The following is a 62,555-nucleotide window of genomic DNA, read 5'->3' on the forward strand; positions in this document are numbered from 1 at the left end:
CACATCCCCTGGGAAACCACCTGAATGCTGCCCTGGGATGTGCTTCTGTGAGCAGAGCTCCCTGTGTCTGTCCCTCAGGCCGTGGGGCATCTCAGAGAGGGGCAGAGCAGGGTCTCTGACAGCCAAGCACAAGGCTGTCACAGGGACTGGGAGATCCCCTCTGCCTGAGGGCCTGGGCTCACTCCAGCAACGGGGCTTCTCTTTGGGCTGCCCCGTTCCTCGTGCTGAGTGCAGGATGGCACAGCAGCTGCACAGCTGGGCCCTGTCTGTGCCAGCAGCTGAAAGGAGCAGCCTTGGGACAACACACGGAAGCTGCTGCTCTCAGGGCAGGGGAAATGCCCCAGGAAGGCTGAGGTCTTGGCATGCTGCTGGAAAGGCTGTGTCCCACCTGCTGGGGCTTTCCTAGGAGGAAGGAAACTGCCCGAGACAGAGACAATGCCCCACCCTGCAGTCTGAAAGGTGGAGAGGTGGGACGAGGAGAAAGAAATGACCCTGCAAGGGCATTGCTGTGGGAGGAGAAGCATCCAGAAGGAGGATGAGATCACTCCATGTGTGTATTTGAAGAAACAGAGTGTGAGGGTGGGCAGCGGTCGGGGAAGGGTTGCAAATGGCATGGGTGAGAGCCGGGGGGGAAGCTGGATGGGTGTCCGCAGCCTGCAGGGAAACAGAAGCAGCTGTGGGACAGCACAGGACAAGTTTTGCTGGAGATGGCCAAGGGCACTGGCAAGGCATGTTAACTATTTCTTTTAGGACCAGAACTTGTGCTTGCTTCATATATGTCAGAAGATTGCTTTAAAACATATTTTTGCAGCCAGACCTTATCACCGTTGATGACAAATCTTATTAACCTGTCACAATATGTATTAATAAAGAGTGTTATTCCCTGAACTTTTGGAGTGAGTTCTTTCAGTTACCAGCAGCGGGAAACACTTCAGCAGGATCTGTTGAGTGGTCTTCATGTTGTTGGCTGAGATCCCCCTGACAAGGGCACTCATATCACCCTCTGATCTTGTGAATCTTTACGTGAAGCATCTCATTATAAGATGCCATGGACTGGCTGGACACAATGGTCTCGACTTTCCAGAGGGCACTCACAGGCAAAAACCTAAACTCCCTCCTTTCGGGTGGCACTACATTGCTGCAGCAAAGCAGGTTTGTCAAGGATAATCTGCAAAAATACAAATGTCTGCCCTCCCAGGCTGGGAAAGACTTGGTTCAAAGTTTTCAGAAAGTTAAGGAGAAAATTGTGGTATGCATGGAACAATGCCAGGCTAAGCAGAAATGTAAGAAGGAAATGGTAAAGGTACAATTCGTGTAGTGTTATAAGCCTGTTTGCCTTGTGCACAAAAAGAAGCTAAAAATTCACCTGCTTCTGAATGGATTTCTGATGTTGAGTCTACTGTTTTGAAATCAGAAAATGTGGCATTGAAGTCATCGTTAGCCTTTGAGAGGGAAACAGGAGAAAAATCGGACAAACTTGTTGCTAAAAATGAACTGCTTCAAACTGAGTTTGACCACCTTCAAAGTCTTGTTGCACCAGAGCGCAGAGAGAAAACTGTGCTAAAAAACAGGTTCCTGGTTTGGTCAGGCAACTTCATAAACCAGTGTCTTACCCTGGCATTGAGACTTGGGAAACCACAGAGAACCCTGATTCTAAGTCTGAGGAGAGAAAGAAACCAGGAGACTTTGGAGTTCAACTGATGTTTCTAAATTCTCCCAGTTTTCCTCACATTAATGAAAATAGAGTGAGTGATCCCTGTGATAATGAACAAAGGGAAGATTATTCTTTTCCTCCCTCAAATTCCTTTGTGCCTGAAACTGAATCCACTAAAAAACCTTGGACTCAAAAGAGAACCCAACCCAGAAAACCACTCAATTCAATCTGATTCAAGTGGCTAATTAGCAGAAGCATTATGGCGATAAGCCTGGACAAAGTAAAAGCCAGTCAGTGAAATCCTATCAATATATCACATACCTTGGGATTCCAGTTGGTTCTCATCAACAGTTAATACAATTTCCAATAGATGTGGGGACACAACGTTCACAGCAAAATGCCAAAGCTGGGATTAAAACCCAGACGAAAAAGAGTTAAAATCACTGGAGAAAAAGAAGCAACTAGAGTCTTTAACCAAGAGCTTCACCCTGTTACTCTTTTGTTGATATTATCTTTTTGCTTTTTATTCTAATAATCATCTTGTATGTTAAAATCTGGATGATTATGAAACAGTCAGCTCACCAATTACCCCCATCAATACTAGACGATGCCCGCAGTATAAAGGCATAAACCTCTCCCAGCCCCTCCAGGAGCCCTCAAATCCCATCCCGGTCCTACAGGACACTCCCAACTTCCCCTCAAACCCTCCAAGGCCCCCTGACTGCCTCCCAGACCCACAAAAGCCCACAAGACGCCCCCAGACCTCCCAGTTACCTCCAGCCCTCCCAGGATGCTACAAACCCTCTCCTAGTTGCCCCCTTCCTCTCGAGGACACCACCAAACTCTCTCCTAGTCCCTTCCCAGACCCCTGGTGGTTCCCCAAAACCCCTCACATTCGACACAATCTCCCCAACCTCCCTCTCAACCCCCCAAGCTTCCCCAAACCCCTTCCCTGTGACCTCCACGACCCCCAAACCCTTTTCAGCCTCCCCATTCCTTCCCAAACCCCCTCCCAGTTACCACCCGTCCCCCAGTCTCGGGTGAGGAGGTGCCCCAGGCTGACGTCCCCCAGCCTGGCAGGGTGGGTGTCCCTGCCCAGGGCGGTTCCAGCAGCACTTTGGGAGCTGCCCCATGCCCCGAAAGCTCCCGCCCACCCTGGAGCCACCTCAGCTGCCCCTGCAGGGGAGAAATCCAGCCCAGAGCAGAGCAGGGGGCGGGGCCGGGCTGGGAGCTCGATGGACTGGGGATGGGATGCTGGGAGAGCAGGGGAGAGACCAGGATGGGCTGAGGGGGCACTGAGAGAGAGAGGGAAAAGTTTTTTGGCCCTTTCCTGGGCACTGGAACACCCTCTGCATCCCCGTTCCCAGTCATGCCGGCTCTCCTTCCCCCCAAGCCATGAACAGGTTTTGGGGCTCCCTCGTGAACGGCCCTGATAGAATGACGTCATTGGCAAATTATGTTTGGCCCCTCTCCTTGCACCAGTGAGTCATCCAATAGGATGTCGATACTTCCGCGGGGGCTACCGGGAGCGGGGCGGTGGTGGCGGGGGGGGAGGATAGCGATTGAACCCGATTGGTTCCGATATATCCTGGCCCTGGGGTCTCCACCCGCCATGATGTTTTTCACGTGCGCCCCCAACGAGGCCATGGTGGTGTTGGGTGATTTCGGGAGGTCCGGGGGCTCCTGGTGACCCCTCCAAATCTCCCCCAAGACCCTTGGGAACCACCCAGATCCCCCCCAGGACTCCTGGGGACCCTCCGAAAGCCCCCCTCCTTGGGACCACACTGCCGCCTTTCCCTCCCCCCCCCAAATCTCTTGTCCATCCCCTTAATCCTTGAAAATCTCTTGGGACCACCTCAGAACACCAAACTCCCCCTGGGGACGCCAAACCCTCTTCAGGACACCTGGACCCCTCCTGGGCCCTTGTCCTAAAATATTTTGGGTCTCCCCAACCATTTACGGCAGATTCCTCCATCCATTTTTCCCCCTGGACAAAGATTCCTCCCACACCAAAGGTGTCAGCAGAGAAAGCTCTTGCTGCTAATGGAGTGTCCAACCTGGCCCATCAACTGCACCACAAAGCCAAAGCTTGCAGGCTTTCTTTCCTAGGGATAAGGGCTGTTGTTTCCTGTTTTCAGCCCTGCCTCCCAACTGCCAGCCACACTCCCAAAATTGCATACAAACAAAGATTCCTCCCACACCAAAGGTGCCAGCACAGAAATCTCTTGCTGCCCATGGAGTCCCCAGGCTGACTCAACAACTGCACCACAAAGCTGAAGCTTCCAGTCTTTCTTTCCTGGGGATAAGAGCTGTTGCAGTTGGTGGGCCACTCGGTACACTCCATGGGCAGTAAGATCTGTCTCTGCTGGCATCTTTGGTCTGAGAAGATACTTCATCCATATGCAATTTTGGGAGTTGGGCTGGCAGTTGCAGCACAGGGCTGAAAAAAGCAAGCGACAACTCTTATCCTCAGCAAAGAAAGCCTGGATGCTTTGGGTTTCTGGTGCAGTTGGTGGGCCAGCCTGCACACACGGTTGGCAGTAAGATCTTTCTGTGCTGGCACCTTGGTCTGGGAGGAATCTTCATCCAAATGCAATTTTGGGAGTCAGGTTGGAAGTTGCAGCACAGGGCTGAAAAACAAACAAGAGCCTGAGGAAAGAAAGGCTGCAAGCTTTGGGTTTCTGGTGCAGGTGGTGGGCCAGCCTACACACTCCATGTGCAGCAAGAGTTTTATATCCTGGCACCTTTGGTCTGGGAAGAACCTACGATGGTACAGAATTTCGGGATTTGGGCTGGCAGTTGCATCGCAGGGCTTAAATGGAGCACTCAATGAGCAGCAAGAGCTTTCTGTGACGGAGCATTTGGTCTGGGAAGAATCTTCGTCAGTATGCAGTTTTAGGGTACGGCTGGAAGTTGGGAGGGAAGGCTGAAAACAGGAAAAAAGAGCCGCTATCCAGAAAAAGAAAGCCTGGAATATTTGCCTTTATGGTGCACTTGGGGTGTCATTGTGGGCACTCTAACCCTAACCCTAAACCCAAACCCTATCCCTAATACTAAACCCTAACCCAAAACCTAACCCTAACCCTAACACTAACAATAACCCAAAACCCTAACCCTAACACTAAAACATAACCATAAACACTAACCCGTACCCTAAACCCTACCCCTAACCCTAACACAAACCCTAACCCTAACCCTATTCTTAACCCTAAATCCTAACCCTAAACGTAACCCTAATCCTAACCCTAAACCCTACTGGAACTTAACTGTAACCCTAAACCTAAGCCAAACCCTTAGCCTAACCATAAAAGCCTAACCCTAACCATAACCCTAACCCTAACCCTAACCATAACCCTAACCCTAACTAACACCTAACCCTAGCCCTAAACCATAAACCAAACCCTAACCCCAAACTCTAACACTAAAGCTAAACCAAAACCCCAAGCCTAATCCTTACCCGAACCCTAAACCCTAACACAAAACGTAACCCTAACAAGAAACCTAAACCCTAAACAAAACCATAACAATAACCCTATCCCATACCCGAACCCTAACCCTAAAACATAACCCTAAAGCCTAACCCTAACTCTAAACCCTAACCCTAACCATAACGCTAACCCTAACACTAACCCTAATCCTAACCCTAACGCTAGCCCTAACCCTAACCCTAACCCTAACCCTCACACTAACCCTAACCCTAACCCTAACAATAACCATAAGCCTAACTCTAAGTCCCACCGCTAACCCTAACCAAAACCCAAACCCTAACCCTAATCCTAACCCTAAACCCTAACCCTAACCCTATCCCCAACCCTAAACCCTAAACCCAAACCCTAACCCTAACACTAAACCTAACCCTAACCATTACCCTAACCTTAGACCCTAACACTAACCCTAAACCAAAACCCTAACCCTAACCCTAAACCAAAACCCTAACCCTAACCCTAACCCTAACCCTAACCATAACCCCAATCCTAACCCAAACCCTAACCCTAACCCTAACAATAACCCTAAACACTAACACTAACACTAAAACATAAACCCTAAACCCTAAACCAAACTCTAAACCCTAACCGTAACCATAACATTACTCTAACCCCATCCCCAACCCAAACCAAGACCCTAACCCTAGCCCTAACCCTAACCCTAACCCTAACCCTAACCCTAACCCTAACCCTAACCCTATCCTTAACCCTAATCCTAACCCTAACCCTAACCCAAACCCTAACCCTAACCCCAACCCTAACCCTAACCCTAACCCCTAACCCTAACCCTAAAAACCTAACCCTAACCCTAACCCTAACTCTAACCCTAAACCTAAACCGAACCCTAAACCACAACCCTAAACCCTAACCCTTACCTTAACCCTAAAGTGTAACCTAAACCATAACCCTAACAATAACCCTAAAGCCTAACCAAAACCCTAACCCTAACAATACCCTAAACGCAAACCCTAACCCTAACCCTAAAACATAACCCAAAAGCATAACCCTAACACTAACCCTAACCCTAACCATAAACCATAACCCTAACCCCTACGCTAACACCAACCCTAATCCTAACACTAAAACATAACACTAAACCCTAAACCTAAATCTAAACCTTAACCCTAACCATAACACTAACCCTAACCCTATCCCTAAACCAAACCAAGACCATAACCCTAGCCCTAACCCTAACCATAACACTAACCATAAGCCTAACCCTATCCTTAACACTAAATCCTAACCCTAACCCTAACCCTAACCCTATCCTTAACCCTGAATCCTAACCCTAAACCAAACCCTTACCCTAACCCTAAACCCTACTTGAACTTAACTGTCACCCTAACTCTAACCCTTACCGTAACGCTAAAAGTCTAACCCTAACCCTAACCCCAACATTAACGCTTATCCTAACCCCAAATCTAACCGTAACAATGACCCTAAACCCTGACCAAAACCCTAACCTTAACAATAACCCTAACCCTAACCCTAACTCTAACCCTAAACCTAAACCTAACCCTAAACCACAACCCTAAACCCTAACCCTTACCTTAACCCTAAACCGAAACCTAAACCATAACCCTAACAATAACCCTAAAGTCTAACCAAAACCCTAACCCTAACAATACCCTAAACACAAACACTAACCCTAACCCTAACACTAACCCTAAACCATAACCCTAACATCTATGCTAACCCTAACCCGAAACCCTAACCCTAACCCAAACCCTAACCCCTAAACCTAACCCTAACCAAAACACTAACCCTAACCCTAACCCTATCCGTAACCCTTAATGCTAACCCTAACCCTAACCCTAACCCTAACCCTAACACTAACCCTAACCCTAACACTAACCCTAACACTAATCCTAACCCTAACCCTAACCCTAACCCTAACCCTTACCCTAACCCTAAAAGCCTAACCCTAACCCTAACCAGAACCCTAACTAACACCTAACCCTAGCCTTAACCCATAAGCCAAACCCTAACCCTTACCCCGAACTCTAACACTAAAGTTAAACCAGAACCCCAACCGTAACCCTTACCCTAACCCTAAACCGTAACCGAAAACCTAACCCTAACAATAACCCTAAACCCTGACCCAAATCCTAACCCTAACAATAACCCTAAACCCTAACCCTAACCCTAAAACATAACCCTAAATACTAACCCTAACCCTAACTCTAAACCCTAACCCTTACCCTATCCATAATGCTAACCCTAACATTAACGCTAACCCTAACCCTAACCCTAACCCTAACCCTAACCCAAACCCTAACCCATAACCCCAACCATAACACTAACCCTAACCCTAACCCTAACGCTAACCCTAACCCTAACCCTAACCCTAACCCTAACACTAATCCTAAACCCTAACCCTAACCCTAACACAAATCCCGAACCCTAACCCTAAACGCTAACCCCTAAAAGCCTAACCCTAACCCTAACTAGAACCCTAACTAACACCTAACCCTAACCCTAAACGCTAACCCCTAAAAGCCTAACCCTAACCCTAACTAGAACCCTAACTAACACCTAACCCTAACCCTAACCCATAAGCCAAACCCTAACCCTAACCCCGAACTCAAACACTAAAGTTAAACCAAAACCCCAACCGTAACCCTTACCCTAACCCTAAACCGTAACCGAAAACCTAACCCTAACAATAAACCTAAACCCTGACCCAAACCCTAAACCAAACAATAACCCTAAACCAATACCCTAACCCTAACCCTAAAACATAACCCTAAACCCTAACCCTAACTCTAAACCCTAACCCTAACCCTATCCATAATGTTAACCGTAACCCTAACCCTAACACTGACCCTAATCATGAACCCTAACCCTAACCCCAACCCTAACCCTAAACCCTAACCCTAATACTAACCCTAACCCTAATCCTAAACCATAACCCTAACCCCTACCCTAACCCTAACCCTAAACGCTAACCCTAACACTAATTGTAAACCCTAACCCTAACCGTAACCCTAACCCTAAAACATATCCCTAAACCCTAACCCTAACCCTAACCCTAACCCTAACCCTAACCCTAACCCTAAAACTAACCCTAACCCTAATCGTAAACCATAACCCTAACCCCTACCATAACCCTAACCCTAAACGCTAACCCTAACCCTAACACTAATCCTAAACCCTAACCTTAACCCTAATCCTAAACCCTAATGCTAACCCTAACCCTAACCCTAATCCTAACCCTAACCCTAACCCTAACCCTAACTCTAACCCTAACCCTAAACCAAAACCCTAACGCTAACCCTAACCATAACGCCAATCCTAACCCAAACCCTAACGCTAACCCTAACAATAACCCTAAACACTAACCCTAACATTAAACATAACCCTAAACCCTAAACCTAACTCTAAACCCTAACCCTAACCATAACACTAACCCTAACCCTATCCCTAACCCAAACCAAGACCATAACCCTAGCCCTAACAGTAACCATAACACTAACCCTTACCCTAACCCTAAACCCTACTTGAACTTAACTGACACCCTAACCCTAACCCTAATCCTAACCCATAACGATAAAAGCCTAACACTAACCCTAACCCCAACACTAACCCTTACACTAACCCTAAACCCTAACCCCAAATCTAGCCCTAACAATGACCCCAAACCCTGACCAAAACCCAAACCTTAAGAATAACCCTAAACTCAAACCCTAACCCTAACCCTAAAACATAACCCTAAACGCTAACCCTAACCCTAACCCTAACCGTAAAACCTAACCCAAACCCTATGTCCTACCCCAACCCTAACAAAAACCCTAACCCTAACACTAACCCTAAACCTAAATGCTAAGCCTAACCCTAACCCTAACCCTAACCCTAATCCTAACCCTAACCCTAATGGCACCCTAATGCTAACCCTATACACTAACTCTAACAGTAACCCTCTCCCTAACCCTAAACCCTAACCCTAAGTCCCACCCCTAACCCTAACGACAACCCTAACCCTAACCCTAACCCGAACAGTAATGCTAACCCTAACCCTAACCCTAACCCGAACCCTAACCCTAACCCTAACCCTAAACCCAAACCCTAACGCTAACCCTAACCCTAACACTAAACCAAAACCCTAACCCTAACCCTAAACCCTACTGGCACCCCAACCATAACCCTAACTCTCACGCTAACTCTAACCCTAACCCTAACCCTAAACCCAAACCCTAACGCTAACCCTAACCCTAACACTAAATCAAAACCCTAACCCTAACCCTAAACCCTACTGGCACCCCAACCATAACCCTAACTCTCACGCTAACTCTAACCCTAACCCTAACCCTAAACCTAACCCTAATCTAAACCCAAACCCTAATCCTGAACCCTAACTGTAAACCCTAACCCCAATGTTAATCCAAACCCTAAACCCTAATGGCACCCCAACCCTAACCCTAATCCTAACCCTAACACTAACCCTAACCCTAAACCTAAACATAAAACCTAACCCTAACCCCTAACCCTAAGTCCTAACTCTACCCCAACCCTAAACCGTAACCCTAATGTTAACCCCAACCCTAAACCCTAACTCTACCCCAACCCTAAACCCTAACTCTACCCCAACCCTAAACCCTAACCCTAACCCGTAACCCTAACCTTAAACCGTAATTGCACCCCAACCATAGCCCTAACCCTAACCCAAACCCTAACTATAACCCTAACCCTAAAGCCTAACCCTAACCCTAACCCTAACCCTAAACCCTAACTCTAAACCCTAATCCTAACCCTAACCCTAATCCTAAACCCTAACTCTAAACCCTAATGCTAAACGTAACCCTAACCCTAAACCCTAACACTATCCCTAACCCTGACCCTAACTGTAACCCTAAACCTAAACCTAAACCTAACCCTAACCCTAATTCTTAAACCCAGGTAAGAAAGCCTTCAAGCTTTGGCTTTGTGGTGCACTTCGTGTGTCAGCCCTGAGACTCCTTGGGCAGCAAGAACTTTCTGTGCTGGCACCTTTGTTCTGGGAGGAATCTTTATCCGTATGCAATTTTAGGAGTCTGGCTGGCAGTTGGGAGGCAGATCTGAATACAGGAAACAACAGCCCTTATCCCCAGGACAGAAAACCTGCAAGCTTTGGCTTTGTGGTGCAGTTGGTGTGTCAGCCTGGGGACTCCACGAGCAGCAAGAGCTTTCTGTGCTGGCACCTTTGTTCTGGGAGGAATCTTTGTTTATATGCAATTTTGGGAGTCTGGCTGGCAGTTAGAAGACAGGTCTGAAAACAGGGAATAAAAGCACTTTTCCCTAGGAAAGAAAGACTGGAAACTTTGGCTTTGTGGTGCAGTTGGTGTGTCATTCTGGGCACTCCATGAGCAGCAAGAGCTTTCTGTGCTGGCACCTTTGGTGTGGGAGGAATCTTTGTTTATATGCAATTTTGGGAGTCTGGCTGGCAATTAGAAGGCATGGCTCAAAACAGGAAATGACAGCAATTTTCCCCAGGAAAGAAAGCATGTGGCTTTGTGGTACAGTTGGTGGGCCAGGCTAGGCACTCCATGGGCAGCAAGAGGTTTTGGTGCTGGCACCTTTGGTGTGGGAGGAATCTTTGTCCGCATGCAATTTTGGGAGTCTGGCTGGCAGTTGGGAGGCAGATCTGAATACAGGAAACAACAGCCCTTATCTCCAGGACAGAAAGCCTGGAAGCTTTGGTTTTGTGGTGCAGTTGGTTTGTCAGCCAGGGCACTCCATGGGCAGGAAGAGCTTTCTGTGCTGGCATCTTTGGTGTGGGAGGAATCTTTGTTTGGATGCAATTTTGGGAGTCATGCTGGCAGTTAGAGGGCAGGTCTGAAAACAGGAAATAAAAGCACTTTTCCCCCGGAAAGAAAGTCTGGAAGCTTTGGCTTCGTGGTGCAGCTTATGTGTCATTCTGGGTTGTCCAGGGGTAGCAAGATCTATTTTTGCCTGCACCTTTTGTGTGGGAAGAATCTTCGTCCGTATGTAATTTTGGGAGTCGGACTGGCAGTTGGGAGGTGGGTCTGAAAAAAAAAAAAAAAAAAAAAAAAAAAAAAAACAACAAAAAAACAACAGCCCTTATCCCCAGTAGGCAGCCGCGAGGCCTCCCCCGCGGTTCTCGCGCGGCCGCAGGGCCTCCCCCGCGGTTCTCACGCGGTCGCGGGGCCGCCCCCAGGGTCCCGCGCAGGGCCACCTCCGGGTCCCGTGCGGGGTCGCCCCTGGTCCACTCCCCCCAGCGGGAAAGGAGAGAGGGAGCTTCGCTGGCGTGGCCTTGTGCCCTCGTGAGAAAGGAGAGAGAGGAGAGTGGAAGCCTCGGAGTACACAGAGGTTTGCCGGTCTGGTTTGGGGAGGGGGGGGGTACCAGGCAGGTTGTGGGGGTCCTCGGACTGGAGGGTGGTCAGGTAAGTAGTGCGTGGGAAGATATGAGGAAACACGGTGGGGGGAGGACAAGATCAGGGTGGATAATAGTTTCCTCTGGGGCTTGGAGATCTTGGTCGGGCTGGGGCCTGGAGAGGTCCTCGAGCCCTAGGTGGGTACGGTGGCCAGAACAGTTTTGCTCGTTTGTTTGTTTTTGGTTCACCCGTGGCTACTGCCCAGGTTTGGTATGTCCTGGATTTATTTGTTACATCCTGAAAGGTTGGTCAGGACAAAGGGCTGATCCTGGGTGCTTCCCTGGGATTGAATATAGACAGATGGCAGAAAACTAGGTAGTGTAAGACTTGACCTAATCGTTTTTAATAGTAGGAATGCAGCCTGTATACCCCTATGTGGTTCCGAGCTATGCTGGCGATGGTACATGCCTTCAGTAGGGTCGCCCATGCCAGACAGGTCAAAACTGTAGGGTCGGATACAATAAATCTGTGGGCAGGATGGGCTCATTAGCCTTCTGGCAGTCATCCTAGGAGAAGGACAACTCTAATCCCAAACCCAGGCAGATGGAGCTCGTTTAGCCCTGTAAGGCCATCCATCTAAGAGAAGGTCACTCTAATCAAACCTACATCCTGAGGACCTCACTGCCACCGTCCAAGCTCGCTCGGTCCTGGCAGATGAACCTCAGGATTAAAGGGTGGGTTCAGTTCCGCGCATACTGCATCTCACCTAAAAAATCCATTGCGCAGGCTTGAAGGCTTTACCCACATGCAAAAAGTCCTGTAGCGACGGGCGAGGGTCGAAACGGCAGGTGAAAGATGCACTGGGAGCCGCAGACTCAACCCTGCATGCAGGCGGTTCAGGATATTGGTCATTTGAGACTGACCGGAGATGACAGTCTCTTGAGGCAGCACCCTGAACGACCAAGCAGCCTTTCCAAGGACAGCACTGCTTGCTCCACTCGGAGAGGGGCCTAGAAAAGGTGACCTAAACAAAGCTCACTTCCACTTTTCCACGGGCATCTTCCTCCAATGCGGTCGCACAAAGATCAAAAGACAAAGGCACGCACCTGCCTCCAAAGGTGTACCTAAACTAACTCTAGCATGTTGGAACATCAGAACCATGCTCGATTCTGCGGACAGTGGATGTCCTGAGCATCAGTCTGCCCTAATTGCTAATGAGCTGGCTCGTCTCAACATCGACATTGCCGCTCTCAGTGAAGTTCGCCTTCATGAAGAAGGCAGCCTCAGAGAACATGGTGCTGGTTACACACTCTTTTGGTCAGGCAAGCCCAGAACCGAAAAACACCTCTCAGGAGTCGGCTTCATGATCAAAAACTCCATTGTTCCTAAACTCAAAAATCTGCCGACAGGTCACTCTGACCGCATTATCTCCCTACGCCTTCCACTAAACAACAAGCAACGTGTTGTCATCTTTAGTATATATGCCCCAACTCTCCAAGTTGACCCTGCTGAAAATGATAAATTTTACACTGACCTGCGCCTCCTTACCCAAAAGATTCCTGCAGATGATAAGATCATTATCCTTGGTGATTTCAACGCCAGAGTAGGCAAGAATTTTGAAGCTTGGAAAAGAGTATTAGGCAAGCATGGTGTTGGAAACTGCAATGATAATGGTCGACTTCTGCTAGAATTCTGTGAGGAGAAACAGCTCACCATCACTAATACTATCTTTCAGCAGAAAGATAGTCTGAAGACAACCTGGATGCACCCCCGTTCTAAGCATTGGCACCTCATCGATTATGTCCTGGTGCGACGGAGAGATGTCCGCGATGTCCACCATACCCGCGTGATGCCCAGCGCAGAATGCCAAACAGACCATCGGCTGGTGCGCTGTAAACTCAATTTCAAGATCAAATTCAAACCAAAAAGGGGTAGCATCCCAAGGAGAAGACTCCAAGTTAACAATCTCCAATCAGCCACAGTAAGAGACAGTTTCCAGGCAAACCTTCAAACTAGGCTCGATAACATTCCCACAGTTTCTGCAGATTCCTCTCCTGAAACAATCTGGCACCATATTAAAAACAGCATCCTGCAATCCTCTGAAGAATCCTTAGGGTTCTCCCTCAAGAAGAACAAGGACTGGTTTGACGAAAACAACCAAGAAATCCAAGACTTGTTGAGGAAGAAGAGAACCTCCCGCCAAGCACACCTTGCTCAGCCATCCTGTCATGCAAGAAAAACAGCCTTTCGTCTTGCGTGCAGCAAGCTCCAACAGAAACTCTGTGACATCCAGAACAAATGGTGGATCGATCTAGCTGAAAAAACTCAATTATGCGCAGATACAGGTGATCACAAAGGTTTCTATGAGGCCTTGAAAACAGCATACGGGCCTACATACCAGGTACAAAGCCCTCTACTCAGCGCTGATGGTCAAACACTTCTGACAGATAAAACCTCCATTCTAAATCGATGGTCTGAACACTTTCAGACTCTATTCAGTACCAACTGCGTAGTCCAAGACTCAGCAATTCAGTCCATCACACAACAACCAGTAAAGTATGAATTGGATACTGCCCCCACTTTAGGAGAAACCCTCAAGGCCATACAGCAGGTGAAAATCGGCAAGGCAGTTGGGATTGATGGAATTCCACCTGAAATCTGGAAACATGGGGGCCTTGCACTCCACACCAAATTTCATGAGTTCGTGGTGCGCTGTTGGGAACTCGGCGAACTACCATCTGACCTTCGTGATGCAGTCATCATCACTTTGTATAAGAAGAAAGGAATTAAATCTGACTGCTCAAACTATCGTGGTATTACTCTGTTCTCCATTGCTGGCAAAATCCTGGTAAGAATACTCTTGAACAGACTAATACCCACTATAGCAGAAGGTATCCTTCCTGAAAGTCAGTGTGGTTTCAGAGCCAACAGGAGCACCACAGACATGGTATTTGTCCTCAGACAACTGCAAGAGAAGTGTAGGGAACAGAACAAAGGTCTCTATGTAACCTTTGTCGACCTCACCAAGGCTTTCGATACTGTGAGCAGAAGAGGTCTGTGGTAGATTTTGGAACGTTTAGGTTGTCCCCCCAAGTTCCTTAAAATGATCATCTCACTCCATGAGGATCAACACGGCCAAGTCAGATATGGCAACACACTTTCTGAGCCCTTTTTAATTCAGAATGGTGCGAAACAAGGCTGCGTTCTCGCTCCTACCCTATTCACCGTCTTCTTTAGCGTGATGCTCCAAAGGACCACAGCAGACCTCGATGATCAGAACGGTATCTACATTCGATACCGTACTGATGGAAGGCTATTCAATCTAAGCCGTCTGAAGGCCCACACCAAGACCTTAAACCATCTTGTCCGGGAGCTGCTTTATGCCGATGACGCCACCCTTGTTGCCCACACAGAAGCAACCCTGCAGCGTTTAACATCCTGCTTTGCAGATGCTGCTGAGCTCTTTGGTCTGGAAGTCAGCTTAAAGAAGACAGAGGTCCTCCATCAACCAGCACCTCAGGAAGTCCCCCATCATCCCCACATCACCATTGGCCAATCGGAGCTCAAATCAGTCCAACAGTTTAATTACCTCGGTAGCCTCATCTCCTCAGATGGTAAGATCGACGGAGAGATAGACAACAGATTAGCAAAGGCATAGAGTGCTTTTGGAAAACTCCACAAAAGAGTATGGCGTAATAAACACTTGAAGAAAAGCACCAAGATCAGTGTTTACAAAGCCATAGTGTTGTCGACTCTCTTATATGGCTCCAAATCATGGGTCATCTACCGCCACCACCTGCGTCTCTTAGAACACTTCCATCAACGCTGCTTCAGCACAATCCTAAACATCCACTGGTCAGACTATGTGACCAACACATCTGTTCTAGAGCAAGCAGTTATCACAAGTATTGAGGCCATGTTGATGAGAACACAGCTGCGATGGGCAGGGCACGTCTCCAGGATGAAGGACCACCGCCTCCCTAAGATCCTGCTCTATGGTGAACTTGCCACTGGCTGCCGCAAGAGAGGAGCCCCGAAGAAAAGATACAAGGACTCCCTGAAACAACATCTCAGCCTTGGCCATATTGATCACCATAACTGGTCTACTCTGGCCTCAAATCGGGAGGCCTGGAGACACACCATCTGTAACGCTGCTGTCTCCTTCGAGAACACTCGCAGGATCACTCTTGAGGAAAAAAGGCAACGCAGAAAGAACCGTGTATTGCAGAATACACCATCTAAGGAATCTTTCTGCTGTGCCTTTTGCAATGGGATATGTCTGTCACGTATTGGCCTCATAAACCACCAGCGTGCCTGGAGCAAATGTGGATAGAGCCTTCCCAAATCTTCGTTCGCGAAGCCTAGCCATGAATATCCCCAGGACAGAAAGCCTGGAAGCTTTGACTTTGTGGTGCAGTTTGCGTGTCAGCCTGAGGACTCCATGGGCAGCAAGAGTTTTCTCTGTTGACACCTTTGGTGTGGGATGAATCTTTGTCCGCATGCAATTTTGGGAGTCGGGCTGGCAATTGGGAGGCAGATCTGAAAAAATCAAACAACAGCCCTTATCCCCAGGAAAGAAAGCATGGAAGCTTAGGCTTTGTGGTGCAGTTGGTTTGTTAGCCTGGGGACTCCACGAGCAGCAAGAGCTTTCTGTGCTGGCACCTTTGTTCTGGGAGGAATCCTTCTACGTATGTAATTTTTTGGAGTCGGGCTGGCAGTTGGGAGGCAGATCTGAATACAGGAAACAACAGCCCTTATCCCCAGGACAGAAAGCCTGCAAGCTTTGGCTTTGTGGTGCAGTTGGTTTGTCAGCCCGGGCACTCAATGAACAGCAAGAGCTTTCTATGCTGGCACCTTTGTTCTGGGAGGAATCTTTGTTTGTATGCAATTTTGGGAGTAGGGCTGGCAGATGGGAGGCAGGGCTGAAAACAGGAAACATCAGCCCCTATCTCCAGGAAAGAAAGTCTGGAAGCTTTGGCTTTGTGGTTCAGTTGGTTTGTAAGCCAGGAGACTCCATGGGCAGCAAGAGCTTTCTGTGCTGGCACCTTTGGTGTGGGAGGAATCTTTCTTTGTATGCAATTTTGGGAGTTGGACTGACAGTTGGGAAGCAGAGCTGAAAACAGGAAAGAAGAGCACTTATTCCCAGGAAAGAAATCCTGGAAGCTTTGGCTTTGTGGTGCAGTTGTTGAGTCAGCTTGGGGACTCCGTGGGCAGCAAGAGCTTTCTGTTCTGGTACCTTTGGTGTGGGAGGAATCTTCTGCAATTTTGGGAGTTCGGTTGGCAGATGTGAGACAGGGCTGAAAACAGGAAGCAACAGCCATTATGGCCAGGAAAGAAAGCCTGGAAGCTTTGGCTTTGTGGTGCAGTTGTTGAGTCAGCCTGGGGACTCCCCTAGCAGCAGGAGCTTTTTATCCATGTAGCTTTGGTGTGGGAGGAACAGGCTTCTCCAAGACCAAAAATGCCAGGATATAAAGTTCTTGCTGCTCATGGAGTGCTCGGGTTCCCCCACCGACTACACAAGAAAGCTAAAGTTTGCTGGCTTACTTCGCTGGAGAGAAGGGCTGACATTTGCTTTTTTCTACCCTGTGCTGAAACTGCCACCCCTACTCCCAAAATTGCATTTGGAACAAGATTCCTCCAAGACCAAAGTTGCCAGCAGAGAAAGCTCTTGCTGCCCATGCAGTGCCCAGGCTGGCCCACCAACTGCACCAGAAAGCCAAAGATTGCAGGCTTTCTTTCTAGGGGATAAGGGTTGTTGTTTGATTTTTTCAGCCCTTGCCTGAATCTGCCAACCCGACTTCCAAAATTTGACACGGACAAAGATACCTCCCAGACAAAAGGTTCCTGGATAGAAAGATCTTGCTACTCATGCAAAGCCCAGGCTGGCCTACCAACTGCACAAGAAAGCCAAATCTTCCAGGCTTTCTTTGCTGGGAATAAGGGCTCTTGTTCGCTTTTTTCAGCCCTGTGCTGCAACTGCCAGCCCGACTCCCAAAATTGCATTCGGATGAAGATTCCTCCCAGACCAAAGGTGCCAGCACAGAAAGATCTTGCTGCCCAGGGAGTGTACTGGGTGGCCCACCAACTGTACCAGAAAGCCAAAGCTTTCTTTGCAGAGGCTTTCTTTGCAGAGGATGAATGCTGTTGTTTACTTTTTTCAGCCATGAGCTGCCTCTGCCAGCACGACTCCCAAAATTCCATACGCACCAGGATTCCTCCCAGACCAAATCTGCCGGCAGAGAAAGCTCTTGCTGCTGTGGAGTGCCCAAGCTGGCCCACTAACTGCACCAGAAAGCCAAAGCTTGCTGACTTTCTTTCTAGGAGATAAGGGCTCTTGTTTGCTTTTTTCAGCCATGAGCTGGAAGTGTCAGGTGGTCTTTCAAAATTGCTTTCGGATTTAGATTCCTCCCACACCAAAGGTGCCAGCACAGAAAGCTCTTGCTGCCCATGCAGTGCCCAGGCTGGCCCACTAACTGCACCAGAAAGCCAAAGATTCCTGGCTGTCTTTGCTGGGGATAAACGGCTCTTGTTTGCTTTTTTCAGCTATCAGCTGGAAGTGCCAGCCCGACTTCCAAAATTGCATTTGGATGAAGATTCCTCCCAGACCAAAGGTGCCAGCACAGAAAGCTCTTGCTGCCCATGGAATGCCCAGACTGACCCACTAACTGCACCAGAAAGCCAAAGCTTGCAAGCTTTCTTTGCAGAGGGGATAAGGCCTGTTTTTTGCTTTTCTCAGCCCTGAGCTGCAACTGCAAGCCTGATTCCCAAAATTCAGTACCGACGTAGATTCCTCCCAGATTAAAGGTGCCAGGAAAGGAAGCTCTTGCTGCCATGTAGTGCCCATGCTGGCTCACCAACTGCATCAGAAATGCTAACCTTGCAGGCTTTCTTTGCTAGGGATAAGGCTTGTTGTTTGCTTTTTTCAGCCCTGCTCTGCAACTGCTGGCCCTACTCCCAAAATTCCCTACCAACCTAGATTCCTCCCACACCAAAGGTGCCAGCACAAAACGCTCTTGCTGCCCATGCAGTGCCCAGGCTGGTCCACCAGCTGCACCAGAAACCCAAACCTTGCACCCTTTCTTCACTGGGGAAAAGGCCTGTTATTTGATTTTTTCAGCCCTTGCCTGAATCTGCCAAACCGACTTCCAAAATTCGACATGGACAAAGATACCTCCCAGAACAAAGGTTCCAGAACAGAAAGCTCCTGCTGCCCATGGAGTGCCCAACCATGCCCACAAACTGCACCAGAAAGCCAAAGCTTGTAGGCTTTCTTTCCTCGGGATACGGGTTGTGGTTTGGTTTTTCCTACGCTGCGCTGAAACTGCCAGCCCAACTCTCAAAATTGCAGACGGACCAAGATACCTCCTAGACCAAAGGTGCCAGTACAGAAAGATCTTTCTGCCCAAGGAGTGTCCAGGGTGGCCCACCAACTGCGTCAGAAAGCCAGAGCTTGCAGGCTTTCTTTGCAGAGGGGATAAGACCTTGTTTGCTTTTTTCAGCCCTGAGCTTCAACTCCAAGTCCGACTCCCAAAATTCAGTACCGACGTAGACTCCTCCCAGACCAAAGGTGTCAGCACAGAAAGTTCTTGTTGCCCATGGAGTACCCATGCTGGCTCACCAACTGCACCACAAAGCCAAAGCTTCCAGGTTTTCTTTCCTTTAGATAGGAGCTGTTGTTTGATTTTTTCAGCCCTGTGCTGAAATTGCCACCCCAGCTCCCCAGATTGCATTCAGACCAAGATTACTACCAGACCTAAGATGCCAGCACAGAAAGCTCTTGCTGCCCATAGAATGCTCAGACTGGCCTACCAACTGCACCAGAAGGCCAAACCTTGCAGCCTTTCTTTGCTGGGGATAAGGGCTGTTATATCCAGAATTTCTTATAATCAAAAATACAACAGATACGGGTTTTGTTTTTAAATCTATTTTTAATAAATTAATTTTTTTCCATTATATATAAAAATGAGAAACTTTACAGTTTTCAGTATTTTGCACAGACATCCTTCATGAATTTTCAGACACTTTGGGGCTGTAACATCACTTTTTAGGAGGGACCCCGCATGACCCTCCCGCGTCCCCCAAACACCTGCTCCCCCACCACCTCATTTCTCTCCCAGTGACATTTCCTCACCCCCAGAGAAGGCACAAAACTAGTACAACTGTCCTGTCCAGCAGCTCAGTGCATCCAAAAAGCCATTTACATGTGGACATCCCCTCCAAAATGGGGGGATAATCAAGGGAGGGCAGGCCCCCAAGGGGTTGGAGTCCTCTCGCTTCTGTCCCACAGGCTGATGGACACCCCACGGCACAGGGAGTGTCCCCAAGGATGGTGCCTTTTCTCCTACTCAGGCTCCACTGCGTCATGTTTCCTCTTCATTCCTGCACTCTGGCCAGCGTCAGGAGATGCAGGAGCCAGGTCTGGAAAATGTCCCCTATGCCAGCCAAAACCAAACCACTGGAAGCACTCACAGCTCTTCAGGAAGAAGCTGGTTTATTTAACACAGATGCTCTGCAGAAGTATCCAAGCTGCAAACAGAAACCTCATCCTGGTCCTCAACATCTGGCTGGGGAGAGCTCCCTGGAGATGGGGGATCTGCAACTTCCTCTGCCACTGGAGGATCTTCTCCTGCACTGAGGGCGCTCTTCTGTGCTTCTCCAACACAGGGGGTGTTCCCAGTTGGCACTGCCACAGTATCCCAGGAGTCAAGGGGTGGACACTGGTGGCTCCAGGACTCTTCCTGCTGTGCTGTTTGCTCCTGGGAACACATCACTGGAATGGGCTGGGCTCCCATTTTTACATCCAGGCTTTCCTTGGTCATGTGCATCTTCAGGGATGAGTGAGTTCTGCTGATACCTGCAGCTTCAAGGGAGCAGGGAGAGTGGTCTATGAGGGCTACTCCATCTGGAGTCTGGCAGTTCTCACGGAAGCTCTTGTAGGGATGAAGACTCCGGGAAGAAGTGAGGCTCTCAGAGGACTGGAACCTTGTGGAACTAATGGAAGCTCTTGAAAGGTGCATGCTCTCAGGGGAACAGAGGTCTGTGGAAGGAATGCAGGCTCTTGGAAGGTGGAAGCTCTCAGAGGAATGGAGGCTCTTGGAAGGAATGGAGGCTTTCAGAGGGATGAAGGCTCTCCTATGGCATGATCTTCTTGTAAGGATGGAGTATCTCTTACAGAATCGAGTTCTTGGCAGGAATGAGGATATTGAAAAGACAGAGGCTTGCCGACGGATGAGGGCTCTTGGAAGGACAGAGGTTCTCCACGGGAGCTGGCTCTTGGAGGAATGGGGGCTCTTGGTGGAGCTGGACGAGCTGCAGCAGGGCAGGTGGCCTCACTCCACCAACTCCTCCAGGTTCTCCCACAACACCTGCCACATCTCAGAATCCAGTGGGAAAGACATCCCATTCCCAACCCACACCAACATGACCAAATCCTGCAGCTCCTGGGCCACTGCCATACAGGGGGTGCAGCTGGGGCCACAGCCACAGGGGATGTACTCGGGGTTCACAGGAGCATCTGGATGCTGGGGAGCGGTTGCCTGAGCTGTGGAGGAACTGGGAGCTTCCACTGGAGCTACTTGGCTGCTTGGAGAGCCCCTGGCCTGGCTCCCTGGGTTCTTCGGTGTCCCCAGTACCCGCTGTTGCCAGTGGCCAGTGGCCAGCCAGACAGCCGCAGTGGCCAGCAGCAGGACAAACAAGGAGAGGAGGATGCTGCCATCGCTCATGGCTCCAACACGGCCCATCATGACCACACTGGGAGCCGAGGGGTGGTGGCACTTCTTGTGTAGTGATGTCAGTCCTGTGGGAGAGGACACCTGTGTCATAACATGGCCCTGCCTCACCCCAGTGCTCACCAGGGCTCCATGGGGGAGAAAGGGGCTCCCTGTGGGTACTCGAGGTCCCTCTGGAACAGACTGGATGGAACATTCTCGGCCAAGTAGGACACAGTCATGAGGAGGAGAAGGAGGATGTTGTCACTGCCTCGCTGGCAGAGCATGGGACATGGCTTGTCCCATGGGACACTGAAGAGTCCTTGAGGAGGGCAAGTGCTGCTCAGCAACAACCAAACCATCCAGCTGTTATCCCATCCTGACTCCAAACCCAGTGCTGTGCCAGTTACTATGAAGAAAGTATCCCACCAAAAAGCAATACAGCAGCCAGTTCTTCACCCAGCACACCCTGTACCTGCTCATCTCAAAGCTGGACGCCTTCTCCAAAAGGATTCTGTGAGGGACGTGATCAAAACTCCAACTAAAATCCCCAAAAAGAACATGCACTGCCTTCCCATAACACATAAGCCAGGTGACCTTATGGCAGTGGGATTTTTTCTTTCCAGCTGCTTTCCCAGAGATTCATCTTGCTCCATCACCTCCTGAAGGGCCAATTGCAGCAATAGATTCATTTCCCTCTCCCTCCAAACTGCTTCCCATCTAACAGATCCCTATGAGTATTCCTTTTCTGGTTTTTCCTACAAAGCCTTCACTAAATCTTGCAAAGATCTCACCATTCCACCCTCAGATTTTGCAGTAGCCAGCACCTCCATTTGTGCTGCCATGAGGACCAGGATGGGGTTTCTGACATCACATAGGTGTCCCCACCCACAGTTCTGTAACATCACAGAGGTGTCCCCACACACAGGTGGAACCAATTGTGGGTGGAACTGCAGGAGCTGGTGAAGCGAGGCCACCTGCCCTGCCACAGCTTGTCCAGTTCCTCCAGCTCCTCTGGGAGCCTCCATCCCTCTGAGAGGCTGCTCCCACCAAGAGTCCTCATCCCTTGGAGAGCCTCTGCCCTTCCAAGGAAATCATTCCAACAGAGATCCTCCATCCAGCCAAGAATCTCCCTCTGCTGGAGATCCTCCTTCTTTCTGAGAGCTTCCTTTCCCTCTAAAAGCCTGCATCTTTCCAGAAACCTCCCTTCCTATAAGAGCCTCCATCCTTCCAAAATCCTACAGTCCTCTGAGCATCTTACTTCTTCTGTAAGCATCTGTCTCTCTGGGAGCCTCAGTGAGACCTGCTGGACTCTGGACAAACAAGACCCTGTGGACAGGTCTCCCTGCTCCCTTGGAGCTGCGGGTATCAATAGCAGAACTTGCTTATCCTTGAAGATGCACGTGGCCAGGTATGGCAGTTTGAGCTACATTAGAAATCTAAAATCCAATTTTTAGGCTTCCCCCACCCCTTCTCAACAATTTATCCTAACACCGGAGAGAAACTTTCAGACCAGAGGCTTCTCTAGGGGAAGGGAGAAGCATATACATTTATTTACACAAATAAATACTATACAAACTAAAGGCAACTATATATATATATATTACATTACTATCAGTCAGTCCTTTCAAGCCCCTCCTTTAACTTTAGTCCAGGAGCAGCCTTTAAGGCTGATATGTAACAGTCTGCCGTGGGAGTGTTCTGGGCTCCTGAACACTCCCTCCTCACCAAGTTCCAGCAGATGTTTGTTGTAGTCTCTCCTCCTCATGAAGTCCGAGAAGATAGCTTTGAGTCCTTGCTCTCCTGCTGCTGGTGATCTCTCCCTCTCGGTGTCCCACCTCGGTTTGTAAGCTGCTGCAGTGTAGCTTATCAAGCGTACGCGTCCTGGAATCTTTATTCCTCTAAGTCAGTTTTTGGCTGCCTCCAGTCAGCTTCGACAGGCAACTCCTGAGCCTCTCTTGGCCCGTCTCCAGTTTCACCTGGGATTCTTCTCCCAAGCACTGAGCTGATTTTATCAGCCTGTCCACTTGGCTCTGCTCAAGTGCTGAGCCTCAAAATCCACCCCCCACCAGCCTAAATGCAGTGGGGGGAAAAAAGCCCCCTAGCCTTGGCCACAGGCAGCTTGGTTCAGTTATGCACTGTCCCAAGTGTCCTGCAGCTGCAGGGGGGGGGGGAAAGAAGGCCTAGCCTCCTCCCTCTTACCTCAGGTGCTGTGAATCTCTTTCTTCACAGCACACACTCCAAATGCTGACTCTAATTCTAGCCAAAGGCTGAGTTGGGGGGTCGCAGGGCACCCCTCTCCCCCCCGGAGGGGAAGAGAGGGAGCCCAACCACCCCCTGGCCTTGTCCACCTACACGCAGCAGACACCAACAGCAAAACAACCAAGACTGCAATGCCAACCGTTTCCAGTGCTGTGATATATGATTTTTGAGCAGAAGCGAACAACATGAGTGGTGACTGGCTCTCCAGGGAACACTGCCCTGGCACCCAATCACCTCTGAGCCCCTCGAACTCTCAAGGGGGGCCAATTTCAAACTGTGACACCAGGAAAGGCCTGGAAGTAAAAATGGGAGCCCAGCTGGCTCCAGTGAAGGAGCAAGCAGCACAGCAGGAAGAGTCCTGGAGCCACCAGCAGAGCTCCCAGAACACTGCAGAGGTGCCAACTGACAACACCCTCCTCTCTATGCTGGACAGGTTCCTCCAGCAACAAAGGGAGTTGGAGTTCCCCCATCTCTGGGGAGCTCCCCAAAAATGGTTGTTGAGGACCAGGAAGAGGTTTCTGTTGGACAGTTCTTTGGGAAAAACTTATTTAAAGCAGAGGCTCCGCAGATTTATCTGAGCTGCTTAGCTTACTCCCACTTACTTAGCTGCTTACTCCCACTCGTGAGCAATACTCCATTGCTCAGTAATTTTCCCCCCAGCCTTTACAATACAAGTTTCTGTTCAGGTAGTTGCAAAATAAGCAAGTTTCTGAATGCTTTGAGTTAGAGTAGTTGTCACATAAATAAGTTTTTGATAAGAGATGTTGAGCAAAGATGCTGCAAATACACTGCTCAAGTTCAACTTGATCTGGACAAGTTCAAGCTCCAAACAACCACCAGAGACCCCCGAGAGACCACCAGAAGACCTCTAGTGACCAAATAAGGACTTCTGAAGACTTTCGTAGAGCTAGTTACATATACACTACTTCTCTCAGAAAGTTCACATATATGTAAGACATTTGATGAATATGGAAAATTGTAAGTAAATATTTCCCTACCTGAGGGAAAACAGGACACACACGATTAGAAGAAAGATCCTCCCTGTGTGCCCAGATAAATAAATAATGCCTGCCCTAAAATGAGTCTTAGAAGATTTTACTTGCCAATTTACTGTAACACACTGGTCTGGTTATGACTGGGATAGGGCTCCTTTCTTCCCAGTAGCTTGCACACGCTGTCTTTGGATTCAGAATGGGAATGTTGTAGATCATACATGGGTGGTTGGGTTGTTGCTGAGCAGGGCTTACCCTCCTCAAGGACTTTGCACTGTCCCATGGGACAACCCATATTTCCCACTCACAAAGGTGGGATGAGCAAGCAGCTGAGTGGTGTTTCCTGTGTGGCCAGGATCAAACCCTGGACAGGGCTCAATGAGTGCAGGGGAATGGGGCTACAGCTGACTGGAAACCAGTCACTGCATTGGGAACCTTCCCAGGAGGGGCTGGTGACTCATTTCCAGAGGTTAAGCCCCACCTTCTCCATCTCTCTCCCCCTCCATCCCCCTCACTGCCAAGGAAGGGCAGGGAGTGGCAGCAGGGGAAGGAGCAGGGCTGGAGTGAGGACAAGGGCCCAGGACCCTTGTTTTTCCCTTGGTTAATTCTTAACTGATTTGGGGTTTAATCCCTTACCTGGAACTCTTGGCTTCTCCTCAGGGCTGTACACCGTAAAAATGGCGGTCAGCACCCAGGGGGCAAAGCCAGCGTAGGGGGCAGTGGGTGAGATGAGTGCATGTGTGTGGGGGGGTCCCCTCTACCCCTGCCCAGGTACACCAGGGAGCAGGGACCTTCCTGGGACAGATCCAGGAGGACATTCAGGACCATCCTTGCCTGGGGAAGGGGTGCCAAGGAGATCCAGGAGGGATCGTGCCTGGGCAATGCCCAGCTACGAGTCCTTGGGGCCACCCCGCTGTGATCTCTGCAGCCCCCCTGCTCTGCAGGAAGGAGCCGCAGGAGCCTAATGGCCCTTGATGGAATTTTCTTCCAGGAATCTGCTGAGGAGCTGTTTTCTTTTGCTTTATTTTTTTTTTCTTTTTTGTTTCTGAGCTCCACAGCGTGGAGCTGGAAGGGAGCAGGAGGGAAGGGGAACCCACAGCTGGGGGCATCTCATCTGGAGGGTCCTGTGCCCCCGGTACCCCGCTCTTCTCATCTCCCTTTCATGTAAGGGTGGGTTGGGACCGAGCATCTTTCCCCAGGAATCACGGTGCCCTGGACCCCACCTTGAATGGGGAGGGCAGCACTGGACATCTCCCCCAGCTCCCCCGCTATTGGCTGCCAGGGATGGAAGTTCTGGGAGACATGGAGGCTCCTACGAGATGTGCTGACAGAGTCCTCATCCTGCTCCTCCACAGCTGGCTTGGGAGAGTGCCCGAGATGGGAACACCTCCCTTTGCTGCTGGAGGATCTTCTCTGGCACAAAGCAGATGGTGTTCCCAGCTGGCACTGCTGCAGCTTCATCAGAGCCATGGACTGGGCACCAACAACTCCAGGACGCTTACTGCTGTGTCACTGGGAATACTTTACTGGAATGGGATAATAGGATGCAGGTTTCCAGCCCTAGTCTAACCCAATACGTGGGCACAATGACAGGATGGCACAGCCACACTCTGCCTCTGGGAATGGGTCCTGCTCAGGGGCATGGGCGGCAGCAGGGCAGAGGAGGAGGGCCAGGAGGCGGGGCTGCTGCTAAGCTCAGCCTGACTCTCCCCTCGGTTTGCAGATGACCATCAGATGTGTGGCCCAGGAGAGCCTCTTCCAGTGGGGCGAGTTGGTGAGTCAGTGGGGCCACCCAGACAAACTAGGGCATCACATGCAGGGATAAGCCCAGGGCCAGGAGTGTGGAAGCTGTGACATAGCTTTGGGGGGAGCGGGCATGGGGTCACCCTGGGACCTGGAGCATCCTCGGTCCAGGGATGCCCAGCACCAGGGAGGCTGGACAAGGCTGCACTGGAGCATCCCAGCCAGGGGGCACTGCAACCACTGGGCAGCAATAAACCCACTGGTGCCATTGTCTCCTCCCCACAGCCCGATGGCACCCATGGACCGACCCACGGAGATCGTGCTCCTGGAGAAGCTGCCCCAGCATCACCCAGCTCCTCAACTGGCTTGAGCTGCCTGACAGCTTCCTGCTGGTGATGGAGCATCTGGAGCCAGCACAGGATCACTTTGACTTCCTTGTGGAGTGGGAGTTCCTGTGCAAGGACACGGCATGCTGGCTGTTCTGCCAGGTGCTGGAGGCCATGCGGCACTGCGCCCACTGCGGTGTCCTGCACCGCGACATCAAGCCAGAGAACATCATCCTCCACCCGGACACCAGCAACCTCAAGCTCATCGACTTCGGTTTTGCCACCTTCCTCTGGGATGAGCCCTACACATGCTTTGCAGGTGAGCCCACAGCCGGGGCTGTGCTCCCACGCGCAGCCATTGCATGGCCCAGCCTGGCTGCTCACCACATCTTCCATCCTTGGCCGCTCTTTGCTGTGGGATTCAGCTGGCTGCCAGCTGCTCTTAGGCTCGGTACAGAGGTTGGGAAACAGGAGCCGGCTCCTGGCCCTCCCCACAGCCTCTGTCCCCCACCCTGCCCTGGACTGGGGCCGGAGGAACCAACATGACAAAAACAAACCCCCGGCGGAGGGAGCAGAGGTGGGGGGGCTGCAAAACCCGTGCACCAGCCCCTTGGCTTTGCAGGCACGGAAGGGCTTGGGCTGCTCCCCTTCCCTTCTTGGCCTTGTGTTAGGATTTCTTAGGTTTACTCACTTGGGTGGGAGCGCAGGACGGTGTTGGGGGGGGGAGTTGTGGACAGCAGTGCAGCCTCTGCATCCAAGAGAATGCTCAGGTGAGGCTCTGGAAGCCAGCAGCAGCATCTGCCTGAACAATGCTGCCTGTATCCCATAGGAACACGGCAATACTGCCCACCGGAGTGGATCCACTTTGGCCACTACTGCGGCCACTTGGCGACCATCTGGTCCCTGGGCGTGCTGCTCTGTGTCATGGTGTGTAGGAACTTCCCCTTCGAGGAGGATGAGGACATCATGGCAGGGCAGCTTTGCTTCTGGCAGCAGGTCTCTTCAGATTGGTCTCAGGCTTTGGGAGATGGCCCCGCACACACCAGCAGCGTGCTCACACAGCTCCGCAGGAGCTTTGTCTCCCATCGGTGGCTGCAGGAAGTGGCCCATGATGGGGCTGATCTTGCACCAGTTGCTGAAGGAGCTGGCGCATGTCCTGTCATCCCACTCTGCTCCACAGCGCAGAGTCGGCCAGGAGGCTTGTGCAGCACTGAGCACATGCGGCATGGTGTAGCACTAAGTCTGATGAGAAACTTGTTTGAACATGTCTTAGGATGGCTCTTTGTGGTCTCTTTGCAAACACGTGTTTCTTCTTCCCAACACCCCCCACAGCAACTGTTATCTCCTACGCAGGAATGTCCTGGGAAAGGTGTCCTGAGGTGTCCCATTGGTCCTTTGTTAACCCCTTCCTATTGGTTGTTGACCCCTTACCTGATGGTTTTTTCTGTGTGACCCTGAACTTGTGATTGGTTCCCCTTTGACCCTCCTAAAAGCTTTATAACCCCCTTCCCAACAATAAACTCTCTCTTGCCTCCTCTCCACGCCGGTGTGCTGTCTCTGTGCCTGCCATGGAGCCACGTGGGTGCTGGGGGGAGGGGAGGGCACCTCTCCCCTCCAGGCTCGGGGCCTGAAAAACCCTGTCGCTGGAGTTCCCTTTCCCCGTCCCTTCAAGACGTCGGAATGGTTCTTCAGATGGAGAAGGAACTAGAGCTGGGCTCCACCACGTCGTGGGTGGGGAAAGGGATCCAGAGCATGGCCTGGCACAAGGGGCACAGGAGCCTTCTCCAACTCACCACTGCTTTCTGCTTTCTCTCCCCAGAGTGCCAGCACCTGATCTGATGGTGTTTATCCAAGTGCCCCTGGGACAGGCCATCGCTGGAAGAGATTTGCCGCCACCCTTGGCTGTGGGGCAGGCATTTCCACCTGTAATACACCTGTAGCACCCTATTACAGCCCCCCAAAAATAAAACAACCCAAGACCCTTTCCCATGTGTCAAACTGAGTCATATTTAGCAGCTTCAGCTGAAAAAACATGTTTTTCAAAAGGGGAATCAGAGTCTTTCTTTCATAATTTTCAAGAATGGGCAGGCAAGGCTGGGCTCTGAGCACATGCTCGTGGCATTGTAAGTCATCAGTATTGACTCCAAGAGAAACCGGAGTAGGAGTTATATTATGGTATGGAGGGAGTCTTGATAACTTTGCACCTTGTAGCCTACAGTTTTTTAACTCTGTGTGGAAGAAGTTGCATTTCCACCCAAGTTCTTTCTGGAAACTTTCCTATTCGAACACAGCATCACGGAATCCCAGTAGCACCTGCTGACCAGGAAGGCAGAGTTCTCCTTGTAGTTGTGTACTCTAATATGGTCTATTTTTTCATCCGAGGTTCCCCTTCTCAGCTTCAGCTTTGAGATGGGAAAAAGAACTGACTTTCTCTCCTGTCTTTCCTTCTCATTCACAATTGTTGAGATCCTGGGCTCACTGCCATGGTATTGGTCTTATTCTGCTCCCCAAAATATCTCCTTGTACCTTAAAGGCAGCTGATGGAGAGGGAAAGTGCAGTAACAGGTCTAGTTATGGCAAAGCACCCAGGTGCCAGCCCAGGCCCAGTGGTGAGGTGCCAGAAAAAGCCTGTGCCACTTTCTGCCTACTGCCCTGTGCTCCCAAAATAAGGATTTGGGTTTTTTTCAGAGATGGATCTGCTTTTTCATTTTTCTTCCCTTTTTTGCGAGTTGCCGACCCTGAATGCCTATCCAAGCCTCTACCTGAAGGCTTGGCAGGAGCCACGATCCTTCCAGCCAGGACGCCACCCTCAGGGGATTGCGAAAGTCCTGAGTCCGACGTAAGCAGGAGGCTGAGCTGGGCGTTACAATTTTCCCTTTTCGGGTAACTGCTAATTCACTAAAGCCATCACACGTTTCCCCCAGGAGCGGGAGGTCCCCAAGTCCCCACCGACTGCCCTGTCCCTCTCTGCCCACACCCAGCGCCATCGAGAGCTGGTGATCACCGCCCCCCACGCAGGGGGGGGATTCCTCCTCAGGGCAGAGGAGATGGAGTCGCTCTGAGGGCTACCAGGTCCCACATCACCCGGGAAGGTTGTGGGTGTTTGACACCTGTGGGTGTTTTCCCAGGTTATCCCCGTTTATTTAGGGGGTGACTGCTCCCACTCACGGCTTGTCCCGTAATGGCGTCTCCTCCCTCATCCTGGTGTCATGAGGGGACATCGGAGCTCGGCTGGGGGCTGTAAGCATGACTTCCAAATGGCCCTGAATCCTTGAGGGAACCATGCCAGCAAAGTGGTGGCACTACTCCTTTCAAGGAGTTATAGAGAGCGAGAAGGTCTTTCCTCCAGGCTGAGCCCCCCCCAGCTCCCTAAGCCGCTCCTCATCAGAATCGTGCTCCAGACCCTTCCCCAGGGGATCCCTTCCTGCTGCTGAGGCACAACTGCCGCAGTTTCGCCAGCAGAAAAGGCTTCTTGTCCCCGACCTTGGGGGATATACTGTGCGAAACTGAAAGAGTTTTTCCGTGTGGCTGCCCTGCAAAGGGGAAGGAACCATTTTTCAGGCACAACCAAAGAAAGCTGGAAGCCGCTGATCTGCCCGCGCGAGCCGAAGTGGCGGCTCGTCAGAGACAGTTCCCTGCACGGCCGGGGAACGTCAGGGACAGCTTCCCCGCCATTCCCTGCACGGCCGGGGGAGGTCAGACTCCAGTCTCCCGGACTCGCCCGCACGGCGCCGGTCCCGCCCCGCCCGGGCCGTGTGTGCCCGGCACGGGCCCCGCCCCGGAGCCGTTCCCAGGAAGCGAGAGCAGGAAGCTGCGGCGGGCGCGGGGATGGCGGGCAGCGGCCCGGCGGTGAGCGGGGAGCCCGGGGACAGTGCCAGGCCGGGAGCGGGGTGGAGGGGCCGGCGCTGCCCGGGCGGTGGGTGCGGAGCGCGGCCGCCGAGGGCCGGAGCGGGACGGCCGTGCGGTCCCCGCGGTGCTGCCGGGGGGTGTCTGGCGAGGGTTCCCGGCAACAAGCGGCCCGTGTCCTGCCCTGCCTGTGCCTCTTCTGTTCGATCGCGTGTGGTTTCAGGCTGTGTGGGTGGCACTGTGGCTCCCGAGCGCGTTTAAAGCCTTTCCCAAGGCCGTGGGCTGTGATTTCTGGTGTGGCAGAACTGCTGTGTATGTGGTGTAGAACCCATAAATAATAATGGCTGATAAATACTTTGTTAACTGACAGTGTAAAGGCCATTGCCATGGACCTCATCGACCTCACATGCACAACAATCACAGCACCCACGGGGATAAAGGTTTACCAGGACCATATCCCATTGTTGAAGACCCCAGCACCTGTGATATTGTCAAGGCTACGCAGTAAGTACACATTCTGAGTGTGCCAAGTGGTGAAATAGATGGGAGTGTCCTCAAATGTGAGCCAGTCTGGATATTCTTACAAAGGAAACATTTTCAGTTTCATTTTCTCCCTGTAGTGGAAGAAGTTTTAATCATGCTCTGGGGCACATGGTCTGACTCTTGGAGATGGTCCTTGTGTAGGGCTAAGAGCTGGACTCGATGATCCTTGTGGGTCCCTTCCAACTCGACATATTCTGTGATTCTGTGAAGGAAGATCATTTACAGCTACTGTTGTAAATGTTTTTGTCATAAACAAAGGTATTTCATTTCAAGCAAGTTTGTTAAGTAGAAGGTTTGTTAAGAGCCCAGCTCTTTTTGCAAGACTTCCATTGATTGCAATGTGGAATTTGTGCAAGTAGGAACTGCTGGGTGATACTCACAGAGATTTATTCTTTCTTTTAGTATGTGGCTGTCTCCAAACTGGAGGATATTTAACAAATGATAAATAAATTGATGTTTTTTTTTCTCATTCAAGATATGGAATGCTAGAGCGATGCAGAGAACTGGTAGAAGCAGGATATGATGTTCGACAACCAGACAAAGAAAATGTGACTCTTCTTCACTGGGCAGCAATAAACAACAGACAGGAGCTGGTTAAGTAAGTTCAAGAGTCCTTGTGAAAGTAACACAAGTATTCTGCCAGTGTTACTTATAATCTCTTTGTTGCTTTTGTACTTGAAAACAAAGGAACCTGCTGCTTGAGAAGAAAAGCATGAAATTCAAACTTTAACCCAATAACCTTTGTGGAAATGTTGCTGCAATGTGAAGATAGCCTGGTTTCTTTATATGTGAAATCATGTAGTACATGAAATCATTTTCCTGGGTTTGGTTTGTTTAACAAACATGACAGCTGATTTTATAAGTACCTTGCTAATGACTGTATTTTTTCTCAAACATTTTCTTGAAAAGTGTCCTTTACTGCAAAAACTTTTGTCGATTTTCTTCTCTAGTGATTTTTTTTTATTGTAAGCTACTGCCACATTACTAGAGCTATGTTATCATTAGTATATATTTATTATATCTTATCATGTTCTTAATCTTATTGTGTTGTTACTACACAGATATTATATTTCCAAAGGTGCGATAGTGGATCAGCTGGGTGGAGATTTGAATTCTACTCCCCTTCACTGGGCCATTAGGTATGCTGCTTGCAAGTGTAATAAAAGCTATAGTAGCATTTTGTGTGGTACAAAGAACAAAGCACTGCTTGTCTGGAGAAAACATAACCTTAAATAATTATTCTGGGATAACTTCTCTGAGTGCCAGTTCTCACATTGGAAGATCAGTGCTTTCTTCTGGACTATCAGTCTTCTGCCAGAGTTGGATGCTTGGATGACTGCTTACAGGAGAGATTACTGTAGAATAACCACTGTATTCTAAATTAACAGTTTACCCTAGGCTGATTTATTAAGGTGTATATTTAATATAAATTTCCTGATACAAACTTGTAGCTTAAGTATTTTCCTGAATAAAAGCATGAGAATCTGAAAGAAAATTGTTTTTTTGTGGGGTCTCTGTAAGAATTATTAGGGCAATGCTTTCATTAAAATACCCATTTGTTTCATCATCTCTATAGTTTCATTTCATATATCGTTGTAGACAAGGACACCTACCCATGGTCATATTATTGTTGAAATGTGGAGCGGATCCCAGTCTTATTGATGGGGAAGGATTCAGTAGCATTCATTTAGCAGTGCTCTTCCAACACATGCCCATCATAGCTTACCTCATATCAAAAGGCCAGGTATGTTGGTGATGTCCCAGTTGTTGTGTTCTACTTGTGAGTAGCTGTCTGTGTGTAGGATACCTTTCAGAATTAGCTGGTTTGTTTTCTACATGAAAAGCAGGTATTTTATAACTTTTTTCTGTGTTATAAGTTCAGATAAACTTAGATTTTTTTATATATATTTAAAAAACTTTTTTTTAATAGTCCTCTTTGTTCCTGTCATCCCCACATGTTCAGATTCACCTACATTTCAGAGTATTTAAAGAACATTGCTAAGGCTATGCAGATTTGTGGTGCTGTGTAAATGACAACTGGCATTTACACATGTGAACAAAAGAACTAAACATTTAAACCTGAGAACAAAAAGTATATGATGGATATACGTCATGAAGTATTTATGATTTGATTACAGTTTTGTAACTAGTCATCCATGGAATTGTCCATCAATTGAAGTATGCAGAATAGATCATCAGACTAGGTTCTGAATTTTTATTAATTTCTGTGTTTTCTTTAATTTTATATTGTATCCATGGTAGTTGATATCTCCCAACTTACATCTGAAATAATCAGAATTAATGACAAGTGTAACAGTTTTCTAATAAAAATGAGATAAGAGTTCTTATATGATCAAGACTGTTTCTTAGAAACATTGAGTGTTAGGATTTAAAGATTTTCTGAGTTTATTTTCTTTCTTATAGAGTTCTCTTTGGTAGAATAACTGCCTTCTGGAGTGTAGGTATAGTGATGTGTATCACAGACTTAATAAAGCTGTTAGTTCACCTATCTTCAGCTGAAAAAATCCAAGTATTTAATAATTTCTTTTAAGTAAGTCTGTTCTAATGTAATCATAGGTGGAAGCAGGGAACAAGGAAACCTTCATTGTTAAGAAGGAAGAAAATTAGGTAATACAAGTGAAGTGTTTATGTTTTGAGATACGTAATCAACCAATCTTTTCTTGTTTTAATAAACCTGTTTTATGTACTTGGACATTCTGTTATGTATTCTGTTTACACAAGGAAGATGGTTAACATGATTCGCTTGGAAATATCCTTTGTGGAGACTCTCCCTTAAAAGTGTCCTTAGTAGAAACTCAGAATATTCTGGAAGGAACGACATGCAAGACTTGTAGAGGGAAGAAAAATGCTTAAAGAAGTGTTGGCTTCTTGGCTTATGTAATTTGGTTTCTTTCCATTTTCTTTTCATTTGTGAAGCTAAACCAGTTGTATAGCTCCAAATCTGACCACCTCACTGTTTCCTGAAATTACTGGTAATCACTTACTTGTTGTTTTTTTCTTATTCTTAGAACATAGACACAACAGACTTCAATGGACAAACACCTTTAATGTTAACAGCACAAAAAACCATTGGGTAAGTAGTGAATAACTGAGAAGGGTCTATTTTATTGTACCCAAGAAGTAGAGAGGTGAATTTTTTCTTACGATTCTTTTTTTCAACTGACATTCCTTTCACTTTCATTTGTACTAAAATATCCAGTATTTCAGAGATCAAGAGTTAGGAAGTAGCTCGTTGGATATAGCAAAGTCAAAAGAATTTCCAGAAGAAGTTTAGGTTTGTGGTTGAATCATCTGCAGCTGTACTGTGCTTTCCCCAAAATGAAAATAAATGGAAGTGGACACAGTGAAATGCATTTAGAACAAATTAAATGTGGAGATATAAGCTTACACATGGTGTTGTAGAAGATACAATCTGTGTTATAGACCTCATATTTGTTAAAAAGGTAAAATTACATAATCTGGAGAAAAACCTTCAAGGTGGGTCCTGAATTCTAAACTTGGAACTCTTGTTGATGAACTTGTTCTGAGACGAGGTGTTGTTTTACTGATTTTTTTATAGGGCGTTCAAAAGTTTCATTTCCAGCTTAGATTCTCTTCTGTTCGTTAACTGTTATACTTTATTTTCATCTAGACCGGAACCCACGAGGTTTCTCTTAAAGTTTAACCCCTCTCTCAATGCTGTAGACAATGTTCAAAAGAATACTGCACTGCATTGGGCAATATCATCAGGAAATATCAGTGCAGTGGATCTGTTGCTGGAAGCTGGTGCCAGCCTCGACATAAAAAATGTCAAGGTATAATTTCTTTCATGATATTTCATCCCATGTGGCATAAATGTGTAAAATAAATGTAAAGAAAAATCTGAACCCTCTTCACATTGTATGTCAATTGCAACAGGAGTTGACTAAGAGCAGATGTTCTTAGACTTCACAGAAAGGACTTAGCGCCTTCCTTGAGGTGTGACTCAAAGAATGCAGAGGTTCTTTGCAACATTTCTTTAATGAACAGCCAAGCCTTGTGTTCCCTCAGCATCGTTTCATTTTCTTGGGGGTTTGTTTCGTTTCTTCATTTCTTGATTTGGCTGCTTTCTACTTCAGAACGTTGTCATGGAGACTAATGACCTTCAGCAGATTTTAAAAAATAACAGTTCCTTAGTGTCCAGTCACTCACAAAGACTTCAAAATACATGTGAAAGCTAGTGTTTGGCAATGCCTGGGTTGGTCACATATGAAAGTCTTCCTCTTAATATTTGTAAAAACTGATAGTGAGAAATATAAATGTTGAAAGTATCAATTCTCATGACTATGTAAATATGTTACTGGAGGCAGTCCAGCAGATAACTCAAATGGGTGCAATCTGTTTGCCAGTGTCAGTTTTCAGAATTGCAAAGCACTGAATTAAGCATATTAAAACCCTGAGTTTAGCTTACTTTGCCTTAAAGAATAAGGGGGGGGGGAAGGTGGGACTGGGAAGTAACTGCCCAGTTATTCTTGTTTTAACTATATTAATTTCTTGCTTCTGTTAAAAAGGAAAGTATTTATGTGTTAAGTGCATAAATAAATAACTTCTTCTGTTCTTAAAGGGAGAGACACCGCTTGACCTTGCTTATCAAAGTCAGAATCACTTCATGGTTTATATGATGAAAGAGGAAGGAAGAATGAGAAGCAGGAAAAATAACAGGTTGCTGAAAATAGTAGAGAAATATGAGGTAATTTCCCAAGTGATAACTAATGGAAATAAAACTACAGCATGCTGTGTTTAGAGTGATATGCAAATTAACTCTATTCTAACAAGCAACTTCTGAGATTTCTGAAATTGGATGCACAAAATATATTCTTTAAAAGCACATAGCAGTGTTTCGAGTGGGGTTTTATTGTGTCATTCCTCCTCCCCTGCTTTTGATGTGTTGATGTGTCACCTTGTCTTCTCTATCTTGAGTCTTTCAGCATCTGTTATTACATGAAGTGAATACTTTTAAGTAAGTCTGATTGAATACTTTAACAATAATACCATAACAATAAAACATTAACTTGAATATTTTCACAATAATAATTTTAACAGCTCTTCCTGATGTTGGCATCTTCCTTGACATTCATGTGGGCCATAGGATACGTCGTGAACTTAAGTTCTGATTCTTGGCTTTTGAAAGGATGTTTGCTTCTCTGCCTGCTATTTGGAATGACACTGTTTGTCAGGTTTGTGGCTTTTTTCTCTCTGTATGTGTATTTAATTGTCAGAGACATGATATATTTTCAAAGTTTAGTTTCACATAGCTTAGAAGATACGTCCCGAAAAATGGTTGCAGAGTGTGTAAGAATTTAAATATATGTACTTTTTAGAATGAATGACCATAGAAATTGAATGTCTTTAGGTTTACACAATAGTAGTTTCCTGTCACGGAAAGATTAAAAAACTCCAAACAGTCTGTTAGCTAATTTTAATGTTAAAGAGTGTTATTGATGGTTTGCATCTGGCAGATACTGAGATATCTATTCACAGTGCTCAGAAATGTGTTTTATCACAACTTTTTCCTGCTATATTTTGGCAGAGAATAGGTTTTAGTGAACCATTCCCTCTCCTTCTGCCTCCCCCGAGCTCCCAGTGTTATCCTGAGCTGGTTTGTACTTTTCCTGCTTTCTCCAACAGTTCCTGCAACAGTCAGTATTCATTGATGTGGCAAAGCTGTCTGTGTGCAAATAGACAGAGACTGTACTTCTCACCCAGTGCTACAACACTTCTCATATATAATATTAGGCTGGAACAGAGCACTTAGTAGGTCTATTTTTGTGTTGATAACCCCCTGTCCGTCTGGATAAAGAATCCTTTTGAGTGACAGTTCTTGATTGCTTTGAGAGACTTGAAATATACCATGTGCGTGAAGTTTTTACAATAACAAACCAGATGATTTATATTCTGTGGACTTGTGTTTTAAATATATTTTGAAAAATATTATTTTTTTATTTTAATATTCTTTCAGGCAACTCGTGGGGCTCAAGAATCTAAGGTATCTTCCCACAGCATTTCTGCTAAGTTCAGTTTTTTGGATGTCCATGACCTGGTTTTTCTGGTTCCTGCCTGATATCCTTTATACTGAGGAAATGCAATAGAACTGTCCCTATAGTTCCTTGTAAATCTAAACCTGGTCATGCAAACTAATGAGCAGTTCCAGATAATTCCACATGACTGTTAATGTCTGGTAAGATTGGTTTACTTCCATTGGAGAGGGGCAAAGTAACTTTGACTTTAAATTAAAGTTATATATGGACTAAGAATGTGTACCTTCTTTTGTCTTTAGCAGATTTTTGTTTTTTTATAATCTGAACTATTTCATATATTATTGGAAAATCAAAATGAAGATGTCAGTTATAAATCCAGTTGTTTCTGTTAGCATCTCCATGTGACTTCTTAATCTTCCTCATTGAACCTCTCATACAGTATGTATTTTGGCATGTGGTATAACTGGATAACACATGCATTAATAATAATTTTAAAAGCAACTGGTCTTTCTAAAATGACAAGGATTTGACAGTGGTGTTCATGCTTCTACCTTTAAAAACAACACCCTCCACACACACCCCCAAAAAGGATCAAATTTCTTTGTGTTCCTTTGTGTAAAATAGATCATCCAGTCTCCTGTTTGTCTTTATTCACTCTGAATCCTTAGTATACAGTGGATTCATTTCTACCTCTCATTTGCTTTCTCTGAAGAGGCTTTTCACTGTTGAATACAAAAACATTTTAGTAGTTTGCACTCTTTTCAGTGCCTTGCACTTTTGTTACACAGGGGGCATGTACTTATTGGTAAAGTTTTGTGGGAAGGCATTTAGGAAGATACTTAGAACTGTAAATAATTTTGTACTAAACCAGCTATAATATATTGCTACACAGTTTTAATTAATTTTTAGTTCAACCTTTAAATGGCATTTTCTTTTGTACTGTTCCCAATTAAGATGTCCATAATAGAATTACCAGGATTAACTTCGATGAACTGATCAAGTATATTCCCGCTGGGGATACACACATGGTTGTCTAAATGAAAATTGTGTTATTCAGTGCTGTGTTGTGAAGTTTTAAGGTTTTCTTGGTGTCATCTAAATTAAAAGGGGAAAAAAATAATTCCAGTGATAGGGATTTGAGTCAGGCACTTTGCTGAAGATAGTAAGCACAGCAGTGTCCTTGAAGGTCTAACCATAGCTTGGTGAGGTGGGTCAGTGGACAGTTTTCCATTTCATTATCCAACCCTTTTTCTCGTTAATGTGTTTTCCTTCTGAAACTGGTCACAGATCTGAGTATTATAAACGTTTTCAGGATTTTAGTTACCTGTATTTGTCTGTCAAACTGTTCCTCTGGACTGAATGAAAATCCAGAATTTCAATTAGCTCCAAAAAACCAATAGCAATGCAAATAGACCAGCAGTATCCACAAAAAATGTGCCATCATTTGACTTCTGCAACTGCACCCTGCAATTGCATTGTAACAAGCAACTGGTAATACATGGTGCCAATATTTCATAATTTATCGTCTTGATTTTAATTAGAACTGTTTGCAGTGGCATTAGTTCATAAGACAAAGCAACCTGGAGGTTGCAGCACTGGATTTTTAAGGGTTATTTGCAGTACAGTTTGTAGAGTGACAGGGGTCACTGGAGATGCGTTTCGGACTTGGACTCTCTGCCTGCTCCTTGGGAGCATCAGGGACTGTTCTTAGCAGCCCGAGCTCTCAAGCTGAGTGCATGAATTTAATTGGTAAGAAACTTGTCCCACTCCACATTCCCCTGTTGCTGTATAGAGACAGTTAATCTTGGCATGTTTTTCTCCCCCTTTTGCCTGATGGTTGTAGTCCATAGTATAAAAGTTATGTTCTAATGTCCTTCAGAAGTATTAAGCAGTGTGTGCTTGGGTTTTTTTGAGTGACAAAAATAGTTTCAGGATGGCTTTATTACATTCTTCTGACTGAGTATATACAACTGCTTTTGGCTGAAATGAACAGGAGAAGGTAAGACTGAGTGTTTGATGACTTAGGGGTGTGTGCAGCAGTCAAACAAATCTCAAAGCTGCTGGAAGCTTTATAACTCTGCATGTCTGACTAGTTGTTTAAATAAAATAGAGAAGCTTCGGAGGGAAAAAAGAAATCAAATTCATTTTGTATCTGTTGAACATTGAAAGGCAAAAGTCTGCGCTCTGGTAGGGAGGATGACAGGGAGCCATATTGTGATTCAGATTTATACAGTTGTAAAAATCTTCTCCAGCACTCAAACTGGACAGATACTCAACTTCTCTGATATGATGGCCTCTGAAGGACAGAGAAGATCCAGCTATAAGGGTGAAGATAATTTTTTCTTTTTTGCGTGTTGCTTGTAAAATAACATGAACTAATTTTAGAATATTTTGTTTGTTTGACGAAGAGTACTGATACGTGGTATAAGAATATATTCCTTAACCTGACAATTACATATAACAAATATAATTCTTGAAATCACTGTCATGTTCAGCATGATGGGTCTTCTTTATTATTTCTATAAAACTTGGAGTACTGATCCGGGATATATAAAGACTTCAGAAGAAGAAAGAAAAGAGGTAGGTGATTTTGGCAAATGGAAGGGCTGTAACCTGGTGCAATATGTATGTACTTCTGGTTGATTTGTTTGGCATTATGTGCAGCTTTGGTAAACTTGAGAGCAGTGCGATATTCTTCCTTTAAGAGTTTTTAGCGAGAGAATTTCTCCTCCTACTCCTTGTTTCCTTATCTTCATCATCCTGCTACGATTTCTGTGCCTCTATCTTTTTTCACTAAAGTATGAGCTTGGCCAAACATCTTACAGACCTGCTAATGTTATCTGTGATATAAATTCACATAGAACTTCACTTAAAAATAGAAATTCTATATGGTTTCTGCTCCAGTTGTTTGTGGCTAAAAAGAGAGATGAGCATGGAGAACTGTAGGAGAGCAGTGTGAATAAGTCATACCTCTCCTCATCTCCCTGAAGTCTGGCTGACTGTATGAGAGTTGTCTTGTATGTAAACACCATCTCACTTTAAAGAATATTTAATTCACATTATTTATTAATTTTGGCAACATAGAGATACTTTTCTGTGTAATCTTGTATTGGTGAAGCTGCATTAGTTTTTACTGGTTTGTGTTTTCTTGTGGACCTTTTTAAATAGGAAGTTCTGTCAGTGCTTGGCACTCAAAATACTTACAAACGGCAAAAGTGACAATGTAAAAAGCTTCACAGCATGAAGCTATGAAAATGTGATCCAAATGCAAGCCCAAAATACTTTGTCTTTCAGAACATTGTAGGTCTTGCAGAAGCAGGTTGCTTGGACTTCAGAACATTCTGCACATCATGTCTTGTAAGTGGGCCTTTGGTATTTTTTTTTTTGTGAACCTGCATTATACTCAGTGCTGCTATAAAAAGCATTTTCCTCTCTGTTTGTCATTTGAATGTTACACGAGGGGTTTTTTCTATATTGTTTGGATTTCTTTATATCTTTTACAGTGACTAGAGATGATATGAGATGATTGGACTGTAATCTTAAAAAAAAACCAAACAACTATTTCCATCTCTTTTTTAATGTAAAATTAAGATGTATGGCTCTCATCTATGTTCTCTTGTGAGGTCTGTTACACAGTAATTGTGCAAAATGTGCCCAACCTATAAGATGATGCTTTAAACTTTGAGCAAAACAGATGCTTCTGCTACGAGTGTATTCTTTTCCTTCATCCTCAACTAGGTAAGGAAGCCTTTGAGATCTGTGCATTGCCTTGCTTGCCAAGCATGTGTAGCCAGATATGATCAGCATTCTCTGTGGACTGGACAGTGCATAGGTGAGAGTGTGTGTTTTATCAAATTTGCAAATGCCACATATTTTAAAAGTTGCAGAAGTAACATTTATCTCCTTAAAGAGAGAGAGCTCACATGATACAAGAATATGCAGTTGTTACTGAAGGGCTCTGGTAGGTGCCAGAGGGAAATTAGTTAGATGGAAGAGAGAAAGTCTATTAAAGGGATAGAGTAGTCACCGTAAGAGTAGAAACCACAAAGTCTGGAACTCTTTCTTTTGAAAGAAGAAGGAACAGGGGATATGATTGAGATGTTAAGAAAGAAAGAGAAAAAATATGAAGATGGTGGCTAAAGTGAATGCAGAACTCCTACTCAACAAGCACATCATACTAAAACTAGGGATTTAAAATTAGTCCTGTCTTTACATGGCAGGCAGTGAAATTTTGGAGCTTGTTGCTGTAAGGGTTTGCAGATACAGGCAGAGTCAGAAGGTTCAGAAAGGGGTTAGACTGACTTTTTGGACAATGTGTCCAAAAGTAGATACTAAAAGAACTAGACAAGTGTGCGCACACTGACATTTTAAAGCAGTAGCTGTGGATGAGGAGAGTGAACTCCAGAAATTGGCCAGGCTTCCATTGCCTCCTTCACTGTTAGAGACAGTTGTGAGAGGAGCAGCTGGACCCCTGAGATAACCCAGCAGGGCATTATTCGTGCTCTTGTGTTCTTTCCTTTTGCCCTCTTTCTTCCTTCCTGACTCATTACTGGTGATGCTCAAGGTATTAAGGTCAGACCTTTTCATCTGTAACAATATATTTTTAGCTTTTTTTTTTTTTTCCAGTAGCTTTTTTTTGTAATATTAAATCCTTGGAAATATTTTTATGGTGTTTGCTATTTACAAGGTGGTAGGACATCCTTCTGATGCATTGTCTGGAGGCTCTGAGCAATATGATTGTAATTTAAATAAAGATATTTTTATATCTTCATATAACAGTTTCTCTGACAGAGGTCTGGGGTGGTTTTGTACATGTTTGCAATTTTGGAGCACACGAGGTCAAACAATCAAATTGAATAGCTTAGACTTTTCAGCAATATGAGACAATTTTACTGTGCATGGAGGAGAGTTGTGGTTGCATAATTAATCCTCATCTAGCTAAAACAGCTGAAGGCATGCTCTGAAGAAGACACAAATCCTGGTTGACTTTATCAAAACTAATTCTATTGTATAAATTGGAGTGGCTTACAGGAGAAAGTTGAGAGAGAGATCAACCTTGTCAAGCTCTCTTGTGGATGACAGAGGTAATAACAAGAAATGGTTTTGACTTGCTTTTTATTCCTATTTAACTTCAGGGGAAATGCAAATACTGCTGAATTTTGAATTGTCAAACTTTTTTTTTTATTTTTTTCCTTGCCTTAATTTCAGGTATTGGGAACCATTGTTATTACCTGTTGTTCCTGACTTTCCTAACAATGACAGGTGTCTGGCTACTCTATGGAACTCTTCTGTGTATGTATCCATGAATTTATTTTACTTGACTTTTCAAGTACATGTGTGTCTGGTCTTTATTTTTCAGCATTTTGTTTCCAGCAAGTGTAACTATACCTGCACAAGTGATGCCATATTTCAGCAGTGCCATTATTGTGTAAATAAGTGACAATACATCATGTCTGAGTCTTTGCTCAAATATCATAGTTCTTGCTCAACACAAACATAATAAGATACAACTCTAGTGGGATGTCCATTGGAAAATGAAATAGCAGGAAAAATTTTTGTTAGAGGTGAAATAGAGAAGCCATGTGGAGGAAGGTTACAGGTTCTAAGCTGGATGCCCTTTACTGTAATAGAAAATAAGTTTGTAAATACATTATTACAAAAGCTTTATTGATTTTGTTATTTGGAAATATCTGTATTGAATACCTGGAAGCATTTCTTTTTGGTTTTAATGTAGTCATAACTTTGAAGAGAAGAGAACTGTATATCTCATTAACAGATCTGAACTGTTACTTTTAAAAATTAGGAAATTTCGTAGAGGGGAGAGGAGAAACATTAAAATGTAATTCCTGAGGGTGAATTACCACAGCACTAACCTTTTAAATAAAAAAGCAGAGGGAGTTAATTTTATTTCATATTGCTTCACATTATGTTGATATGAGGCAATATTCAACATAGAGTGCAATGAACCAGCCATGGCAGTGGAGGATACAGGTCATTTGTGTGAACATGAGTTAGTGTTTCCTGTGTTTGGCTGGGGATCTTATGTATGAAAAAAGCGTGTTATTTTCTCCATTTCCTGTATGTGAAGGAATGTGGGAAGAAAACCTCTTTATTGCTCTACTGATACAGAGAAGAAAAAAAAAGTTACTTTCCTTGTAGTTTGGGGGTTTTTCTAATACATTAAATACGTATGTGTTAGACTTAATTAGCTTGTAAGAAATTTGCAGGAATTGGACATCCCAGTTTACGTCTGTTTGATAGTGGTAGAATACTGCTTTCTTGGAATTGTCACCATCAAGTCTCCTTTTGTTGATGATGGTGTTTAAGAGAAATGATAAATTCTTGTCCTAAAAGTTACAAATAAGCACGAAGCAAAATTCCAGAAGTCTTGACAATGGGAGATTATGACACTTCAATATAATGTAAAAAGACCTTAGGCAGTGCCTTGAATGTTCTTTCTGTGGATTATGAACTCAGAATGTAAGGATTATGCAGCCAGAATAACAAGCAGTCATGTATCTATGTGGGTGCTTTTAAGTGGGAATGGGATATATTAAACACGGTATTTCTAGAGCCCGTTTCTATGTAATATTCATTTTGTGCAAATAATCCTTGTTCAGTTCTTAAGGGCTTAAAAACATAATTAACTGGTTGTATGTCTTCTCAGATTGGTCCAACCATTGTCCAACAAGTTACCACCAGGATGGAGCATGGACATACTTCACACAGGTCATGTACTGCTCTCCCTGGGTTTCCTACATCTCTGCAGTTGCCTGTTTCCACACTGTTTGGGCCTCCTTGTGGCTCACTGTTCAGCTTTATCAGGTACTATTTTCCCTCAGTTTATGCTTAGAACTTTTCCCCAGATGATTTGCTCCCATGAAAACCTTGTGTCTGCTTTCCTTGACTGGCTTCTGTCACAGCAAGGAGCTTCTCTTAAATCTCAGGGCAGTACTTAAATGCACCCTGTTAAAAGCAGGATCACAGTCTGCAGATCATTCCTACAGCTGAGTTCTGGGTTTACTACTCATCAAAAATTCCAAATCTATAAAAAGTTTTTAAAGAAAACAAATGTATTTGACAAATAGAACCGGTATTAGTGCCCCAAAAATGACACAAAAGTTCAATAGCACAATTAGTCCTGAGTTTAAAATTCAGTGGCAGAGCTCAACAGTGTGTCATTAGACACATTGCAACAATAAAAGTACATAACCTAGATTTTATCTTGTCAAATTTCTTGTTTATGTTTTTCTCAGAGAGAGCTTGGCTATGCAAAGAAAGAAAAGCTGTCCTAAAACATCTGGGAAACAGCTCGTTTAGCAGCTTTTAGGAAAGATGTCACTGAAATATGTGTTAAGCACACTGAGCTAAAGACTTGTCTTACGTCTTGTTTAATAAAAAAAAAACCAACTCCACAATTGAAATGTGTACTGCTAGATTCCTGCAGTATCCAAGTCACTGAGATATTGTGCTAGGGGAAAAAACCCAGGATCTAGGAAGGATGTTTACAGTTAACTACTGTGTTTCCTGCACAGTCATTTCTAAATGTACTGCTTTGTGATATTTAGTGTGTCATTCGGTGAAGGACCCTTGCAGCCATTTATGAGGGTTTATAAGATTTGTGTTGATTAAAAAATTTAAAAATGGAATAGGTAAGGAAAAATGCAGAAAAGAAATCAAAGTTCATTGTTGAAACTCAGTGAAAGAAAACACAGAGTCAAGAAAAGGGAAGAGTTATTGTTGAATCTCTAATATGTACTTCTTTTTTGCTCAAGTATTTTGGTCTTTTTTCAGGGGATCTTTTTCTACCGTTTTGTGTGGTAGAATATAGACAAAATCTGAGGAGATTGGTGCCTAACTGTGATGGATCTTAGACTTCTGCAGACATGTGTGGAAGTGCAGTCTTTATAGACAGCCCAATTAAGCTTGCCTTGTCAGTGGAAGCATTCATGTTACAGCTTGCTGGGCTCTGTTTTAGCCTAAGTGACATTTAAAAACATACTTCTCAGTCATCAGTTATAGCAGTAGTTACTTATTAGTTAGATATGGCCAACCTCCTTTCTCATTAGTATCTTTTTGCATCACCAGAATTTTGATTTGTGGTGTTCATGTTGTAACCATTACTTACATTTTCCTTTCACTAAGATTGCATTCTTGGGGCTGACCTCTCATGAAAGAATTAATCTCCTGATACAGAGAAAATCTTCTAAGCATCCTGTTTCACTCAGGAGAACTCCATACAAGTGGGTATTGATTAACAGAGTATTTTAAGTGATTTGCTTCACTGCTTTATAAATGCAAAAATATGATGTGCTGGTCATGCCTGTTAAGAGTTGTGCTAAGAGGAGGAAGTGGACTTTGTTTTCCTTATTGAGAACTTCCTTTTCTCTAGGAAATAAACAACCAGCACAAGACCTGTGGGTTTTTTTGTGCATGACTGTGTGCACAGGAAAAAGATGTGCCAAAATCAGTCCATAGCACTAATCAGTAGACACTATTTTGGAGTGAGGGAGAGCTGTCCTTTAATTTGTTCATCAGTCTCTCTGTCTGTTGTGTAGGATCAGAAAGAGAACTAAGACATGAACTGGCCCCTTTACAACTTCTCTTGTAGTATTTAGAGAAATTGGTACCAAGGTTTCCCTGTTTCTTTGTTTCCTTATGTGTTAACAGATGGGATCTTACTAAGGACTAACTTTTAAATAGTTGAGTTCAACTTCATCTACTCTCATTTGTTAACGTAAAACAGGTTGTAAAAGTTCAGCAAAGGAATAATGCTCAATAGAGAACTGTTTAATTAAAAAAACCCAACTCCACAATTTTAAAACTGACAAGTTTATATCTGAAGTACTGTCTTGTGGTGAATGTGTAGTTTTGATGCTTGCAGTCTTCTTTTTTAGGTTTATTAATGCATATTTTTCTCCTTTTCAGTCTTGGATGCTTCCAGAATCTTGCAGACTTTTTTCAGTGCAGTTGCTTTGGTGTGTTCAAACCCAACATAATTGACTGGACCAAGCAATACAATGTTTTTCATCTGGCAAAGGAGAAAAATGTTCATTCTGTGTGAAGTTTCGCTTAATTTCTAAAATGGTTGAGCTGAAAGCTAAATAAAACTGTATATTTTGTTAATTTTTCCAAATTCTTCTGAAGTTGCTTGGTTTTATTATTGTTTCAAATATTAAACTTTATCTTGCATAAGCTACAGCAGGTTTGTATATGGAACATTGTGTGTCTGTGTGTATATGTAGTTTGAGCTGAGTCTATTTAAAATTTTATGTGATGAGAGGACACTAAGAATATATTTTTTAAAAGTAAGTTTTTAGGGCAGAATTTCAAAACCACATTGGTACCCTCTGCTTTATCCTTGCAGATAATAAGACAATTACATTTGAAAATTAAAGTGAATGTTCATATTTTAAAACTTCATGTTATGGTTATATTGTAATTTTGTTTCTTATGCTGTGAAAACCTCCATTAAGTCTTTGTATTTGAAAGGTTTACATGTAATAAAATAGAGCTTTCATACTTCTAAGTGTATTTTTGCAGACTGAAATAGATTCAAGGGGCATGTGACCAGTGAGGTTTTTAAGAGCAAGTAGGCACAAAACCATAAGAGAAAACCTGACTCTGCCTTATGTTTTCCACGTATATGCCTTGTTAGTGTATGAAAATGGGTAAGTTCATGATGAAAAATAGCAATGTAAATAAAAAGAGGGAATTATTCCCAGCTGCATGCATAGATCTTTAATGGCTAATGTCGGCCAAGAAGGGGCTACAGTGTCAGTCTGGAAGGGCCACTTGGACACTGTGGTGTGAATATAAGTCAAAGTTGGTAGCAATGAAAACCAACAGGGAAAGAAATCAAGGTCAGAAAATTAAATGCCATCTAGAACTGACAACATAAGAGTCAAGTAGTGCAATGAAACACAATTCTTGTAGTAAAGAAATGGGAGATTTCATTTATCTTGAAATCTGCAACATTGTAGAATGTAAAAGCACAAGCAAATTCAAATGGAAATAATGTGAAGCAGTAAGTACTTTATTGTAGCTTGAAAACAGACAGTAACAAAACTTACAACATTGCATTCTAGGAAAGTTTTGTTTTTCTTTGATAGAAAGAATTTCAAACCCTTTTTAATTGTCTCAAAGTGAATAACCTCTACCTTGTCACAACACAAAATGCCAACACGTTCAAAACACATCTAGGAGATTGGTAGGAATAGAGTAACATGGTGGACAAAGGAAAATACAGTCTAACTCGAACACTCAGACCCTGCACTCCATAAGGTATCTCTATGGGACACTAAACTGAATCTAAAACTCCAATCTAAAATGTGCTAAAGAAGCAATAGTATTACACAAGGGTTTTTTGTCTTTGTTTACTGTAAAACAGACATGAACCTTCTTTTATCACTGTACCTTTTTAATCTAAGAATTTAAGATATAAGCTCACAAATTCTTCCTGCAAGGTAGAAAATCTTGCCCAAATGCCCTATGTTCTTAGCAATATATGATGTTTAATGTTTTACTTGACAACTATCACTTGGCGACATCAACATCAGTTTGAGACTGTTGCATCCATTTCTTCTCATTCACATTCTTTCTTTTCCACTTGAGTGAGGCCACCAAACCCAATTCCTTTGGGACCGAAATTTTTTGCATAGCAAACTGCAAAAGAAGGAGGGGAGGATAAATGTTTCTGAATTCTAAATGTTCTCAGGTAGGGGTAAATGTCTTTTGGTTTTAGTTTTTAGATCACTACCAAATTTAAGTTAATAAAAGGAAGGAAATCTGAAATAGCTTATTTCCCACAAGTGTTGGCAGGTTTTAGTAGTGAAACTGAAATCACCTATTTGAATTACACAAAAGTCACATCTGGTGATCTCAAAAAAATTAGGAAACTAACTGTAGATTTAAGATCTAAGTAATGTTTTCATTAAAGCTACTTTCCTGTCTGAAAATACTCGGTAAAACTTGGTCTGGTGAGTAATTCAGGCTGAGTAATGAGTCAGTAGTTTTCCAGGAGGTAAAAGAACTGGAGCATAGTTCTGAAACTATTGATGAGCATTTAAACCATTCCATTTGAACTGTGTATTGGTAAGTGTGTGCACTGTTTTTTATCACAGCTCTGCTAAGGAAGTAGTAATGGTCAGCATGTTTCTCCTGATGTGGTGATTTGATCACTTGTGGCTGACAAACTGTACCCAAAGTCACAGAACTTCAATATTCTTCTTTAGGGCTCTCTATAAAGTTTAGCTTGGGATATAAAACCTTGGCATATTTTTCCCCCATAAGGTGTTTCTGAGAGTCAAGTGAAGTCTGTGAACTTTCAGAATTTGAGAACATCTAGATGTATAATTTAGCATCAATGCATTATCTTCTGTGCTACCACTACAGTGGAAGTATCTTTAATTGTCAAGAATTCCAGATGACCTCTGCAGATCTGTATCTATGTGGATTTTTTATTTTAGTGAGTGAGATGGTGCAGGTACAAGAGCCTGCCCAGCAGAGATGGCCAATGTTCTGTTAAAAGATCTGAGGGTAGATCTGAGAGATATTTGTAGAAAAATTACAGCATTAAACTTTAAATGTTAATAGTATAAGCTGCAATTGCAATGTTACCACGGCTCTTTGCTTTGCTTTCAGAAAAAAAGATAAAATTAAATTTCCTGAAGTTGGTTTTCCTAGGTCTAAAGAGACTAATTTTAGATTGACTCAGTAACCCAGTTCAGCTCTCTGGAACTCTCACCTTTACAGTAGAGCTCTCCGTCTTTGTCTGTAACATTCGTGGATTCTAAACTCTTCCCACAAATAGCGCAGCGGAAACACATCTTGTGCCAAGGCTGAGGAGATGAAGACAATTCATTGTATATTACAGAAAGTGCACAGGTACAAGAAATGAAGAACTACTGCTTTTTACAGTGTGAAAAGGTTAAAATCTTTTTGTTGGTCTCGTGGCTTCCATTTTTAATCATTTCAGGTTAGTCTTATTTCAGTTACATTATTGTGCCACGTCAAGAGTTACCGAGTGACTTTGTTATTGATGCACAGTTATTAATGGAGGTCTAGTAAAAAGCAGGGAGCAGGGAGTGCCCTTATTTTGGGCACTTCTTCAGTGTGCAGAGATCATATTCTAGTGAGAGTTCCTTGAGCAGAGAGCTTTGCATGTCATTTGAGAAAGGCTTCTGTTTTTCTAGTTACAGGATCTCTTTAATGTATCTGTAATTGCCACTACAAATAAATGTTTATAAATATCCCCCAAAGGTGGAGGAAGAGCCAGGCTGTACAGTAGTCAGGGGTTGTTCTTCAGACATCAATAAGAAGGGAAAAGTTGGAGAAGGTTTACAAAAGGCACATGATTTTAGACCTGAAAGTACATCCCACTCAAGCAATTTGCTGCTTCATGTTTTCTTCATCGAGACTATGAATGAAAATTTAAATGATCAAGGACCTATTAGCTACAGTTTATCACCATTATAAAACTGTGTTTTGTTTCTAGTGCTGAAGTAACTACTTACTTTTCCTCCTCCCATGATCTTCTCTGCAGCATACACTGATTTGCCACAACGGGGACATTTATCCACATCTACCATCTTTTTGGCAAACTTTGAAGCATTAGTTGGTGTAGAAGGGCGAGCAGGCTTTGGTGACCCCCTAAAACACAAGGTTTCAGTGCTTTTTAAATGCTGCTTCAAATGTTACCTACCTTAGAAAAAGTATTTAATGGGTTTTTTGGTAAGGGATGAAAAATACTGAATTGCCATTCTCTGATGTGAAAACTGGGGATAAAAAAGGGGAAAATCAAAGTATTCTAGTGAATTCTGTGTTGTGTGATGGAAAAGCTGGTACTGTAAGCTCTGATGTTGCCTGTTCTGGGCTGAGTGCATAGGGTTGGCAGCAACCAAATGCAGAAAAGATTGCATTTAATGAAAAGTGAAAGTAAAAAACAACTTTGTTTTATGGAAAAGCAAGAGGGAAAATGCAAGCAGAAGACCACTCTCCTTTATAACTGGCTGTCTGCTGTTACTCAATGAGTAGAAAATAAAAATACGTATTTTTGCATACAGATGTTTCATTAGGCAGTGAAACATTTAGACAAGGGAATTGGGGTTTTTACCTGGCCCAGGGTCAAAAGCACGTCAGAAAAGTAGCTTTGCTTTGTGTTTCTGGACATTGTGTATTATGAGTTTATGCTTAAAACCTTTCACAGAATGATTTCTGAATTACTGGATTGTTGGACTGCAACAGGTCATTATATCTACAGGATGTGACAGTTTTTGATGCAGAACTCTGCTAATAATGGCTTCATATCACACAAGGAGCCACATTTGAATACATTGTTTAAGCTTTTATTCCCTACACGGCATATTAGTTAATTGGTTTCCTTATAGTTATACCAGAAGGAAGCATTGCTGATTTGGAAATGTGCAGCTTTGAGAGTCGTAAAAAAAAAATCCTGTAAAAATGTATTGTCAGAGCTAATTATGCGTTTTTGGAAGATGGTATCCCATTAGAATTCCTTTGTTCAAACACATTCTCAGTGTGTTTGTGAGTGTTATTAAAGCCACAGGAAGGATTTAGAAATGTTATTTCCCCCACTGAGAGGAGAGCTAGCAGTATGTGGTAGTGTGATTATTTCTCCAAGAGTAAAACCAAACTGGATTTTAGCCTCTGACAGGAAAAAAAAAAATATATATTTTCTCGTTTTCTACAGTGAATGTGACTTTACCACTGTGCTACAAATGGCAACATACAATTGCAGTGGATATTTACAGCTGTGGTGGCATATAAAGGCTACTTCTGCACCATAATTGCCTATTGAAGGAGAAAATAATTTGTAAAGAAGGCTTAAAGAGACTGAGCATCATTAAAAACTGGTAAATTACTGTGTCCCTGGAAGGAAAGGGTGTAGGAAAGTCTGATCTGCTATTTACGCTGGATGTTGTTATGGAAACAGAAGAAAATGTCTAAAATACCCTGCTAAGAGACAAGTAGGACCAGAGAAAGGTGCTGTCAGTGGGGTTTGACTCACTGTTGCAGGTTCAAGCCCAGGTGGTCACCAGTGTCAGTGCTGAGGCATCCAGCCCCCTGTCCAAAGCCAACACCTTTGGGACCGTATTTTCTCCCGTAACAGGTTTTGCAGTAGATTTCGGATTCGTGAGCTGCCACTGTGGTGCTGTCCAGAGCTTTCCTGCAGGCCACTGGATACAGGCAGAGAGAGGCATCTATCAACATTTGTGTTTTCAAAGTTGAATTCATGTGGTTCAGAGTAGTTACATTTAGTGGTTATGTTTTGTTTACCTTTAAAAATATAGGAAAAGGAGTTGGTCAGTATAAAACTTGACTGGGCTGTTATTAAAATAGGTGTGTGCACACAACATGTTCCTCTTTTGCCTCTCTGAAGTTATACTGTAGCCCCAGGGAAATCATTGGCTTGTCAAGGCAATTTGTCTAGATCTGTGATGTTAAGATGGATTCGAGATAACCATCCTAAACTCCCAAACCTTAAAAAAGGGGGGAAAGGAGATTGCAGGGGTGTTGATTCCACTGAGCATCTGGACCTTTCAAAATATTCTTTCTGAGTCTGTGGTGGCTTTCTCAGCTCAGCCCAAGCTATTTTGATGACGTTTGTTTCTAAAAGAGGCTATAATACCATGTCCAGAGTCAGGTAGGATATGTTGGTTTGGGTTTTTTTTAATATTATTTGTTTGTTCAAGCTGTGGCACCAAGGCAAAGGAAGTAAGTCTCACTTCCATTAGACTTCCTCTGGGATGACAGCAGTGTGACTAAAGCCGTTCCCAAAACAGAGACCTCTTACAAGTTGTGTTTGTTACAGAGAAATACGGCTTGGCTTAGCTCACTAGGAAAGATCTGAGAGACTTTTGGACAGAAGATGCCATAGGAATGCCCTGCTTTCACCAGGGAATACAAGTTATGTCCTCTGCAGCAGTACTTTAAGCCAAGCCTCAACTTGGACGGACTAGAAGCTACTGAGTGCTAACAGCTGCTTATTTGGGGATCTTGGTAAGCGAGTATCTATGTTTTGAGAAATACAAGGCACACCCAGAGCTAACTGGTGTTGCTGAGATGAGTTCCAAGCTTGGCTATTTTCATGGAGTGGGCATGGAAGCTCAATTACTCTCTCACAGTTCTTTGCTTATCTGAAACCTGGTCAGCATTTAGAGTTTAAATTCTGTTACTGGATCAGTGGATCCCCTTGGTGCTTATGCATAGAAATGGGACAATAATGAATGGAGAAAAAAACAGTAGCTACACTCCTCAGCTGCTTGTCAGCTGCTTGTTCCACTCTGGGAACTTGGTGTGAGAAAGCCTCCACCCCATTGAGAGAGGAAGAAACTCTCAATTCAGAGAGCCTGTAGAAAACCAGGATTTTCTAGGATGCTAAAAAATTAATATTTCGACACTTCTTTCGAAGTCAACAGTGGTTGATAGAGGCAAAAGAAAAAAAAGCTAAAGCCTTCTCTCCAGCTTCCTTTGAGCAAGTACATGTCCTGCAGAGGGCATACCAGTCATGCATGAACTGTGGATAGCTTGGAAAATCAAGTTACTTAGTTCATGTATGCACCAGAAAGGTGTGTGAAATACAGAAGTATTGAAAGTGGCTGGAAGTGCAAGCTCTAGAGGAGCCAGCTGAGGGCTTGATTAGTCCCTTGCCCGTCTGTTTATTTTAAGTATCCTCCTGTTGATCAAATTCATCCACCTCAGGTAATTTAAGCCAATACTGGAATCTCTGCGGCTTTAATTATAGAATACCTGCAATGGTTTGGGTTGGAAGGGACTTTAAAGATCATCCAGTTCCAACCCCCTGCCATGGACAGAGACACCTTCTGCTTGACCAGACTGCATAAAGTACTACTTATGCGTCCCCAGCCCCCTGCTTATCTTTGGCTTTCCTCCTCCCTGTACTGCACAGAGAGGAAAATGTTTTGCAAAGACCTTTATAGTTAATAGAGATAAAATGAAGGGCTTCTGTAAATGTGTGAATCTGATCTCCTCGTGCGACAGTCTCTTCTGCTTCGAGATGGTAATTAAGTTTGCTAAGGGAGTTAAGGGCCATGGAAACTCTAGCAGCAGATAAAGTGTTTCTATTTCTGGTACCTCAGGGATAGAGTATCAATTCACCACAACAGATGGCGCAGAAGCCCTTGAAGTGCTATTGTTGAAATAACTTTGAGACCTGTCATCTGCCAACAGATCCTGGTCACCCTCTGGCACTGAGGAGACTCAGGTTGACAGTGTGAGATCCTGCCAAATGTCCCTCACAGCTGCAGTTTGAGTAAAACCTGACAGGGAAACAACAATCTGCAGGTAAAGAGCAGCATGGGAAGTAGAGATTGTTGGAAAGAGGTTTCTCTCTCATAATGTTTGTAGGGCAAAACTATGGAGCGAAGAGAGTGTGATTTATAGTTTAGCTTGTCTGATTCTTCCTGTGTTAACAGATTGCTTTGAATTGTTTATAATTTTGCTGAAATTGAACTCTTTGGTTGAAAACTATGAATCTGTTTTGTCTGGTCAAATATTATGTAAAATATATGATATATTTGAAATATTTTTAATATTGAAATCTAGAAAAGGTCAGCTAAACAGATTAACTCTTTCCATACCTGAGGTTACATTGGGGAGGATTGGTTTCCTTCTGTCAAGAAATGAAATCCTATAATTGGTTCATAGAAAAGCCCATGAATGTGATACATGATCCTGAGGCATCCAGAGCTGCTGAATAGTGTGTGTGAATCATGGTAAAAGTAAAGCCAATTAACATACCTCTCATATGCCAGCTAGGCTTAGATGCATCTTTACTTTTTGACCTTAAATATATTTCTTATGGGAATACTTTTTTTGGTATCTGACCTATTAATAAGTTAGCTCAGACTTACAACCACAAGGGGAAGATAAAGTAAAATAAAAAATCCACAACAAAATACACAACCAACCAACCAAAAAAGCCACCAAAACAAACCAAACTGTTGTCAGAATGTAACATATATATATTGTTTATCATGAACCACTTAAAAAAAAATCACTTATACTAAGAATGAAATTTAAACTTGATAAATATTATTAACTATGTTCTGTTAGGACAGATGCTTATTTTTATTAGTTTCTCTGATATTTAGTATTAATTGTTATAAGCAGCACATGGAAGCAATAAGAAGGCACTAGTTGAGACTGAGATTTTTTCTTTTACCTTTCTGTAAGAATTGGCTGAAAGTGGTCATATAACTGAAAAGCTTTTGAAGGAATTCTTTCTTATTCTGCCTTTTAGGCATCAATTGCAGGGCACTTGGAGAAAGCCAAGTAAACTCCAGTGTGTCCTTTGAACTTGTTCTGCATTGACTGCACCATGTCAGCTAAGTGTGTTATAGCCTCATGCCTCAAATAAGAAGTCTCTTTCCATCTGGGAAAAGAGGGTGAAAAACTGGATTCAATGGCTTCAATGGAATTCATACTACAAAGGTACTAAATCTCAAGCATTGTCTGCAAAATAAACTCTTCATCTACTTTTAGTTCTTAGCAAATTGTTTGCTCTCCCTCCACAAAGGACAAACAGAGCTGAATTGATACCTTCTCTCTGATTTTTTTTTTTTTAGGTGCTAGCTCATCTGCAGAGAAAACAAGATTTCTGGAAGCCATCTGCCAAACATCACAGTGGAGTGTGGGAGGGAAAGAGCAAGTGAAAGTGAACTACATGAAATATGGGGGGGGGAAGAGACTAAGGTAAGTGCAGAGTCTTGGCTGGAGGTTTTAATGCCCCCGGGGTTGCTGTCTTCCAGCTTTTCTGTGTGAAATGGATTAATGTAAGGACTCACTGTCAAAGTAGTCATCTCCTCTAACAACCTAATAAGACATCCTTCTGTCTGATGAGTGTTTGTTTAGTTCTGCTGGACTTTTTAACTTGAAGCAAACCTGTAATATGCCAAATTGTGGGACAGAGGGGAAGGGTATCTTGGAGGTGGGCCATGATACCATGATCCTGCAGCACTTGAGTGTCCCTAACAAAAACCATCTAATGCTTGGAAAGAGAAAAGCCAGGAGCCCAAGATGCAGATTGCTTGGGGTAAAGGGCTAGAAAACTGCCTGCAAAGTAATACAAAAGTAAATGTACTAGAATTGATGCAACATTTATACAGAACTATGGGGATGTTGTGAAGTTGAACCAGTGTAGCCCGGCTTACTGCAGAGGAAGCAGGACTTGTGGAAGCTCCTTCCATTGCACTGGATTTCTTCAGCGTGGTACACGGTCTTTTCACAGGCACCACATTTGGCTCCACCCCCCCAGTTTGGCATCCCTGTCTCTGAGAGGTAACCTAGAAAATCAAATTGAAAAGTGAATTATTTTAAACAGAACAGCTTGATTTTTTTAAAAAAAGTTATTATATTTTCCCCCCCTCTCCAGTCAATTGCTCTTGCATACTTGCAATGTACTACCCATGGGTGAAGGAGCTACCCTGGTGTTTTAGGGGCATGGACAGTCCAAATCCTCTGTCCTGTGTGACCTTCTCTTGTAAATAAGGCTATTCCTTAGCTTAGTATATTGTGATGGTAAATACGTGAAATGACTGTGAGGTGTATCAGTGAAAAAGTGCTAATACCACTGAAATTTCTTCTGGAGAAGTGGATCTAGGATTTATTTTCCATCAAATAGTCATTTACTTTTAGTCCTGCCCTCCTCTGTACCCCAGTGTAGCCTTTTCCCCTCAGTTTTTGCTTAGTGTGTGTTGATCTGGTTTTTGAGGCAAATTTTATTGGAGGCTAGCAAATACTTTGGAGCTTTACTGGAGTGAAACAAAAGTCTGGACAGTATTTGGCATTAAATTTTCTACAGAACAGCTTCCTACCTTGACTCTCTGTCAACAGGTAGACTAGTTATACCTCTCCAAAGCAAGTGCTGCTTCATCCAGTACCCCATAAGCTGCCTTGGTCACACATTCTTTGCCAGTATGATATTTTTTTATACAATTCATACCTGGATAATTCCACCTTGAAGTTTAACAAGGGCTCTTTAAGAGAACACATCAATAGAAACAAGTTGTTTGTTGCTTTTCTGAATTCCTCATAAGAATTCAGAAGGTCCCCAGCTGCAAGGTCCCTGTGCTGCACAGCCATCGCAAGGTAATAATACATAGGTTCCTAAGGTAGGTTTCTTTCTTTCTTTTTCTATTGTTTTTGAAATGTAAACATAAGGGAAAAGAAGAGCAGTGGTTGCTGTTGGTTGCTCTTGCAGTGACTGTTGAAGTGACTTGGCCAAGGTCACAGGAGGGCATTGTGAGGGGCAGGAGCCCAGCTCAGGTGGCCTGATGGCTCAGTGCCCTTCCTGATGATTGTGCTATCACACATCAGAAACAAGCCCAGCCCTCAGGCTGCCCTTCTGTTTTCTTGTTTGAGTCATCGTTTCTGGAAAGACTGGGATGTCATCTTGTCACCTGCACATCATATTATCAAGCTCCTGGCACAGGCCTTCCTTCTCCTTCTTGGAAAACCAGTCACCTTCTTATTATAGTTATTTTGAAGCCTGCTTGTGCTATTTGTGTTTGATTAAATTCCCCATAAGATACTTTCAACTAAGAAAAGGGTTTTGAACACTGAATCAGGCCTGCCACCTGAGAATTTTCTTCTAAGATCAAGTGAGAGATAGAGGGGAGTTTAGAGTGTTGTAAGTCACAGTGGTGATGTAACATAAGCCAGTATTTTCAATTACTTGCATATTAGACTAATATTTTACTATATATTCACACTGGACACTAATGTCCCCTGCTTATCATCATCGTAGTGACTTCTGTTCTGTAATCTTCTGAATTTCAGAATGAAATGAACAATGTCTACGTGCCAGCTCTGCAGCCTGAAGGGAATTCTTTCTGACAACTAACACCAAAAATCCTACAATGGTATAAGAATCTGTCCAGCAAAAGGAAGGTGACATGAGAGTGTGTGCACACACTGAAGCCATAGCACTGGAGACATGGCAATGTGAGCAGGTTTTACAGTCAGTGTTTGATAACAGTGCAGGTACCAGCACATCCAAACCTCTCTGCCTTAGCACAGCAATGATTAGTATCTCTTTAACCCTGTGTAATTAAATAGTCACTATTGTAACTGGTACCTGTGGTAGACAGCACACCTGTCATCCTCATGCAGGGTTCAATCTCCCCTCCTCTTTGTGAGGCTGATTTGTGCTCAGCTGAACACCCTCCCCAGCTCAGTCAACCCAGTCCTTTGCTGTAACACAGCAGCACCATCGTTAATCTCTTCCAGACCCTCTCAGCTCTCTTGGGAGGTTGCTCATGGACTGCTGTGGCAGTTCCAAAACAGTAATCATGCAAAAAGGAAAAGAAAACTCATCTTTCCTCTAATTCTGTTTATCTGGTGTAATGAGTAAGAAGCATAAACCTAATGTAGATGAAATAAGAAACAAAACTAATTGCATGCAAGAAACATATAGTGGATTTGATCCCTCTCACTCAGTGAAGCCTTTACTGAACAGCACTGCTAAATTCTTTTTTCATTTATTTTAAAAGTGAGATAAAGGCACAGAGAGAAATCTTTCATGTAAATAGAATCTTATTCCACCATTCTATATTTTCTTCTATTTTTAAAGTACTTTCATGTTGGTGCCATTTTCTTTTATGAAAATAGTTCAAGTGATGCTTCAAGCATTTTAAAAGAAGGAAGAGAGACTGGGCATAACAATCAGTTTTGTGACACTTTCTTGAAAATTAAAATGAGATTTTTGTGTTCCCTTTCAAATCAGGTTTCCAGTGGAATCCCTTCCCAGCTGAGGCAGCACTGGTAGCTGCCAGGGAGGTTTGTACCTCTGGTCTCTGTAAAGCTATTTGTGCTGTGTTAGTTCCCCTCAAAGGCACACCAAGAATCTCTGTCTTTGGCAATGGGATAGTTGTTGGAAAGTAGCTCCAATTACATCATTAGCTGAAGGGGGGAAAATAATCTCTTAAAAAGTCTGATAATGTGTGATAGTGAACTTTGTGCTGTCAGGGGCCATGGTTAGAGCTCTCAGAAGAACCATTGTCCCTGAGGCTAATTATAGTAACATGACTGGGCATGCATATACATTTTCCATGTTTTCTTGGTATCACCTGATGGGAAGCTGTAGGAGGAAGAAGAAAGTCACAGTAAAACTACAAGGATGCCAGGGGAAGAACAGCCATGTGTGCCACGATGTCTGCGCTGGCTGGAGTAACAGCTGGGTGAGGTACCAGGGCAGGTCCTGTCCTTGCTTTGATCATCTCTCTGGACACTGAACTGCAGTGCCATCCCTGTGGATGGTGCCTGTGCAAATAAAGTCCACAAGGTACATGGCATTCAGTGTTTTCTACTTGTCTAAATTATAAATGGTGGATAAATCTCCATCTTCACAATGTGCAAATAGAACTCAGTCTCCCACTTGTTATCAGAAAAAAATATACCCAAAATCTTCACATAATTTCATTAGATGTCAGTATCTAAATCCCCTTGAAATTCCCTGAATTTAGTTGTCTTAATCTGATTAACTTGCAGTGTCTGCTCACCACATGGTGCTTATATTCTGGTGATCTAGTGGGAAGTAGAGTGGACTCATCCTAAATGTAATAAATGTGTTTATTTATTATTAAATAAACTTTTGAGTGTTAGTACTGCAACACATAGGCACTCACGGTACTGTTAAACTGGAAGAGTGTTCTTGAACTTCCTCTGTTACTATTCAACAGCTTGTATTGTTCCTCAAAATGCAGTTACTATATGGAGTAGAATTTATACACAAGATATGCAGCCAGGGATACATGCCTCCTGTTATTTAGAGCTTATATCACAGCTATATGGGCCAGACTTGGAGCAAGGGAGCCTTTGAAGTGTTTGTGTGCTCTGCACAGGCATGAAAACATTGTGAGCCGTCTTCTTTTGGGCTGTTAGTCATACTGTACAAATCTAGGTGTCACATCACTGTCACAGAGTGTCTTACTCTAATCAAAGTGCTATTGATAAGAATATAACCCAAAAATATATTTAGATCCGCTGATCTCAGTGGATGGTGGACACAGTACTGGCCTGATGCAGTTGTGCAGAGGAGTAAAATGCAGTGCAAGTGCCAGACAGTGCTGCAGGTGAAAAAAGTCTTGAAAGTAATTTTGGTGCTTCCATTCTAAACACAAGGTTTTCCCTTTTACATGCTCATGTATTTGACAGTCTGGAGCTCAGGTCTTATCTGAATGGGCTGCAGAAGTTGTGTACTATGTGGCTGGGAGGATTATCTCTGGTGCCACATATGCTACAGGATGGCTTTGAAGGGGATAAACAGAATGGGAAATATTGGTCTTTGTGAGCACTGGTAGTAGAATTGCTGAATGGGGACTGGTGGGTAGGATATACCTTCCATCTCTCTCCATTTTAGTCTCAGCTACATGCTTGGTCTAGACTCAAAGAATACCAATGCCTTACCTAATGAATAAGCAGTAATGGTATCAAATCCAAATATCCCTGTCTACACTGAAATACAAGTATTAAGGCTGCATTTGAAATTCTTTTCCCCACTGAAGTCTGTGGGAGATGCCAATGCAGCCAGGACTTCATTCTGGTATCTAATCACAGCTTTGCTGTGACCTGTCCTGTGACTACCAGTGACTCATTTGACGTCCTCAGTGTTACGCCCCCACAAGCACGGGGGGGGGGGGGGGGGGGGGTAACGATATATCTCTATACAGTAGCAATAAAATGCTGCTCTAGTTTCTCTCTTTCACTGCAACTAACACTCATGGGGAGGTTTTATCTCTCTCTGTTGGTCTGCAGTGCAAGGCACAATTCCTGCCACTGCATCTCGAACAGCCTGAAGATGTTTCTGTCGAAATCCAATCCCTTGCAGAATGAGTTCTCTCTCAGCAGGACAGATTCACAACAGAGGAAACATTTGTGTTTGAAAGTTGAGCTCTTTTAATGAAGATGTGATATTGTTTATACTCTTATTTCTTCTGATTCATTCAGTGGACTTTGGATACAGGTAAATTTTAAGTTTATTAGTTAGGTGTCATACCTTGAGCTTCCACCATGATCTCATAACGATTAGCATTTTCCCTCCATTTCTGCAGTAAAGCAACACATAGAAATCAAGGGGTGGGAATTCCGACACTGACACAAGAAAGTAAAAATTGATTTTGCATTGACACTGGTCACCCTAAGTTACACACTCCTTTTGAAACAAAAGATTTTAACTGGCATGATATGAGGCATGTGTTGTGTGTAGCTAATAGTTTCCCATTGCTTTCATCTCTGTTCTTCCAAATTATCTATTATTTTCTAGCATAGGGATGCCATATTTCTTTTGAAACTTCCTTGATGTACACTTTTGCAGAAATTTAAGTTTGCATCTCCAAAAAATATGGTATCCTGACAAGGTACTTCATTCATCCTACAAGTAGGACAAGGTACTTCATTCTGACTTAAAAAACAGTGACACCCCACACTCATATATTTGTAAATATGTGCTTAGAGTTCAGTTTGATCCATGTGGCTGTGGAAAGCTGCATCCTGCTGTACAAATGTCCCATTCCTTTTTTCAGACCTAATCCTGGGCTATCAGCTTTCACTTTTCATTCCATGAGATCCTTCTCTAAATCCTTTTCTGTGCACTAAGTCTTTTAAGTGCCAAGTAAAGCTATTACCTACTTTGAAATAGCACTGTGATGATTAAGACACAGAATTATTTTATCCACATACGAGCCCTATTCTTTGAAAAGCTTTCTACCTAAGGGTAAAATTATTTCAAAGGAAAAACATGTATTTATTTATTTATTTATTTAAATTATTGGGGCTTTTCTGAAGACTTGACCAATCACACTCTCTTGTAATGCTTGAGTGATGGATGTGGGAATAATTCTTTCATCCTGCATCCAGTTATCTAGCAATTTTCTTCCAAGTCTGCATAGAAGTTTTCTTCCTATTTGATATAAAACCAGCTGGTCACTAATATTAAATATTTTGAAGTTTTGGGGGATGCTGTTTTGGTTTTTTTACTTCTAAAATCCTATTAACTGAGAAATCATGAAAGCACCCAAATTTATATGCTTTGTACATATGCTTTTTAAAACCGAATCGTTTGTGGAAAAATAATTCGGTAGCTTTGAAACACAATTTTTAAGCACTTCTGAAACTTCTGTTATCCAGCCTTTCATAGTCAAAATGAGTGTCTGTAACGAGGATCCCCACAACTCTGTTCTTGCAACACCAGTAGCTACTCCCCAGGCTGAAAAGTCCAGAAGAATCTCTTATGAGGTGGCTACTCCAAACCTAAAATACTGCTCTCAGCTCTGCAGGAATCATGTTTCTGTACTATGCCTGCACATTTTTCTTTGTTAAGCAACCACCTATTAGGAAAAAATTGCCCAAACCCTTGTATCAGACAGTCTTGGCAGAACCCGCTGGACGCAACTTACCAGAGTTGCTTGAAGTGTCTCCCTCTTTCCTTAGGTCTCCAAGAGTTGGAACAGGAGGGTCCCTGCACTCCTTAAATGCAGTGACCACCACTGTCAGCCCTATAAGCTGGGAGGGGAGGGGAATGAGAGTTTCAGGGATCTGAGCAATGCCATTGCTATCACCAAGCTGAAAATAACCTCTGACAAAAGCCTGGCATTTTGTTCCCCCATGTCCACTTGTGAGTAGGTGGACAACAATGCAGCCCCTTGGATTACACCTAAAGGACGTTCCTGACTGCAGCCTAACAGATCAGAAATAAAGATTAAAGTTTTATAGTTACTCTCCTACATTGCTTAAACGTGAATCATGAAATAACAGTCCTTTGAAATGAGGATTTAGTTATTAATGGTCACATTGCCAATATTAAATTGTTAAAAACAATAATAAATCAAAACCTGTTTGCAGCACCCCCTGGAACGCAACATTTGTAACCCAAAAAGCATTTAATTCTGTAGTTCATGATTTGATAGATACAGCTAGTTTGCCTTCTAGGATACACGGAATTATGCTTTTCACTGTAATCTTTCATTTTTTTACTGTTTTTAGCCATTAAGATGGTTTGTTAATATGTATAATATTTAGTCTGTCTGATAACTGCAGTTATATTTGCCATGCCTGATCAGTCCCTTGGAAATGGATGATGCTACAGATGTGTTAGAGAGGTGAGCAATAAAGTATGAAGCACTTAAAATTCACTTTTTACAAGGTTTTATTTTACAGGCTTTAAAGCTTTAGATGCCAATTCTTATTTTCTATTGGGATGCCTGAATTTAGCAACTTTGTTTGGCATCATGGACTTCACTGCGTGTGAAAGGGCCAACCCCTTTACAGCCCAGGGGTTAAACACCAGAACTCTGAAGCCAAAATTCTCAGGGAATTTCATGGGAGTGTAAGGAAATTAAATACCAAATCCACATCAGACTTTAGGATTTTAGGGGTCTGTTTGCTCAGGCTGCTATGCAAACTCTTAGGAGCCTATAAATCCATTTGCTTTTGAGTCAGGCAAGGATTTTATAATGCAGAGACAGATCCTTGGTGTAAAGTTGAAGGACTGTATTTTCCTAAGCAGGAGAGCCAGAGTCCATCCCTTTTTGGTCATTCCCCCTGGGTAGTTAATTGGACTCTTCTGCCTGTGTCAGATAATTCCAAATGCAGAGGGGACAGTGCAGTGTGTGTGGGATTGTGGCAGTTT

The 62,555-nt window shown here is 44.2% G+C and overlaps 3 protein-coding genes and 2 long non-coding RNA genes across 6 annotated transcripts; 3 read left to right on the forward strand and 2 right to left on the reverse strand.

Annotated features, from left to right (window-relative positions):
• Positions 1-19,922: 19,922 nt before the first annotated feature.
• LOC113993884 lies at positions 19,923-22,040 on the reverse strand. The gene is made up of 2 exons (XR_003542804.2): positions 21,952-22,040; positions 19,923-21,246 (listed from the first exon to the last, which is right to left on the reverse strand). It is a non-coding gene; the product is annotated as an uncharacterized LOC113993884 (long non-coding RNA).
• Positions 22,041-26,287: 4,247 nt separating this feature from the next.
• On the forward strand, positions 26,288-29,542 carry LOC120324217 (serine/threonine-protein kinase pim-1-like). Its single transcript, XM_039386041.1, is given in 5 exon segments — positions 26,288-26,487; positions 26,489-26,799; positions 27,310-27,708; positions 29,210-29,319; positions 29,405-29,542. Coding segments are annotated over 5 exon segments (1,158 nt in total).
• On the forward strand, positions 29,415-46,408 carry ZDHHC13 (zinc finger DHHC-type palmitoyltransferase 13). Of its 2 annotated transcripts, XM_027732441.2 has the most exons (18): positions 29,415-30,329; positions 30,697-30,830; positions 31,345-31,467; positions 31,931-32,008; positions 32,469-32,613; positions 33,899-33,963; positions 34,522-34,684; positions 35,473-35,598; positions 35,952-36,085; positions 36,868-36,968; positions 39,342-39,466; positions 40,181-40,243; positions 40,625-40,718; positions 41,908-41,970; positions 42,095-42,178; positions 43,554-43,711; positions 45,032-45,129; positions 45,815-46,408. In XM_027732441.2, the coding sequence occupies exons 1-18, from the start codon at positions 30,309-30,311 to the stop codon at positions 45,948-45,950; spliced, it is 1,911 nt and encodes a 636-aa protein (XP_027588242.2). In that variant the 5' UTR covers positions 29,415-30,308; the 3' UTR covers positions 45,951-46,408. The 2 variants fall into 2 exon arrangements, with proteins under 2 accessions (XP_027588242.2, XP_027588244.2); XM_027732443.2 differs by lacking the exon at positions 41,908-41,970 and having other exon boundaries at positions 29,419-30,329.
• Positions 46,409-46,938: 530 nt separating this feature from the next.
• CSRP3 (cysteine and glycine rich protein 3) lies at positions 46,939-55,276 on the reverse strand. The gene is made up of 5 exons (XM_027732453.2): positions 55,081-55,276; positions 50,916-51,084; positions 49,402-49,537; positions 48,633-48,726; positions 46,939-47,551 (listed from the first exon to the last, which is right to left on the reverse strand). Exons 1-5 carry the CDS (start codon positions 55,190-55,192, stop codon positions 47,472-47,474), a joined length of 591 nt encoding a protein of 196 aa, XP_027588254.2. The 5' UTR covers positions 55,193-55,276; the 3' UTR covers positions 46,939-47,471.
• On the forward strand, positions 51,772-54,183 carry LOC120324208. Its single transcript, XR_005565321.1, has 3 exons — positions 51,772-51,907; positions 53,099-53,212; positions 54,171-54,183. It is a non-coding gene; the product is annotated as an uncharacterized LOC120324208 (long non-coding RNA).
• Positions 55,277-62,555: the final 7,279 nt, after the last annotated feature.

This window comes from Pipra filicauda, unplaced genomic scaffold (genome assembly GCF_003945595.2).
Source record: "Pipra filicauda isolate LSUMZ 115617 unplaced genomic scaffold, ASM394559v2 scaffold45_size4122338_pilon, whole genome shotgun sequence".
In the NCBI taxonomy this organism is placed as follows: Eukaryota; Metazoa; Chordata; class Aves; order Passeriformes; family Pipridae; genus Pipra; species Pipra filicauda.

Excerpts from the sequence above, each read along its gene's own strand:
- ZDHHC13 (XM_027732441.2), top strand. The coding sequence starts at position 30,309 with ATGGCGGGCAGCGGCCCGGCG. Across the intron at positions 30,831-31,344 it reads GATATTGTCAAGGCTACGCA|ATATGGAATGCTAGAGCGAT; the intron begins GTAAGTACACAT and ends TTCTCATTCAAG. Across the intron at positions 39,467-40,180 it reads CAGAAGAAGAAAGAAAAGAG|AACATTGTAGGTCTTGCAGA; the intron begins GTAGGTGATTTT and ends TTTGTCTTTCAG.
- CSRP3 (XM_027732453.2), bottom strand. The coding sequence starts at position 55,192 with ATGCCAAACTGGGGGGGTGGAGCCAAATGTGGTGCCTGTGAAAAGACC. Across the intron at positions 51,085-55,080 it reads CAAGTCCTGCTTCCTCTGCA|TGGCCTGCAGGAAAGCTCTG; the intron begins GTAAGCCGGGCT and ends GCCTGTATCCAG. Across the intron at positions 49,538-50,915 it reads CTGGGCTTGAACCTGCAACA|GGGGTCACCAAAGCCTGCTC; the intron begins GTGAGTCAAACC and ends CTTGTGTTTTAG.